Below are 72089 nucleotides of genomic sequence, written 5' to 3'. Positions count from 1 at the left end.
CTGAGTTGCTCATAACAAGGGGATCCTCTGACTTAGTTTTCTCTCTGAGGTCATGTGTATTGTGCTTGTGAGAATATCATATTGATAAATTTTGTACATGTGCATTTTGCTCCCTTTTCCATATTGCTCTGTCATTTTGGATAGTTCTGCCCCCCCCCTCCCCTCCTTTATTTCATATAGAGCGGCTTTTGTCTGCTGAACCCCTCCCCCTTATATAACTATAAAACTGAAGTTCCACTATATTATGTCCAAACTCTTTACTGACACATTAGTCAAACATAATCTGAGATTTCACTCTTATATTCTTTATTTAATACTGTAGATCTTCCTATCGTCACATAAACAATTATACTACAAAACATTGCTCTCTATTTTAAGGTTATAGCTCCTTTATTGCTCTAGCTACACACCTTTTATTCGATAACAATTACTTTTATACATTACTCCTTAGGGGCACAGAATTAATTCCCAAAATTGTAACCTAACTACTACTTTGTTACGCGAGAAGAGTGTTTATGTTATTTCTATGTGAATATTGTTAATGGACAAATTTTTGCTGTTTCATTTCTCTTAACTTCAGTAAAAAATAGTTTTTGTTTTTTTAAAAAAAAGCAGCGTTGGGACCGGCCAACGCTGCTTTTTAAGCCTAACGCCAAACTCGTAATCTAGCCGTTTGTGTTTTTTATTTTGTGTAACTTAGTTGTTATTTTTTGTAACTTAGTAATTTTTATGTTTTGTAACTTAGTAATTTTTAATAGTATATTTAAATAATTTGAGTAGGGTTAGGTTTTTAAATATGTAATATAGTTAATTTAATTGTTAGTTTAATGTAATTTTAGAATAATAGTTAGGGTAGGTTAATTAGTAGTTTAATATAGTTTAATTTAATTCTAAAGGTAAGTTTAAAATTATTATAAGATAGGGATGAGGTAATAATAATGTAAAGTTAGTGGGTTGTTAGGTTTAGGGGTTAATAGGTTAATTTAGTTTATGGCGATGTGGGGGGCTGGCGGTTTAGGGGTTATTAGGTTTAGTTTGTGGTAGTGATGTGGGAGGCCAGGGGTTTAGGGGTTAATACATTTATTTAGTTGCGGAGGAGTCTGGGAGCAGCAGAAAAGGGATTAATAACTTTATTTAGTGGCGACGGCAATGTCTGGGGCAGCAGATAAGGGGTGTTTAGACTTGGGGCTTATGTTAGGATGTTAGGTGTATACATAACTTTTATCCTACCATAGAAATCAATGGGATATCTGGCAGCATCGAACTTGAGCTTTCACTGCTCTCAGACTCCCATTGATTCTTATGGCATCTGCGGCCTCCAGGATGGCGGATTGAAAACCAGGTACGTTAGGCCGGAATAGTGGCGAGCGTACCTGTTAGAAATTTGATAACTTGCAAAAGTTGTCAGATAGTGCCGAATTTGTATTCGGAACATCTGTAATGATGTAAGCATCGATCTGTGCCGGATTCAGGCCAGGCGGATGGTATATGTTACGTCACAGATTTCAACTTTTGTCGTTCTGTAGGCTTTGATAAATAGGGCAAATCAAGCTCGCCACAATTACGCTGGGGAATTCCAGCTTATTTGTGGTTGACGGCTTGATGAATAGGCCTCAATGTCCTTACTTTATGATGACCCTAATAAACAACTAATTGTTGAATCTGATATGAGATCCCTGAAACAAGCTAAACGCCCAGTTGAGGATTATATTGCAGAATTTAAAAGGTAGCCGAAAGATACTCAGTGGATTGATATCTCACTAAGAAATCAATATTTATTGGGATCCTCAGATACTTTAAAAGATAAACTATCTAGAATTGAGCTACCCAAAACTTTAGATGCTTTAATGGCACTTACTATAACAATAGACTGCTGCATATGAGAACAAAGAAATGAGCGATATTCCACTGACTCAGCAGTTAAGAAACCCTTATCCTCATATTCCACTCCAACTGTCTCAAAAAACTCTGATGAACCTACGGACATCTGTTTTGTTAAAGGGACAGGAAACCCACATTTTTTTCTTTCATGATTCAGATAGAAATTACAATTTTAAACAACTTTCCAATTTACTTCTATTATTTATTTTGCTTTCTTTTCTTGTAATCCTTTGCTTAAAGGTTTATCTAGGCAAGTTCAAGAGCAGCAGATACCCTAGGTTCTAGCTGTTGATTGGTAGCTGCATATAGATATCGATTGTGATTGGCTCACCCATCAGTTCAGTTATAAACCAATAGTGCATTGCTGATCCTTCAACAAATGATAGCTAGAGAACAAAACAAATTTGATAATAGAAGTAAATTAGAAAGTTGTTTAACATTGTATCCTCTATCTGTATCGTGAAAGAAAAAATGTCCCTTTTAACACCCTCTAAACCCTGAAGAAAAAGCTAGAAGGTGAATTATCATCCTTTGTATGTATTGTGCTGCAAATGGTCATGAGTTCAAATATTATCCAATTCTTAAATGACAAAAGAATGGTAAGCTACCATTAACTTTAGAATGTCTAACCACACAAACTAGTAAATTCTCTTACTGTGTACTTTCTGTCTTGTTACAGTGGTATCAACATCAAATATCTTCTGAGGCCATTATAGACTCTGGTGCTTGTGATGACTTTATTGATAAGAATCTTGTGTAAAATAATAAAATACCAATTATACAAAAGCAAAATCATGTTGCCATATGTGTAATTGATAGTTCCCTAACATCTAAAGGCTCTGTTACTCACCATACCATACTCTTATTAGTCGGTACTATTACAGGACATAGAAAGTATACCTCTTTTGATGTAATCCCTTCTCCTTTATTTCCTATCATATTAGGACTAAATTGGCTCAAATAGCATCAACCAACCATCCAATGGAATGACTTAGTCATCAAGTTAAATTGTGATTATTGTTGTATAACTTGTTACCCTACCTTATACATTTTACAGATAGCAGAAGAAAACTTACCTTCTCATTACTCAGACTTCACAGACGTATTGAGATTCTACCAGGTTCTTCCATACCCTATAAACACATCTATCCTTTGTCACAACCAGAGTTACAACATCTTAAAAATTACATATATGAAAACCTAAAGAAAGGATTTATCCGACCATCTACTTCCTCTGTAGGTGCAGGAATATTCTTTGTCTGTAATAAAGACAAAAGTTTAAGACCTATCATAGACTACAGAGAACTAAATGTTCAGTGAAAAATAGGTATCCCCTACCTCCGATTCCAGAGCTTATATAAAGACTACAAACATTACATTTACACAAAATTAGACTTAAGAGGGGCTTACAACCTTATAAGAATTTGATCAGGTGACTAATAGTTGACCACATTCCATACTAGATATGGATTATTCAAGTATACTGTGATCCCATTTGGTCTCTGCAATACCCCGCAACTTTTTAAAGTTTTTTAATGATATCTGTATGATACTATACTTAGATGATATCCTTATATATTTAAACCATCTCCAAAAGCATGTGAAGCATGTTAGATGGGTACTATCACATCTTAGAACCCACCTATATGCTAAGACTGAAAAAATGATTTTCAACTCAAATTTTTTTTTTTTTTCTAGGATACCACATCACTCCATCTGGTATTCAAATAGAAAATAATAAGGTACAAGCAGTTACCACTTGGCCTACACCTAATACTAAAAAGGATGTACAGAAATTCCTTGGATTTGCTAACTTCTACCAAAAATTTATCAAAGGATTTGTAGCACTAACAAAACATTTAACACGTCTCACAAGGAATAACCCAACTTTTAAATGGACTTCAGAAGCTCAACAAGCTTTTACTATTCTAAAAGAAACATTCACAACTGCACCAATATTTCAATTCTGTGATTCATCAATACAGTAAATTTTGGAGGTAGATGCATCAGATTATGCTATCTAGGCAGTTTTATCACAAAGAAGAACATTGAAAGACCCTTTTCATCCAATTGCATATTATTCAATGATTATGAACCCGGCAGAATTCAATTACCCAATTAGAGAGAAGGAATTATTGGCTATCAAGACCTTACTTTAACACAAGTGACATTTACTTGAAGGTACTCATTTACCTATAGTGATTTACTCAGACCATAAAATTTTTGAATACTTAAAAACTAATAGAACTCTTTCTTCTCATCAAGTCAGATGGAGTTTATATTTTTCTAACTTTAATTACATCATTACCTACATTCCAGATAACAAAAATGGAAAAGATGATGCACTCTCAAGAAAAGAATCACAGACCAGGGTCAAAAATACCCTCTACAGTGATACCAATTGAACACATCTTACTACAGAATTAAAACCTGTCAAGAAGTCAAGAATCCGATGCTACCATTCCACTTTCAAAACTACATAAGGGAAAAGATGGGATCTGCTACTCTCATGAACACATTTACAAGGCAGTATCTTGCAAACTGTTCATGATTCAACCTTGGCCAGGCCCTAAATTTACTGAAAAGATCATTTTGGTGGCCATCAATGTCAAAAAATGTCACAGATTATATACTATCCTGCTCAATTTGTAATAAATCCAAAACTGATAGGAACCATCCCTATGATTTGCTTATTTCACTTCACCTACTACTGAAAGAACATGGAAGGACATCACTATGGATTTCATTGTCAAACTACCCAGATCTTTTAATAACAACACTATATACCATATTGTTCCGAGTATAGGCCGCTCCTGATTATAAGCCGCACCCTTAAAGTTTGGTGCCATTTTAAAGAAAATAAATGTTTAGCTTAAAAAAATAGTTGGTGAGCAAGATACAGTAACAATAAAAGTACTGGTAGTACAAAACATGTGTATTCCAAGCATTCCCAAATATTCTGCCAGTGAATGAGCCATATTTTATATCAATGCAAAATCCATACCATATATAGTACATCTGCTAGGGACCCCAGATAGTTCTTCACACTTGTCTTAGTTCCCTGCTCCTGGTGATTAACCAGTACAGTCCTCGCTCCATCTTACCAAGACAAGTCTCCTCCTTTTTTATTCCAAGAACAGGTGTTCATTAATGGCATCAAGATGCATTTGCTTTGTTTATGTTCCTGTCTTTATACGGAGAAGTGCCGGCATCTTTTTTATATTTCATTTACAAACTTATCCCTTGAGCCTAAAAGCCTTCTATTGGATCCGGGACTCTAATCATTCATTGGTGGCTCGTGGATCACATGAACAGAGGCCGTATCCGGATTGGCTGTGGTGCCTACGGAACCTAAGGAGCACAAAGTTTATACCTAGAGCCTGAGCACTTTCTATTGGATCTGGGACTCTAATCATTCATTGGTGGCTTGCGGATCACATGGACAGGGGCTATATCAGGATTGGCTGTGGTGCCTACAGAACCTAAGGAGCACATAGCGGCTATTGCTAGTGGCGGAAGTCTGAGGCGGTTTACAAGAAAGTTAATGGGTAATTTTACCACCAGATTGGCAGCAATTACAATCCTAACTTCGGCGGTCGATGGGATACCGGCCACTGGAGTGATTTGGAAGAGGCTGCAAACAATCCAGATACATCGCTGGAAAGGTAATAAATTAACCCCTGTATCTAGCATGTTGCCGCACCCGGCCCCTGTCACTATTTTACATCAACCTGCAACAAAGTGCACTGTTCATACACTTACAGATTGCCGTATGCAAACCACATTACCGGTAATTGACTCTACACTAACAGTGCTTCCACCCAACCCCAACCAGACCATTTAAGGAAACATCCCGAGTATAGGCCGCACCCCTGATTTCAAGACTTACATAAGGGGAAAAAAGTGCGGCCTATACTCGGAACAATACGGTAATTGCTTTCCTACTGCTTCACAGACTGCACAATGGTTCCTAAATCACAAAGTAAAACTTCATGGCTTACCTACAACAATTACTTCAGACCATGGTACTCAATTTAATTCTGAATTCTGGACATAGCTATGTAACATTCTACACATCGATCAAAGGTTGAGTACTGCTTATCACCTTCAAACCAATTGGCAAACCAAAAGAACTAACCAATGGTCTGAATAATATCTGAGATGCCATTGTACATATCAACAATATAACTGGACTGCTTTACTACCTATAGCTGAGTTTGCTCATAATAACAAAATAAATTCCACCACCAAAACTTTGCAGTTTTTTGCCAATTATGGGCATCATCCCACATTTAATATCCTTCCACAAAAGGAAAGTGCATGTCCTTTGGTGAATGACACTACCAACACTCTCGCAGAGGGTTTTTAAAGTTCTTCAAGAAAACATTAAGAAAGCACAGGAATGACAGAAGCAGTATTACAACACAAAGAGAAGATTCCCCTACCTATGAAGTTGGGGATAGGGTCTGGTTATCCACCAAACACCTTAAGCTCCACACTCCTAGAAGGAAACTCAGTGGTCTTTTTATCAGATGGTATAAAATTACTAGAGTTGTCATTCCTAATGTCATTACTCTTCTACTACCCTTGTCTTTCAGGATCCATCCTACCTTTCATGTTTCCCTCCTAAAACCTTACAGACCTGGCTGTAACCAATCTCCAGACCCCTCTTAACTGATAGATCAAGTGGAAACCAAAGAGGAATATGAGGTGGGCAGTATTATTGACTCTAGATGGTTCTGTGGAAATCTTCAATATATGGTTCATTGGAAGGGTTTTTACATATGAGGAAGACTCTTGGAAAACCCTCTACTAATCTCTCTGTTCCTCGACTAGTATCTTTGTTTCATAGATGATACCCTGATAGACCACAACCTTAAACCGTGGAGCGGCACCTTTGGGAGGGAGTTATGTCACAATTCCTTCTGTATTGTTAGGTTGTACTTCTCCTTTAATTTGGGGAGGTATTTATTCCTGTTCATTTCACATAAAAGACCTACCCACAGTTTCCTCATTGCTTGGTAATTTGTTGAATGAGATTGAATTAATACACTCCTGTGAATGGCTGAGCTTTATCTTCAACCTTTAGACTTGCTGAGTCTTGACAACAAGTTCGTCTTTGTTTCTCTCTGCATTGAATGTATCAACTTGTTCATTGTTTGTTTAAAGCTTGTAAACTTCCTTTATGCAAAAGTTGAACCATATCAGCTACTTCAACTTTCTAAATCTGAGATGTACACACGAACAGAACTATTGGAAGTAAACTCAAAGCCAAATACAACTCTTGGATCTGATTTGAGTTTGGAGTAACTTACTTCCACACCACATGACCCCAGCCATTCAAAGGAGTATAACTAAGAATAACAAGTTCTTCAGAGAAGTAGCAGAGCAACTCCCTTGCAAACACAAAACAGTTCATACCTATAACGTGAGGGTGCTGTATCTGGATCATGAAAGCTGTCGGTGTACCTTCACACACCCCTGGTGACATCATCATATTATGGGAGGTCTCACAATGTTCCAAGAAGCAAACTGCTGAGTTTCAGAAATATCTAAGAGATTCCACGCTCCCTAAATGTTCCTACTGGCACAAGCATAAACAGTTGCATACACACCTTCTATCATCTCATGGTCCAGAAAAAGAATAGTTAAAATTTCTTAATAGATACGATAGTGACTTTCTGTACTTGCTGGACTTGTGGAAATGGGAATAGTTTTCCAGTTTTTTGCTAACCTCTAATATTTGATTAATTTAATGTTTTTTCTTCCTGGCTCCCCCCTAGGGTGTATGCTGTTTTCATATTAGGTGGTGTGCTTGTGTGTTTGTTTTTTACTGTGTTAAAAATTATGCAAATGTTCGCGAACGGGCGAACCGGGTGAACCGCCATAGACTTCAATAGGCAGGCGAATTTTAAAACCCACAGGGACTCTTTCTGGCCACAATAGTGATGGAAAAGTTGTTTCAAGGGGACTAACACCTGGACTGTGGGATGCCGGAGGGGGATCCATGGCAAAACTCCCATGGAAAATTACATAGTTGATGCAGAGTCTGATTTTAATCCATAAAGGGCATAAATCACCTAACATTCCTAAATTGTTTGGTATAACGTGCTTTAAAACATCAGGTATGATGTTGTATCGATCAGGTAGTGTAAGGGTTACGCCCGCTTCACAGTGACAGACCAAACTCCCCGTTGATGTGGAGCAAGACGCAACAGCAGAAGAGGACTCAGCCAAGGAGGTTATGGAAGAGGATGGAGTAGGAGGAGTAGAGGAGGTGGCAGCAGGCCTGCCTGCAAGTCGTGGCGGTGTCACCAACTCCTCTGCAGAGCCACGCATTCCATGCTTGGCAGCCGTCAGCAGGATTTCCCAATGCGCAGTGTAGGTGATATACCTGCCCTGACCATGCTTTTGTGATAACCAAAATTAGAATATGAAAAATAAAGGTTTTGTTGCTCTTTTCTTAAAATAAGCAAGAGAAAATGATTTATTAAACTTACTTATTTAAGGTGAGACATTAATTTTGTAATTGATTGAGTAATATGAAACTTCACAAAGATAGGAATATATATAATTCAGGAATGAGTGTAAGTAACTGAGATTAAAGTTCAGAGCAAGTCAGTTGTGTTTAAGTATAATGAAACAGTTAATGCTGATTAAAGCAGATAAAGCAAATGAATAGACTGCTTTGTAAGGTAGAGGTAATTCCTTCACGCACTCACACTTTCACGCAATAAAATATATACACAGTCCAGACATACTAGCTTGAATCCCAAACCGCTATATACTGAGTCAGATGTGAAACACAATATAGGTATTTGATATGTCCTATAACAAACAATGATGTTTAAGGATTAACCTTTATGCGAGAATAAATTGTAGCGTGGAGAGCGGTACTTATCTTAACAGTTGCGGTGGTATGAAGCGTGGAGAGCGGTTATGCCTTTTAGTAAAAAAGGTTGAGAGGTAAGTTGCAGCTCTTAGGTTCGGCATCTGTTTGGTGTGAGCGCGACTTCGGCGTGGTGAAAGAAGTTCCGGTTGGCGGATGAATCCAGAAAATGATCCCGGTCAGAATAGAGGTAACAGTAGATACCCAGCGGGTATCGAAGGCGCAGTATAAGACCTGAAGGTTAAAGCAACAATAACACAAAGTGGTAGTAGCTCCACAGAGGAGCAAGGAGATCTGGTTAACAGCTTCAATTTTCAGGCCCTGATTGAGGGGTAAGCACTTCCTTAAATAGGAAGGAAGTGCTTATGCAGGTTCAGATTTAAAGGGATATCACATGCCCCCCTCCTCAGGGAATCACCCCTGGGGATTCTGCGTGAGGTTTAAGTGGATATTTCTTATGGAAGAACCTGACCAATCGGGGCGAATGGACTTCGGAATGGATGAGCCAAGAGTTTTCCTCAGGGCCGTAACCCTTCCATTTAATGAGATATTCCAATTTATTTCTGTGTATCCTAGAATCCAGTATGGATTCAACCTCAAATTCTTCTTGATGATCCACCATAACAGGAGGTGGCGGAATAGAAGAAGGATGGTCTTTGATTGGGAATGGTTTCAACAATGAGATATGGAAAGAAGGATGTATTTTGTAGTCTTTAGGCAATTTAAGTCTAACCACGTTGGAATTGATCACATGTTCTATTGGAAATGGACCCAAGAACTGATTCGCAAGTTTCTTGCTAGAAACTTTGAGTTTAAGATTCTTTGTTGATAGAAGTACTAAGTCCCCAACCTTATAATCAGGACCCTTTCAATGTTTTAAGTCATAATATGTTTTTTGATATTGTTTGGCTTCATGAAGATGTCTTTTCAGGACAATTAACCTTTCATGGAGGTTAGATGTAAATTCCGTTGCTGTGGGAGAATTTACTGATTTGTTAGAAAGAGATATAGTGTTTGGGTGGTAACCATATGTTGCAAAAAAGGGGGAAGTTTTGATATAGGTACTTATGGAATTGTTATATGTGAATTCGGCCATGGGAAGATAAACTGTCCAATCATCTTGGAGATGTGATATGTAACAACGTAAGAATTGTTCTATGGTTTGATTAAGTCTCTCTGTAAGTCCATTAGTCTGGGGATGGAAAGCAGTGGTATAAAGGTGGTCAATCTTTAACAATTTACACAGAGATCTCCAGAAAGAAGAGGTAAATTGCGTTCCCCTATCTGTAATTGTGTTGGTAGGTAAACCATGTAGTCTGACTATGTGGTCGATAAATACCTTAGCCGTAGTCATAGCTGAGGGTAATCCCTTAAGTGGGATAAAATGAGCTAGTCTGGTTAAATGGTCAATTATTACCATAATAGTGTTATATTGTTGAGTAAGTGGAAGTTCAACAATAAAATCCATGGCTATGGTACTCCATGGTTTATCTGGGATAGGCAGAGGTGTAAGTAGACCAATTGGTCTCTTATGAACTAATTTATTTCGGGCACAATTCTCACATCCTGATACATAATCATAAATATATTTGTTCATGCCAGGCCACCAGAAATGACGTCGGGTTAGTTCAATGGTCTTTTTAATTCCAGGATGACCAGACATTGTATCATCATGGGTGTGTGTGAGTATTGAAGATCTCATGCTCTTGGGTATATACAATTGACTGTTATGATAGTACAGTCCAGATAGAGAGTCTTTAACACAAGTTTGGTGGGGTATTGAATCTTCTTTTAGAGCCTTATGAACCTCTTGTTCTATAGGTGTCAGGACGCCTATGATTTTTTCAGGAGGGATAGTAAAATTAGGTGGTTCATGAGTTAAGTTTTCGTTTATACGTGATAAAGCATCAGCCTTAGTATTTTGACTGCCTGGTTTGTAGGTAATTATAAAATTAAAACGGTCTAAAAATAGAGACCATCTCGCTTGTCTGGCTGTCAAAGTCTTGTTTTTTTTTAAATATTCAAGATTCTTATGGTCAGTAAAAATAATGAATGGAAGTTTAGATCCTTCTAGGAGGTGTCTCCATTGTTCAAGGGCACTCTTTATTGCTAACAATTCTTTGTCCCCCACACTATAATTACTTTCTGCACTAGTTAAGGTTCTTGAATAAAACGCAATGGGGTGAATTTCCCCATTCTCAACTTGTTGTTGGGAGAGTACTGCTCCTATGCCAGTATTAGAGGCATCTACTTCAAGTTGGAATTGTAGATCAAAGTTGGGTAGTGATAAGATTGGGGCTGTAGAAAATAACTCTTTAAGTTTTTCGAAGGTTTCTTGAGCTTTTTGAGACCATTTAAATCTTTGATTAACACTAGTCAGTTGTGTCAGTGGTCTAACTATTGAAGAAAAGTTTTTAATAAATTTTCGATAAAAATTAGCGAAACCTATAAAGCGTTGTAGCGCTTTTACAGTAGTGGGAGCAGGCCAATCTTTAATGGCGGACACTTTGTCAGGATCCATTTGTACATGGTTAGGAGTTATTATATAACCTAAAAATTTTATCTTAGAGACATGGAATACACATTTTTCTAATTTAGCATATAATTTGTGCTCCTTGAGACGGGTGAGTACCCATCTTACATGCTTTTCGTGATCAGAGGGTGATTTGGAGTATATTAAAATATCATCTAAGTAAATTATAACACAGATGTCCATAAGGTCGTGGAATATTTCATTAATAAAATGCTGGAAGGTTGCAGGAGCATTGCTTAAGCCGAAGGGCATTACATTGTATTGAAAAAGCCCATAACGGGTTCTAAAGGCGGTTTTCCACTCATGACCTTCTTTCATACGGACAAGATTGTAAGCCCCCTTAAGATCAAGTTTTGAATAGATTGTAGCATCGTTTAAACGTTCTAATAATTCGGGTATGAGGGGTAGAGGATACCTGTTTTTAACAGTAATTTCATTTAAAGCTCTATAATCAATAATAGGTCTTATTGTTCCGTCCTTATTACGTACTAAGAACATTCCAGCAGCAGCTGGAGATGTTGAATGGGATATAAAACCTTTTCGAAGATTGTCGTCTAAATAGGAACGTAAGTAAGTAAGTTCCTCTTGTGAAAGTGGGTATATTTTTCCGTGAGGTATTTGAGAGCCAGGTATCAAATCAATTGGGCAATCAAACTCCCTATGAGGGGGGAGGTTTTCTGCCTCTTTTAAATCAAACACCTCTGCCAGATCCTGATAAATTTCTGGTAGTTCGGATTCAATAGCAGAGATTAACTGATATGGAAAACAAGTTTTTAAACAGAATGGTGATGCTAATGTTATCTGTGGAGTGGACCAGTCAATGCTGGGGTTATGTTTTTTTTAACCATGTAAAGCCAAAAATAAGTGTATGCATGTGGATGGAAATTAAGTCAAAAGAAAGATATTCAGTATGTCCATCGTCAGTTGTCACTAGTAAAGGTATCGTTTGATGGGTAATGGGACCATGTTGTATGAGGGAGCCATCAGTGAGTTTAACAGAGACTGGTTGTGCCTTGCAAACAATAGGTATTTTATTTAAATCAACAAAAGAAATATCTATATAATTTCCGGCTGCCCCAGAATCGATCAATGCATTAGACTGTATGTTTTTCCGATCCCACTGTAAAGAAAGGTTAAGAGTCAGTTGAGGGTTTTGAGTGAAGTATAAAATATTATGTTTTGAATGAATCTTACCCTTCTTCTGCTTTTGAAGAATTGGGCAATTATTAACGGAGTGTTCTTTTTGCCCACAATATAAGCAAAGATTCTCAGATCTGCGTCTGGCCTTTTCTTCAGGTGTTAAAGGTCCTTTTATGGCTCCAATCTCCATTGGGGTTTGATTAGAAGTACCCTTTTCCTGGTTGGGTGTGTAAAGATACGGACGTCTAGGTGGTACGTCATAGGTAGCTCTCTCAGCCTTCCTTTCACGTAATCTCCGATCCAGGGTAGTGCTTAATTTCATCAGTCCGTTCAGGGTTTCGGGCATCTCCAAACGGGACAACTCATCTTTTAACAATTCTGAAAGGCCCAGTCTGAACTGGTTCTTCAAACTAATTTCATTCCATTTGGAATCATCTATCCACATTTGGAATTTGGTAATATAGTCTTCTATATTCCTCTTACCCTGTTTTAGGGATCTCAATTTCGTTTCTGCAGTCATCTGGGAGTGAGAGTCCTCATATAGGGATGTCATGGCTAAAAAAAACTCTTCCAGGGAATCCAAAATTGGATGGTTATTCTCAAAGTATCTATTAGCCCATGAGCGAGGCTCCCCCTGGAGGAATGAGATGGTGGTACAAACCTTGATTCTCTCAGAGTGATAAGTTTTAGGCCTTAGTGAAAAAAGTAATTTGCAAGCATTTTTAAAGTCTCTATATTCACTTTGTTTACCAGAAAAGGGTTGTGGATAGTTAATGTGAGGTTCAGGGACTTCTGAGCTCTTTGCTGGTAAACATTCTTTTACTAAAGTTTTAAGTGCTTTATTTTCTGATTGTACCTCAGTTAAGGCCCTGGCTAAATATTCCAATTTTTGATGAATATTGGTGAATTCATTTTTTATTTCACTAGGATCCATCCTATATATTACAGGTTATAACCTTATAGGCCTGAAAATTCTGTGATAACCAAAATTAGAATATGAAAAATAAAGGTTTTGTTGCTCTTTTCTTAAAATAAGCAAGAGAAAATGATTTATTAAACTTACTTATTTAAGGTGAGACATTAATTTTGTAATTGATTGAGTAATATGAAACTTCACAAAGATAGGAATATATATAATTCAGGAATGAGTATAAGTAACTGAGATTAAAGTTCAGAGCAAGTCAGTTGTGTTTAAGTATAATGAAACAGTTAATGCTGATTAAAGCAGATAAAGCAAATGAATAGACTGCTTTGTAAGGTAGAGGTAATTCCTTCACGCACTCACACTTTCACGCAATAAAATATATACACAGTCCAGACATACTAGCTTGAATCCCAAACCGCTATATACTGAGTCAGATGTGAAACACAATATAGGTATTTGATATGTCCTATAACAAACAATGATGTTTAAGGATTAACCTTTATGCAAGAATAAATTGTAGCGTGGAGAGCGGTACTTATCTTAACAGTTTTGGTGGTATGTAGCGTGGAGAGCGGTTATGCCTTTTAGTAAAAAAGGTTGAGAGGTAAGTTGCAGCTCTTAGGTTCGGCGTCTGTTTGGTGTGAGCGCGACTTCGGCGTGGTGAAAGAAGTTCCGGTTGGCGGATGAATCCAGAAAATGATCCCGGTCAGAATAGAGGTAACAGTAGATACCCAGCGGGTATCGAAGGCGCAGTATAAGACCTGAAGGTTAAAGCAACAATAACACAAAGTGGTAGTAGCTCCACAGAGGAGCAAGGAGATCTGGTTAACAGCTTCAATTTTCAGGCCCTGATTGAGGGGTAAGCACTTCCTTAAATAGGAAGGAAGTGCTTATGCAGGTTCAGATTTAAAGGGATATCACAGCTTTGCAGACCAGGTATCAGTGGTCAGATGGACCCTTGCCCCAACACTGTGTGCCAGACATGCCATTACTTCCTTTTGCACAATCAAGTACAGGTTGGGGATTGCCTTTTGTGCAAAGAAATTTCGTCCGGGTACCTTCCACTGAGGCGTTCCAAAAATTTGTAGCTATTGGGACACCGCAGTGGAAGGTACCCGGCCGAAATTTCTTTGCACAAAAGGCAATCCCCAACACTGTGTGCCAGACATGCCATTACTTCCTTTTGCACAATCAAGTACAGGTTGGGGATTGCCTTTTGTGCAAAGAAATTTCATCCGGGTACCTTCCACTGCGGTGTCCCAATAGCTACAAATTTTTGGAACGCCTCAGACTCCACCAGCTTGTATGGTAAAAGCTGGCGGGCTAAGAGTTCAGACAAGGGGATGACTTTGTGACATTGGCTTCTTACGCTCAAACATGTCCTTGACAGACACCTGACTGTGGGCAGATGAGCAGGAACTGCTCAAGGCGAGAGACGGAGTGGCGGATGGTTGAGAGGGGGCACGGAGGACAGCAGTGGTTGACGTGGCTGAAGATGCTGGACCAGGAGGAGGATGGCGGCTGTGAGTTTGTGTGCTGCTTGTACTCATGTGTTGATCCCATAGGCGTTTGTGATGTGCGATCATGTGCCTTCGCAAAGCAGTTGTACCTAGGTGGGTGTTGGACTTCCCATGACTCAGTTTCTTTTGGTACAGGTTGCAAATAGCATCGCTGTTGTCAGAGGCAGATACACAAAAATGCCACACTGCTGAGCTCTGCAATGAAGGCATTCTGGTGGTGGCAAAAGCATGCGTTGATTGGCGTGCTGTCTGGCTGACCCTGGGTGCCGATGCATGCTGTCTGACTGTGCCACTAGCTCCTTGCAACGACCTCCCCCTGCTTACAACTCGTCTCCTCCTCCTCTCTGTCTCCCTATCTGAACTTTCCCCCTGTTCTTCTTCTCTTCTAGTGGGCACCCACGAGACATCCACAGATGCATCGTCATCATCAACCGCTTCACTTGTGTCTGACAACAGCAAAGGAAGCAGCAGCGGGTACAACATCATCATCATCACACCGTACGTCCATGTGTGTAATGCTGCCTGACTGAGACATATCCCTGTTATCTACATCCTCTGGCAATAATGGTTGCGCATCACTCATTTCTTCCAACTGATGTGTAAATAACTCCTCTGACAGATCAAGTGAAGCGGCTGTGGTGCTAGTGTTGGTGGTGGCGGCAGGCGGGTGAGTGGTAACTTGAGAGGTGCCTGAAACTAAGCTGGAGGAGGATGGTGTGTCAAGGTTCTGAGCGGAAGCTGTAGAAGATTGGGTGTCCTGTGTTAGCCAGTCATCTATGTCCTCAGAACTTTTCGAGTTCAGGGTACGTGGCCTCTGAACACTGGGCATTATTCTAGGGCCAAAGGGAATCACAGCACATGACCACGATGGCCCTTGCGGGGTGGCCTACCTCTGCCTGTCATTTTTTTTTCGATTAGTGGTACTATGCGTGCAAGCTACTGTGACAACAGATATGAGTGGCACTGTGCACTGGCAGAAGTTGGCAGAGTAGACGCTGTAGGCCTGACACACACGTTTGCAGACAACTAACTGCTATTCAATCTATTACAGTTAAAATTGTATTTTTTTTTTTAAATGTACACTACTGTTACACTAGATATGAGGCACTGGTGTGACACTGTGCCCTGGCAGGCCCTGAAACGCACACGCGTGAAGGAAACTGACTGCTATTATTTCACAGTCAAATTTCTATTTTTTTTTAACCCCTTAATGACAAAGGACGTGCAGGGTACGTCCTCAAAAAAAGGCAGTTAACGCCTGAGGACGTACCCTGCACGTCCTCGGTGTGGAAAGCAGCATGAAGCGATCCTGCTTGCTTCCAGCTGCTTTCCGGTTATTGCAGTGATGCCTTGATATGGCGGCATCCTGCAATAACCTTTGGTAGCCATCCAATGCAGAGAGAGCCACTCTGTGGCTAACTAACAAAAAAAGCCCTTTTTTTGGCAAACTGGGTACTGGCGGACAGCTGCCAGTACCCAAGATGGCCCCCAATAAGGCAGATGGAGAGGGTTAGAGAGCTGTTTTGGGGGGGATCAGTGAGGTTGGGGGCTAAGGGGGGATGCTACACCACAGCATATGTAAATATGCTAAAAAAAATTTTTTTTTTTTATTTTAGTACTGGCAGACTTTCTGCCAGTACTTAAGATGGCGGGGACAATTGTGGGGTGGGGGAGGGAAGGGAGCTGTTTGGGAGGGATCAGGGGGTCTGATGTGTCAGGTGGGAGGCTGATCTCTACACTAAAGCTAAAATTAACCCTGCAAGCTCCCTACAAACTACCTAATTAACCCCTTCACTGCTAACCATAATACACGTGTGATGTGCAGAAGCATTTAGCGGCCTTCTAATTACGAGAAAGCAACGCCAAAGTCATATATGTCTACTATTTCTGAACAAAGGGGATCCCAGAGAAGCATTTACAACCATTTGTGCCATAATTGCACAAGCTGTTTGTAAATGATTTCAGTGAGAAATCTAAAATTGTGAAACATTTTACGTTTTTTTAATTTGATCGCATTTGGCGGTGAAATGGTGGCATGAAATATACCAAAATGGGCCTAGATCAATAATTGGGGTTGTCTACTATCCTACACTAAAGCTAAACTTACCCCAAAAAGCTCCCTACATGCTCCCTAATTAACCCCTTCACTGCTGGACATAATACACGTGTGGTGCACATTTAGCGGCCTTCTAATTACCAAAAAGCAATGCCAAAGCCATATATGTCTGCTATTTCTGAACAAAGGGGATCCCAGAGAAGAATTTACAACCATTTATTTATGCCATAATTGCGCAAGCTGTTTGTTATTAATTTCAGTGAGAAACCGAAAGTTTGTGAAAAAATTTGTGAAAAAGTGAACGATTTTTTTGTATTTGATCGCATTTGGCGGTGAAATGGTGGCATTAAATATACCAAAATTGGCCTAGATCAATACTTTGGGATTCCTGAAAGATATTAGTGTTCCAATGTAACTAGCGCTAATTTTGAAAAAAGTGGTTTGGAAATAGCAAAGTGCTGCTTGTATATATGGCCCTATAACTTGCAAAAAAAGCATAGAACATGTAAACATTGGGTATTTCTGAACTCAGGACAAAATTTAGAAACTATTTAGCATGGTTTTTTTTGGTGGTTGTAGATGTGTAACAGATTTTGGGGGGTCAACGTTAAAAAAGTGTGTTTTTTTCAATTTTTTTCCTCATATTTTATAATTTTATTATAGTAAATTATAAGATATGATGAAAATAATGGTATCTTTAGAAAGTCCATTTAATGGCGAGAAAAATGGTATATAATATGTGTGGGTACAGTAAATGAGTAAGAGGAAAATTACAGCTAAACACAAACACTGCAAAAATGTAAAAATAGCCTTGGTCCCAAACGGACAGAAAATGGAAAAGTGCTGTGGTCATTAAGGGGTTAATGTACACTACTGTTACACCAGATATGAGTTGCACTGGTGTGACACTGTACCCTGGCAGGCACTGAAACGCACACGTGTGAAGGAAACTGACTGCTATTATTTCACAGTCAAAAAAGTGTTTTTTTTTTTAAATGTACACTACTGTTACACCAGATATGAGTTGCACTGGTGTGACACTGTGCCCTGGCAGGCACTGAAACGCACACGTGTGAAGGAAACTGACTGCTATTATTTCACAGTCAAAAAAGTGTTGTTTTTTTTTAAAATGTACAATACTGTTACAACAGATATGAGTGCTGGCACTGGGCAAGTGGACACAGTGTACGCTGTGAGTCTGACACACACGCTGGCAGGCAGGCAACTGCAATTAGATTACACAGGAAAAAAAAAAGCAGACTGATGTTCTAGCCCTAAAAAGGGCTTTTTGGGGTGCTGTCCTTACAGGAGAGATTAGATGAGTCCTTCAGGACTGTAGTGGACACTGAATACACTAGACTAGCTATCGATTTCCCTATTAAATCAGCAGCAGCTACACTGTCCCTCCTCTCACTAAGAATGCAGCTTCTGAATGAATCTAAAATGGATGCTGTCCAGGAGGTGGGAGGGTCTGGGAGGGAGGGTCTGCTGCTGATTGGCTGGAATGTGTCTGCTGACTGTGAGGTACAGGGTCAAAGTTTACTCAATGATGACGAATAGGGGGCGGACCGAACATCGCATATGTTCGCCTGCCGCGACGAACACGAACAAGCTATGTTTGCCGGGAACTATTCGCCGGCGAACTATTCGCGACATCGCTAGTTAAAATGTGTGCTTTTATGATTTATTAATACAATTTACGTTTTATAATATTAGGTCCTCCTTTTCTCCCTACTTTAATTGTTGATATACTGCATTCCACTCTGGTGTGGGGGGGTATGCTATATTAATGCACTTCTATCTAATGTCTTTGGTTAATCTTCTTTTGCATTAATCACTGCCTTTCTGGATGGTATTATAGGACATCTAGAAAAGGTTTAGCAGGGTTTACCCGCTGTTTGGAAAAAAAATTCTGAAACCCTTTTTCAAATATTAATTATTGCCTGGATAGTGGAAATGGGCATTTTCAATACTTTTTTCTTATAGCCACTTCCAATTTTGTGAAGCTCAACAACCTTTTGCTGCATATCACAGCTATATTCCTTGGTCTTACCCATTGTGATGAATGACTACAGGAAATTGGCCTATGTGTTACCTCATATTTATACCCCTGTGAAACAAGAAGTCATTGTTGAACTATTTCTGGTTCATTTTCACAGCGTTTTTTGCTCATATTTACCAAGGGTGCCATTATTATTATTACTATTATTAACATACGGCTAGATTACGAGTTTTGCGTTATGAGCGGCTCGGTGCTAACTTGCAAGTTATTTCCACCGCTCACCTCCCTATAGCGCTGCTATTACAGGTTTGCAATAACCCAGCGTTAGCAGGCAATATGGCAGCGTTGAGCTCCATTGAGCTCCATACCGCACCCAAATACCAGTGCTGCTTTGAGCTGTTTTTACAAGCTCGTGCACGATTTCCCCATAGACATCAATGGGGAGAGCCGACTTAAAAAAAGCCTAACACCTGCAATAAAGGAGCGTAAAGCTCCGTAACGCAGCCCCATTTGATTCCAATGGGGAAAGAAAAGTTATGTTTACACCTAACACCCTAACATAAACCCAGAGTCTAAACATCCCTAAAATCTGCCACCCCCAAAAACCTCAATGACACCTACATTATACTTATTAACCCCTAATCTGCTGCCCCCGACATCGCCGACACCTACCTACAGTTATTAACCCCTAATCTTCCGCCCCCGACATTGCCGCCACCTACCTACACTTATTAACCCCTAATATGCTGCCCCCAACTTCGCTGCCACCAAACTAAAGTTAATAACCCCTAATCTGCCACCCCCAATGTTGCCACCACTATACTAAAGTTATTAACCTCTAAACCTAACCCTACGTTTAACCATAACCCTAACACCACTAACTTTAACATAATTAAAATAAATTTAAATAAAAATTACAATTAATACCTAAATAATTTCTATTTAAAACTAAATACTTACCTATGAAATAAAACTTAAGCTCGCTACAATATAACAAATAGTTACATTGTAGCTATCTTAGCTTTTATTTTTATTTCACAGCTAAGTTTGTATTTATTTTAACTAGGTAGACTAGTTAGTAAATAGTTATTAACTATTTACTAATTAACTAGTTAAAATAAATACAAGCTTACCTGTAAAATAAAACCTAACCTGTCTTACACTAACGCCTAACATTACACTAAAATTAAATCAATTACATTAATTAAAACAATTAACTAAATTACAAAAAATAATAAACACTAAATTACACAAAATAAAAAAGAAATGATCAAATATACTAATTACACCAAATCTAATAGCCCTATCAAAATAAAAAAAAAAACCTAGCCTAAACTAAACTGCCAATAGCCCTTAAAAGGGCTTTCGCGGGGCATTGTCCCAAAGAAATCAGCTCTTTTACCTGTAAAAAAAAATACAAGAACCCCCCAACAGTAAAACCCACCACCCACACAACCAAACTCCCCCCAAAAAATCCTATCCAAAAAAACCTAAGCTCCCCATTGCCCTGAAAAGGGCATTTGGGTGGGCATTGCCCTTAAAAGGGCATTTAGCTATTTAATTTAGTTAATTGTATTTAATTAATGTAATTGATTTAATTGTAGTGTAAGGTTAGGAGTTAGTGTAAGACAGGTTAGGTTTTATTTTACAGGTAAGTTTGTATTTATTTTAACTAGGTAGTTAGTAAATAGTTAATAACTATTTACTAACTAGTCTACCTAGTTAAAATAAATACAAACTTACCTGTGAAATAAAAATAAAACCTAAGATAGATACAATGTAACTTTTAGTTATATTGTAGCTAGCTTAGGTTTTATTTTATTGGTAAGTATTTAGTTTTAAATAGGAATTATTTAGATATTAATTGTAATTTTTATTTAGATTTATTCTAATTATGTTAAAGTTAGTTGGTGTTAGGGTTAGGGTTAGACTTAGGGTTAGGTTTAGGGGTTAATAACTTTAGTATAGTGGCAGCAATTTTGGGGGCAGCAGATTAGGGGTTAATAACAGTAATGTAGGTTGCGGCGATGTTAGGGACAGCAGATTAGAGGTAAATAATATTTAATTAGTGTTTGCGATGCGGGAGTACGGCGGTTTATGGGGTTAATATGTTTATTATAGTGGCAGCGATGTCGGGAGCGGCAGATTAGGGGTTAATAATTTAATTTTAGTGTTTGTGATGCGGGATGGCCTCGGTTTAGGGTGTTAGTGTACTTTTTAGCCCTTTAGTTATGAGTTTTATGTTACAGCTTTGTAACATAAAACCCATAACTACTGAATTTCAGTTTACGGTACGGATCTTGTAGTTATAGGCTGTACCACTCATTAAAGGGACAGTTTACTCAAAAATGTTCTCCCCTTTAATTTGTTCCCAATGATCCACTTTACCTGCTGGAGTGTATTACATTGTTTACAAGTAGCTCCTTTACCCTTATATTGGCATTTGAAATTGTTAATTTAGCATGTGGTATCCCCACCTATTCTGAAAGTTTGTGGCCGCGCGTACCAGCTATAGATAAGCTTTGTAAACACAGCCAGCAGAAGAAATTACACTCCCAGTTGGATATAGCAGAGATAAGGTAATACAATGTTGATTTTCCATTGTTCTCTCAAAGTACTGGTGATTGTTTTAAGGGCAGATATAAGATAAAGAAGCAGGTATATGTGCACAATGTGATACAGTAATGAGATCTGATTATACCTACAAGCTCAACCCATTTTATTAGGTTGTGGCTTCAAAACACAAAATCAGAGCTTTAATATACACAAATAAGCCTTAAAAAGCTAATTTTCATACATTCTTTACTTTGCAGTTGGTAAAAAAAGCAATTGTAAACACATTAAGGGAAAAACTATTTTACAGTATACTGTCCCTTTAAACTCGTAATACCGGCACTGTGGAAGTCCCATTGAAAAAGGACTTTTTGAAAGCAGCGGTAGTTACATCGCGTGACGGCCAAAAAAGTGTGCGGTACAGCTATACCTGCAAAACTCGTAATAAACTTGTAATACCAGCGGTAGTGAAAAAGCATTGTTATGAGGCTTTTTCACACTTAATCTAGCCGAAAGTAAAAAAGTAGATGAGGTTGAGAAAAGACAGAAGTCCATCGTCTATACAACCTATACAAATCATCAACATCAACAAATGTATCTAATATATTTGTATTTACTACCACCTTTGGTAATGAGTTCCACAATTTTATTGCTCTTACAATGAAAAAAACGTTTTCATTGCAGGAGATTAAATCTCCTTTTCTCCAGCCTTAAATTGTAACCTCTTGTCACAAATAATTTTCTTGGAATAAGCAGAGCATCTGCCATCTCTGTATATGGTCCTTGAATATAATTATATTAAGTAATCATTAGCTTTATTGCCCTTCTCTGAACCTTTTCTAGATCTCTTTCTACGTCTGCAATGTCTTTTCTTGAGATAGATCCCCTGAACTGCACTCCATACTTAAGATGAGGTCATACCAGGGATTTATATAGTAAAATAATTATGCTTTTCTCCCTTGCATCAATACTTTTCATATGAATTTATAGGGGTGCTAATAATTGTGCCAAACATATATTTAACAAGATTTTTTGGGGGGGATAAACCTGTGTTGTATTTGAAATTGTTTGATATCCATGAGAGCAGAGTATTTTTGTGTATTTTTTGAACAAAAGATCAAAAAGTTAAACAATAAAGACCATTTTTCACAGCATTCTTTGCTCATATTTACCAAGGGTGCCAAAATGAGTGGAGGACACTGTATATATATATATATATATATATATATATATATATATATATATATATATATATATATAACATAGTAACAAAGTAGATGAGGTTGAAAAAAGACAGAAGTCCATCGAGTTGAACCTATACAGTACATAATCATATACTGGAGAAGAAAAAACACAGAGGCGCCAACATGGCCTAGTACCGTCAGGCAGAAGAATATTTGGATAAAAGAAAATGGGTACTCACAAAACCAACGCACCCAATAGTGCTGGTGGGGCAGACTGGATCTTTGTATTAGTTCAGCTCACTGTAGGTAGGTACACTGGGCACATAGATGAGAACTTGAACACAGAAACATCACAGGTGCCTATGTGGAGTTACAAAGAATAGCTACCATAGCCTAGTACAGTGCAAACAGGTGTAAAGATAATATTAGGTCACTTACAATAGGTGCTGCACCTCCAGGTGCAGTAACAGCAAGCTGGGATCTCTCAGTCACCCAGTAGACCACTCTCTTAGCAAACAGGATCCTCACCAGACTCCATGAACCGGCGTGAAGAATTCCCATACAACAGCAAGTGTATCATAAAAACATATATCTTTATTTAAAAACAAAGCGTTTCTCAGCCTCAGTTTCCTCAGACTATTCAGTGTGATAAAGATTGATACACTTGCTATTTAACACGGCTGTCCTAATCATCAATTGGTTAATTAGTAATTATCATCAGCTGTGTGTAAAATGCCATTGCAAGGGTCGCCATGGTAACTGATATAAACCACCATATCTAGGTAAACAAGAAAATATTATAGATAACCACAGCTATCATGTCAACCCCGCATCAGCAATAGTAATAACTATGCATATATGTATGAACAATATAAAAAACATAAAAAACATATATTTATAATTAAACCTATACAATCAAACAATATACAAATCCAAAATAACAATTAATAAATCATCTGTGCAAGCATATAAACATATCTGTAAGATAACAACAATATATGCATACAAAAATTGTGGGCCCCAAACATACATGATCTCATTAGTAGTAACACATTGACCCATCATGGGACATATGGGTAAGCCCAGAAGGTAGTATCGATATTACTTTTCATGCAAAAAATTGTATGTTGTATAAGACATCCTTCCCTATGTTTGACAGGACACTGACTTATTGCTCAAAAGTAACATTCCGATAGATAATCAGTATAAACAAAGGTATGTGGGGCACGCAGGCCCCTAAAGGTCAAGTATATGATCAATAAACAAAATAAACAAATATCATATATATATATATATATATATATATATTATACATAATGATAAGATCTTATGATAATTTATAAGAAAGAAAGTAAGGAAGAATGGGAAAGTTAAAGGGGAGAGAGCGGGGAGGAAGGAGGGGAGGGAAGGAAAGATAAGTTAATGTAGGAAAGGTAAGGCCTAATGCTGAAATGAACATCATGGGTTAGTCATGACATTGGGTACCCAGGAGATATCATATTGTGATCCCCAGTCTGCCCAGGTAAGTTCAAATAAGTCTGATTTGTTTAGGGTATAGAATATACTTTTTCCATCTTATATATGTACACCATCAAATTTAATATCATGGGCCAGGTTGGAGGGGGTCATACTTTTCCATGATTTAGCTATTGCCGCTTTGATTGCCATTAAAAGGTATATACAAAGATATGCCTGATGTTTAGGTAAGGTGTGAATGCCAATGTGGAAGAGAGCGTTCAAAGGGGATTTAAAAAGTGTTATGCCGAGACTAGATAGCATCCGAAAGCAGGTATTCCATAAGGGAGCGAGTTTGGGGCAGCTCCACCATATGTGTACGGTCTCTCCTATCTGCCCACAGTTTCACCAACACAGAGGTGAGGTAGATCCATACATTTTATTAAGTCTAGTGGGGATGTAATACCAATGTGTAAACAATTTATAATACATTTCAAATAGAGTGATACAGTGTAGGGCCTTCTTGGTAAAGGTAACAACAATTTGCCATATTTGTGGGGAAACAGTGGTGTCTATGAATAGTTCCCATTTCAGTAAATGGGACAGCTTATTTTCGCTGTCTGTGTTACCTATTAGAGAGTAGTGTAGAGATAGGGGTTTACTTAATCTATTACCTTGCCACCAAATAGTTTCCAAATTGTACAGGGATGAGATAGTTCAGATTTAAATCCCCAACAGGTCAGAAAGCTCCTCAGTCTAATGTACTCAAATGTCATGTATTTGGGTAAAAGAGAATCGATTTTTAGTTCTTCTAAAGTGTAGAAGCGCGGGTTCGAGGAGCAGGACCAGAGATCCGAAACTACTTGTATGCCTATTTGAGCCAATTTCTGAGGGTGGGAGTCAGGCAATCCTAGAAGCAGGCCCGTAAGGGAAGTGGCCGGTGAGGGATGTGGGGCTATGTGGGGGTATTGTCTAATTTTGTCCCACATCACAAGACATTCACATATTATGGGATTAGTAATGTTCAGGGTTCTATGTGAGTGGGGGAGGGAATCCAGATTAGGTCCGATAGGTATGTGTGGTATGGCAGCGAAGCCTCTTCTATCGTTTTCCATTTGCTTAAAGATTGTATTGAGCCCCACTGTGAGATATGTGTTAGCATTGCACCCTTATAGTAGCGAAAGATAGAGGGGCAGGCTATCCCTCCTGGGTGTAGAGGGCTCTGTAAAATTGTATGGGCTACTTTGGGAGATTTGTGTTGCCAAATATATTTTGTGAACTCACTTTGAAATTGGTGTAACAAACATCTTGGTACTCTAATAGGGAGACACCTAAAGAGGTATGTAATTTTAGGTAAAAATGACATTTTGAGAGCTGTGAGTCTGCCTATCCATAATATGTAAGTGTAATACCATCTGTCTTTCAGTGTGCTCAGTTCAGATAGTAGAGGTAAGTAGTTATCTTTTATTATCTGTGGAATATTATTCACTAACTTAACCCCAAGGTGTGAGACATAGTGATCAATGCAGTTGACTTTATGCTGGCTTTTCAAGTGCTCAGCTACCTCTTAGGGAAAGCCCCATGTAAAGATTTCAGTTTTATCTAAGTTTAGTTTACAAAGAGACATATGGCCAAAGGATTTGAGAATGTCTTTTAGCTTTGGGACTGAGGATAGTGGGTCTGAAGAAAATATTGTGACATCGTCAGCGAATAATGCTATTTTGTGGCTTGTGCCATGTAGGGTAACCCTGTCAATCTTTCTATCTGATCTAATTTGTTCTGTGAGGGGTTCAATTGCTAGGGCGAATAGCAAAGCTGAGAGGGGGCATCCCTGTCTGGTACCATTAGTAATTGGGAAGGGAAGCGAGTGAAATCCTAGGCCCTATACCTTCACTGTAGGAGTGGAGTAAAGCGTTTTAATAGCTGTCAGGGTTTGTTCTGGGAAACCGAAGGCCTCGAGGACCTCCCATAGGTAACTCCATTGTACGTGATCAAAGGCCTTCTCTGCATCAAGTGAGATGACAGAGAATGGTTTATTTAATCTGGTAGATTCAGTGAAGATATTGAGTAGGTGCCTGGTGTTATCAGGACCCTCTCTATTAGATATAAACCCTACATGATCTAAATCAATAAGGTGAGGGAGTAACATGGATATATGATTGGCTAACAATTTGGCATAGATATTGACATCTAAGTTTATCAGAGAAATTGGCCTATAGCTAGAGCAGAGGGATGGGTCTTTTTGAGGTTTTGGAATGGTTATTATTGTGGCTTCTAATAACTCCTTATTAAATTTTCCTTCCTTCTTGGCCTGGTTAAAAAACTTAAGGCACAATGGTGATAACTCATTGACATAGATCTTATAGAAAGATGCTGAGTATCCATCTGGGCCTGGTGCCTTAAAGGTCTTTAAGTTCTTGATTACATTCTTTATATCTTTGAGTGTAAAGGGGGCTGTAAGGGACTCTCAGTGTTCATCTGAGAGAGAGGGGAACTTCAGACGTTCCAAGAACGCGCGTATGTCTGGAGTGGTGACTAGTGAATGTCCTGCCTCCTTTTCTAAGTTATATAGGTTGGAATAAAATTTCTCAAAGCACCTACCTTTCTGTGAGGGTAGTTGATAGGTCTGACTCCCAGACTGGATATGATGGATTCTGGATATACTTGTCCTTTGTTTAAGTTTATTAGCTAAGAGGGTATCTGCTTTATTGGTCTTATAATAAAAAAGTTGTTTCATCTTAAGAAGGTTAGTTTGAGTATGTTTTAGTTCTATCTGGCTGATGTGGTTTCTATGTGTAGTTCTATGTGGGAGCGAGAAAGGGGTAGGCCCGACAGCTTTCTTAAGTATGCTTGTCTCCTTATAATGAGACCTCTAAAGGTGGCCTTAGCAGCACCCCAAAAAATATCATCTCTGACCTGATTATTGTCATTTATTTGGAAATAGGAAATTATATCTTTTCTAAGTTCTTCTTTAAAGGGGATGTCCAGAAGCACCTGATGGGGAAAGCGCCATAAGTACTTTGTGTTATTTTTCTCCATCGAGCGGAGGTTTACCATGGCAAAGTCATGATCTGACCATGGACAGAGAGATATATTGGAGCTCTTAACCAGGTCTAGAGTGTCCGCTGAGCAGAATACATGGTCCAGTCTAGTATACGTCTTATGTGGGTGAGAAAAGTGGGTGTAATCCCTGTCCCTGGGATGAAGTGATCTCCAGATATCATAATAGTTAAATTAGGTAATAATTTGACAGAATTTGGTCGAGAGTTTTATGGTGTGGGAGGTCTGTTTTATACGCCCAGTGGATTTTCTGTCAAGAGTTGGGTCCCAGATCATATTGAAATCTCCCGCCACTATAACTCTACCTACTTTAACCCGATCAACTGCAAGGAGGATTCGTTTGAGATACTTAAGTTGGTGAGAATTGGGGAGATAAACGGACACTAAATTGTAACTCACATGGTCTAATTTACACACTAAAATGAGAAACCTAGTTTGAGGGTCTTTTATGACCTGGATTTGTTCATAAGCTGTTCTTTTATGGATCAGGATTGCGGTACCTCTGACTTTCTGTGGAAATAGGGCATACTCTAGTGTATTATAGTCCTTTGATATTATGTGATGGGGTGTTTCAGGTGTCCAATGTGTCTCCTGAAGAAAGACCACATCAGGATTGTGGTGTCTGAGCGATCTGGCCAGAAGGATATGCTTATGTGGGGAGTTTAAGTCCCTGACATTGTGTGTTAGAATCTTGCGGGTGGACATAGGAATCAATAACAAAGTGTATGGATAATTAGGGGTGGATTAAATGAGTGGAAGTGGAGGGGGGGGAAGGATTGGAGATAAGAGGGGGTGGGATTTGACAGAAATAGTCCGCCTCAGTGGAGCCCTAGCTTGGGCTTCTGTTGGGGGGGAGAGAACAACAGTGAAGGGCAAGAGTCAACCATGTTAACCACGCTCCGCAGACATAAGAACATTAAACATGCAAAAAGAACCATGTAGGCAGAATAACACAAAACTAGCAGTGCAAAATTCAAACTTACACAAGATAAGTTTCATAAAGTGCATGTAAACCTGTTAACTGTACAAATATATTTCTATCAATAGGTCCAACAATGTTTAAGGCTAGGTTGGTCTCACAGACGAAGGGTTAGAAGTGATGATGTTCAAGTTAAACCCTAGGATGGGACCATTTTAGATCTTTTTGCTCTCTGCTCCTTAATGGACCATTCAGGAGCCAAAGCTCTTAGTTTCAGATTGACAGCCTGTGGTGGAGGAGAAAGTCCTGAGTGAAGACCCCAAGAAGCGAGGAGAGCCAGACCCTGAGGAAGAGTAGAGATTACATGAGATTGGTTATCTTTCGTAACCACTAGGTTCGTGGGGTGTCTGCAGCAGTATTTTATGTTAGCTTTCCTAAGGGCTGAAGTGACTGGTTGGTAAGTCTTGTGGTATTGCAAAATGTGCTCAGATAGGTCAGGTAAGAGCAGGATGTTGTTAAACTTCTCTGAAAGCAGTGGTTTCTCGAAGGCAGCCTGCATCAATCTATCTTTATAGACATAACTATGGAAGCAGACAATTACATCTTGTGGTTTTTCCGTGGGAATGGGTTTAGATCTCAGGGCCCTATGGGCTCTTTCCATAGTATCCACCAGTCCTTCTGGGGAGCCCACCAATTCCAAGTAGAGTTCTCTTAGGAAAGCTTGTAAGCCAGGAGTCCCGACACTCTCTGGAATCCCTCTGAACCGTATGTTGTTTCTACGGGATCTATCTTCAATGTCAGCCATTTTAAACTCTAGTTGGGTTAGCTGTTCCGGCAGATTTTCAGTATACTATAGCATACTGGTCTGATCAACTGCCAAATCATCTTGTTTACTCTTGAGTGCATCCTATTTCAGAAATATATTTTTCAATTCTGCAGAGGAACGCTGAATCTCTTTGCGTGATAGAGCATGTCTGGCTGGCAAGCATCTTCTGTAGAGTAGACTTTGTGATGTAATGATGCGACGGTGTCACCGAGCGTATGCTCGAATGAGATTCTGCATCTAATGATTCAGGGTCACTTAACTCTGTATTTTGATCAGCTATGGGTGCTTTTCCAGGTTGAGTAAAGTGATCATATACTCTCTTTTTATTAACAGTAGGGGTCTTCACTTGTCTTCTAGACGTATGAGGCATGTCTCCAATATTTTATGGTCTATTTCCTGAAAAGAAATGTGGTTATGCAAAGGCACTGCTAGTTTGTCTTGTAATTAGGAAGCACTCCTAGTCATAAAAAGTTATCCCAACTTACATATATTTACTGCGGAGCAGGGGTAGCTGGCATCCCCTTGAGCCCTAGGACATCTTGATTTTATCAGGAGTTGAGTGACAGACCCCTCAGCCCTAAGAAGGAGGGCAACTACCTGTAAATCTCTCTAGGCCAAAGGGGCCCTTCGGGTATTGTCCAGGACCCGAGGGAACTCTACCCAAACCCAAGCAAGACTGATGTGAAAGGGTTACTGTGGGACAATAGTGGAACCCCTCTCAACTCAGGGAGTGGGGGATACAACCCAAAGGAAGGGGAAAAGGAAGATGGAAGTGACCAGCTCAGACAAGCCGAGCCGGAAAGGGAGAGTTTCAAGGGGCCCCCATAATTTCCAATGTACACAGAAAAAGAGTAGTTTCAGTATGACCCTCAGTGCAGTTAGACATTATGACATAAAATGTAGCAGTAAGTAGTACAAGAATAAAGCCCTGTGGAAGTAAGGTCAGAGATTAAACAGTAAAATGACACTACAGCATTACCCCAAATACAGTCAGGCTGACGCAGCAGCTGTTGGATTATAAAAAAAACTCAGCAGAGTGAAACTGAGTCCAGGGTGACTAGCCTTAAACCAATTAGGGAAAGTTCCTTAGTGGTGTCTTCTCCAAGAACTCATTCTAGGGTCTCTCCGGAAAGGGGGATCAAACTTTTAAGAGCTGTATGTTAACCCTAATAAGATAAAGGTGAGTCCGGGTTAGGGAAGGGCCTACATTTGCAGGTCTTCTCACTATGAGGTATAGACACTTGGTTCCTTCATGTAGGTGATAGTTAAATCAAAGAGAAGAGTTATGTTCCCAATGGGGTCAATGAAATATAGGCCAAAGGGCAGTAAAGCTCTCCAGTAGGTTTCTTAGGGTACACAACCAAGGGCCTGTTAAAGCTGTGGGACAAGCTAGGTCAGGTGTGTCACCCAGTGAACCTCTCTGTGGTGCTGTATTAGCAGTGGTTGTATGGGGTATTTTTAGTGTCCCAGGTCCTGTGTGAATAAATAGCCTTGGTGGAGGTCTGTGTAGAACAGTCTAGAGTGGTGTAGCATAAATAATAAGACACTGTTCTCACCTAGTTCCTCTGAGTATTTCAGGGCCTACTGTACTTGCGGTGGTTGTATTGTGATCCTGCCCCTAATGGTTCCCTGAGCAATTTAAGTGTGCATGGGTCAGTTGCAGCTGAAGTCCTGCTAGCTCACAGGCTCACTGAAAATAAGTGAGGCGTAAATGTCTGCAGATCAGCCTAAAGGACTCGAGATTGAAGTGTGGTGGGGTCCTCTGTTAAAAGTGCTGTAAGAAGGTCTGTATGGGGTCTGGCCTCTACAATTTCTGTCTCAGCACAACAAGGGACTCACCAGTAGGTAGTGCACTCTGTATGGTATCCACCGGTCTTTAGAGTTGATGCTCAGCTAATCCAAATGGGGCCCAGTTTGTTAAGCCCTAGATCCAATATGGCGGCTACACGCGCTCAACGGCAAGTAAGAGGTTTATGGGGCTCTTTCTCACCTGATCTCCTGGAGCGTCTAGTCCGTACTCCGGTGATCTGGTGCTCCTTGATGGTGTTAGGCAGATTTTCCTTTCAAGACGTTGCAGCGTCTCTCGCTGCTGAAGTCAGCCACCCCCGTAGTCGCTTGCCACGTGGGTCCAGCAGTGCCAATTTAGAGGCAATGCCGGTGTCTCCTTCTCTTGTACCGATAAGATCCTCTGTGTGAGCTATAGCTCTGGAGCAGATCCCCGACCCTCTGGAGCTCAAAGGGATAAGAAGGAGTCCGGGTAAGGTGGTGGTTTTAGGTCGGTAAGTTCTAGCTGCAGCTGTTGCAGTTCTCCTGCAACCTACCTCCCCAATTCAGCTGGATTAAGTAGGGGCTTATCTAACAACGTTATCTGCACCTAAGTCTTCCTGGCACCTTTAGGACATGATCACAGCTCTAAAATTGACAAAATCACTGAAAAATATATGGAGCTCACAGCTAGTGCGACCTTCCTGTTCAGCAGTTGGCTCCGCCCCCCAATTTTTTTTATTTTTTATATATATAAAATGGTTCATAAACCTATAAGGAAATCTAATCATTAATAAATGTAATCTTGGAGAGAGTGAGAAGTATAACCCATTGAGAATAACTTCTAGTGTTGTCAAGGCCTACCATATAGTCAGTGATAACCTTAGCAAGCGATGGCAACAACGCCATCGCACTCGACTTCTGGGTACTTCCCCCAACAGGGGGTGTGTTAGTTTTCATCCAATCAGATCAACCACTTGCGGCCAACGTGAATGAGATGGTGACGTCATCCCCTAAACCCACCTCCAAACAATACCAAGTAATTCCTTGATAAAGGAGCGGTATATATTATAGGGGATTTTAGAAGAAAATCCCGTAAAGTTAAACAACCTAAAGATCAACTGTGTGATTGTTATCTTACATCCATCTGGATCTGAAAATATCACTGTCGACATGCTAAGCTACGGTGAGCACCCGATCAGTCACTCCCATAAACCGGGGGGGGGGGGGGGTAGAAAATACAGCCCAATCATATTTAGCCTAAACGAGCCAACATGGAGGAAATGATCCAATTGGCCTACTGTATGAGGTCCCCACCCCCAATGTGACTAGTACCTACCTATAGAGGTAGTAAGACATGCTTCATCTATATGTAGCCTGTCTATAAACTAATGCTGTGATCAATGTAACCAGCACATAATGTCTCTATCTAACTAAAGTGGGGTGTACCTAAAACGGAAATATACTAAATAGTGGCCAACTTTTGTGGTATAAATATAATCACTATGGGGGATCTAGTGGAACCTATCCTAATTATTCATGTAAATATTGGAAACTGAAGAAAACGAACACTGCAATAGCGTTCTGGTATCCAAAAATGGATACTGGGTGCTAAATAACCTGACAAGTAACCTTAAAAATTAAATGGAACAAATAAAACTTATAAGTGAATCATAAACCAATAAACCTAATGTATAAGATGTAACTGATAATGGTGATGAAAAAGTGAATAACTAACCTAATACACATGACACCATAGTGCAATAATGATTCTGATAAGAGAAAAAATATATATAAAATGTGTGTAAATTATGCCTTAAAAATGTGATATACTCCAACTCAATACTCATGATGTATAAGAGAGATCATAAACTAACCTTATGAGTGGACCCCATACTAAGTTATAAGAAATACAACCATACATCACATATAGTATGTAATGTATAGTAGATGAAAATGTGATTCCTTTTACAGACATCAGCCTATATTGATATATTATATATTGATATATAAAGAAAGTGAATAATAATATTGTGATGTGTGTAGTATGAAGAAGTCAAATAGGAATTGAGAGTAATAATATTATAGTATATATGATATGGAGAGCATCTCTCTTAGCATATACTAAACATTAGACTATTAATGACAGATGTGATATTATATAATATGTAATGTATAATAGATAAAAACTCAAGTGAAACTCCTTTTACAGACATCGGCCTTATTAAAAACCTATATTGATATATTATATATTGATATATAAAGAAAGTGAATAATAATATTGTGATGTGTGTAGTATGAAGAAGTCAAATAGGAATTGAGAGTAATAATATTATAGTATATATTATATGGAGAGCATCTCTCTTAGCATATACTAAACATTAGACTATTAATGACAGATGTGATATTATATAATATGTAATGTATAATAGATAAAAACTCAAGTGAAACTCCTTTTGCAAACATCAGCCTTCTTACTAATCTATATTAGTAGGTATGTGTGATAACATAAGTTCAAACTAGGACACTAGATACAAATAGAATGTGAATAATAGTATTGTGATATGTGTAGTGTGGAGAAGTCTATTTGTGATTAAGAGTTATGATATTATGGTATATATGATATGGGGTATATCTCCCTTAGCATGTGCTAAACATTTACTTTTGACATATTTGTGACATATGTATTAATAGACAAGGGGTATGACATATGCAAATATGGGTGTATATCCAAGACAAATGTACTAGTATACAAACACACATACATACATACATACATGCATATATACAAATGTGTATATATAAACACACATACACATGTATTGAGTGTAGGGGTGTTAAAGACCAATTCAGGAGAAGGCGGCCATATCCAGGTTCTCATTGAGCCCATCTGGTTAAGTGTTTTATGTTTAGTAATCCAGAAGGATTCTCTTCTCCTTAGAGTCAGGAAGATATTGTTATGTGTTCTGGGGATAGACTCTATGGGCAAAATGCTCATAGGATTCTTTTGACCCCCATGAGATAGTAAGCAGTGTCTGAACACACTGTGAGCCTTAGACTTGGTTTTAATGTTGGATGCATGCTCACCCCATCTTTTTTCACCTTACTGGAAGTACGGCCAATGTATTGGACCCCACAATTACAGCTCAATAGATATATAACAAAAGAGGATTCACAGGTCATGAAACTTTTTATATCAAAAATCTCCCCAGTGGTGTGGGAAGTGAAAGTGGATACCCTATGTGATATAGAGCAACACTTAGCACAATGTCTCCTACAACACTTGGAAATTTTGTGCCTTAGGGGAATGGTCGCTGGTCTTGTAGTGTGTGATGAGGTACTACCCAGAAATGTATCCCTCACCACTTTACTGGGAGCCAAAGTCGTCTTAAGAGTAGGTGCTCTTCTGAAGACCACTTTTGGTTTAGGGCCAATAATGTTCTTGAGTATAAGATCGTTAGTCAAGATAGACCAATGTTTCATTAGAATTTTGTTGATCTCCCGATAATTGGAGTTATATTTAGTTATAAAAAGTGGAGGGCTTGAATCTTTAAAATTATCAATTTTTTTATTTTTCCTTGAAAAGTATTGGTCCCTATCTTCATTTCTAACTCTTTCAAGTTCTTTATTAGCAAGTTCCATGGGGTAACACTTTTCTAGGAATCTATCACCAATTACCCTAGCCTGCTCATCGTAGTCCACTAGAGTGGAACAATTCCTCCTAATCCTTCTAAATTTCCCATATGGGACATTGTTTTCATAATGGAGAAAGCTGTTGCAGTCCACTTTTTTAAAAAAGGTTTTAGATGAGACTGCTCCTTCACTGCCCCTCCCCAATATTAGATCTAAAAATTCAATCCTATCCTTTTGGATATTGGAAGTGAAAGATATTCCAAAGGTGTTATTGTTAAGATGATTAATAAAATCTGAAATAAGTGAATGTGAACCATTGAAGATGAACAAGAGATCATCTATATAACGGCCATAAAACACCAGGTTTGCAGCAAAAGGGGATTGGTAAATATATGTGTGTTCAAATTGCCCTATGAACATATTAGCGAAGCTAGGTGCGAACCTGATGCCCATGGCCATTCCTTTAATCTGCAAATCATATCTACTCTGATATAAAAAATAGTTGTGCTGTAAACTAAAAGTGATAAGTTCGATGATAAAGTCAACTTGTGTTTCAGGCATATAAATGTCCTGTTCTAGATTAGCGCTGCGAAATCTGTTGGTGCTCTACAAATAACCCATAATAATAATAATAATAAAGAGCGGATGGCTCCAATCCCTATTTCATGCTTGATGTTGGAATAGAGCGCCCCAACATCACAGGTCACCCACCAACATTCATCATCAAGAGTTAACTTTTGTAATTTGAGTAATAAGTCAGTAGAATCCTTGATGTAAGAGGGAAGGGATATGACAAATTTCTGAAGAAAGAAATCTATATATGTAGATAGGGAGTCAGTAAGACTCCCTATGCCAGCTATAATTGGTCGACCTTGCGGCCTGAGTGGATCCTTATGGATCTTGGGGAGATGATAGTAAAAAGCCGTGTAAGGGTATTTGGGGAAACAGAACTCCATCTCATTTTTAGTTAAAATGCCCTTCTCTAATCCTGATATTAAGAGATCATACAAGTTTTTCTGATATTTCAAAGTCGGGTCCCCAAAAAGAATTTTGTTGTATTCTTTGTTATTGAGGATTCGATTGGCTTCACTAATATAATCTTGTAAATCCTGTAAAACTACTCCCCCACCCTTATCTGCTTGCCTGATGACCAAATTCAGTGTCTTCCTAAGGCTTTGTAACATTAAACTCATAAATACTGACTTTCAGTTTACGGTACGGATCTTGTAGTTATAGGCTGTACCGCTCACTTTTTGGCAAACTCGTAATACCGGCGCTGTGGAAGTCCCATTGAAAAAGGACTTTTTGAAAGCTGTGGTAGTTACGTTGCATGACGGGCAAAAAAGTGTGCGGTACAGCTATACCTGCAAAACTCGTAATACCAGCGGTAGCGAAAAAGCATTGTCATGAGGCTTTTTCACTCATAACGCAAAACTCGTAATCTAGCCGAAAGTAACAAAGTAGATGAGGTTGAAAAAAGACAGAAGTCCATCGTCTATACAACCTATACAAATCATCAACATCAACAAATGTATCTAAGACATCTTTGTGTACTACCACCTTTGGAAATGAGTTCCACAATTTTATTGCTCCTACAATGAAAAAAAAAAACATTTTAATTGCAGGAGATACAGGGGGGTAGTTATCAAGCCGTCTACTTTTCTGGCTTCGCCGGCCCAATACGCCCGCCTAAGCTCGCCTACCTTCGCCGCCGCGGACCTGAAAAAATACGCCTAAGTTATCAAATAAAGCTGTCAAAAAGCCGCGGGGCGATGAGCAGCGGACTGTGACAGTTATCACTCATCCGATCTCGCTGCTCTTCGGCTTTTTCCCAGCTTTATTGCTAGCCTGTCACTAAGCACTCACACTAAACTACACTGTTCTACCCCCTATACCGGCGCCCCCGGAGCCTCCCGCAACTCAATAAAGTTACTAACCCCTAAACCGCCGCTCCTAGACCCTGCCGCAACTCTTATAAATGTATTAACCCCTAAACCGCCGCTCCCGGAGCCCACCGCCACCTACATTATACCTAGTAACCCCTATCCTGCCCCCCCTATACCGTCGCCCTCTATAATAAAATTATTAACCCCTATCCTGCTGATCCCGCACCTCGCCGCAACTAAATAAATAGTTTAACCCCTAAACCGCCGCTCCCTGAACCCGCCGCAACCTATAATAAATTTATTAACCCCTATCCTGCCCCCCTACACCGTCGCCACCTATAATAAATTTATTAAACCCTATCCTGCCCCCCACTACGCCGCCGCCACTGTAATAAATTTATTAACCCCTAAACACTAACACTAACCCTAACGCCCCCTAACTTAAATATTAATTAAATAAATCTAAATAATATTTCTCTTATTAACTAAATTAATCCTATTTAAAACTAAATACTTACCTTTAAAATAAACCCTAATATAGCTACAATATAAATAATAATTATATTGTAGCTATCTTATTTTTATTTTACAGGCATCTTTCAATTTATTTTAACTAGGTACAATAGCTATTAAATAGTTATTAACTATTTAATAGCTTACCTAGCTAAAATAAAGAGAAATTTACCTGTAAAATAAAAACTAACCTAAGTTACAATTACACCTAACACTACACTATACTAATTATTCCTATTTAAAACTAAATACCTGTAAAATAAACCCTAAGATAGCTACAATGTAATTAATAATTACATTGTAGCTATCGTAGGATTTATATTTATTTTACAGTTAACTTTGTATTTATTTTAGCTAGTTAGAATAGTTATTAAATAGTTATTAATTATTTAATAACTACCTAGCTAAAAGAAATACAAAATTACCTGTAAAATAAATGCTAACCTAAGTTACAATTAAACCTAATACTACACTATCATTAAATTAATTAAATAAACTACCTACAAATAACTACAATTAAATACAATTACATAAACTAACTAAAGTACAAAAAATAAAAAAAGCTAAGTTACAGAAAATAAAAAAATAAGTTACAAACATTTTACAAATATTACAACATTTTTAAGCTACTTACACCTAATCTAAGCCCCCTAATAAAATAACAAACCCCCCCAAAATAAAAAAAATGCCCTACCCTATTCTAAATTAAATAAAGTTCAACGCTCTTTTACCTTACCAGCCCTTAAAAGGGCCATTTGTGGGGGCATGCCCCCAAAAGTTCAGCTCTTTTGCCTGTAAATGAAAAATACAAACCCCCCCAACATTAAAACCCACCACCCACATACCCCTAATCTAACCCAAACCCCCCTTACAAAAACCTAACACTAATCCCCTGAAGATCATCCTACCTTGAGTCGTCTTCACTCAGCCGAGCAGCGATGGAACGCAAGTGGACATCCGGACCGGCAGAAATGATCATCCAAGGGGCGCTGAAGAAATCTTCCATCCGATGAAGTCATCATCCAGGCGGCGCTGAAGAAGTCTTCGATCCGGGCGATGTCATCTTCCAAACCGGGTCTTGAATCTTCCTTCCGCCGCCGCTGAACATCCTTCTTCACCGACGGACTACGACAAATGAAGGCTCCTTTAAGGGACGTCATCCAAGATGGCGTCCCCTCAATTTCGATTGGCTGATAGGATTCTATCAGCCAATCGGAATTAAGGTAGGAAAAATCTGATTGGCTGATGGAATCAGCCAATCAGATTCAAGTTCAATCCAATTGGCTGATCCAATCAGCCAATCAGATTGAGCTCGCATTCTATTGGCTGATCGGAACAGCCAATAGAATGCGAGCTCAATCTGATTGTATTTATTTTAATGTAGGTGGCGGTGGGCTCTGGGAGCGGCGGTTTAGGGGTTAATATGTATAGAGTAGCTTGCGGTGGGCTCCGGGAGCGGCAGTTTAGGGGGTAATAACTTTATTTACTTGCGGCGGTGTAGGGGGGACAGATTAGGGGTGTTTAGACTCGGGGTACATGTTAGGGTGTTAGGTGCAGACATCTCCCATAGGAATCAATGGGATGTCTGTCAGCAGCGAACTTGTACTTTCGCTATGGTCAGACTCCCATTGATTCCTATGGGATCCACCGCCTCCAGGCTGGCGCTTTGAAAACCAGGTACGCTGGGCCGTAAAAGTGCCGAGCGATAACTAGCAAAAGTAGTGAGATTGTGCCGCACTTGTGTGCGGAACATCTGGAGTGACGTAAGAATCGATCTGTGTCGGACTGAGTCCGGCGGATCGAAGCTTACGTCACAAAATTCTACTTTTGCCGGTCTCGAGCCTTTGATAACTAAGGCGAATCAGCCTCGCCACAAATACGCTGCGGAATTCCAGCATATTTGAGGTTGACGGCTTGATAACTAGGCCCCTAAATCTCCTTTCCTCTAGCCTTAAATTGTAACCTCTTGTCACAAATAATTTTCTTTGAATAAGCAGAGCATCTGCCATCTCGGTATATGGTCCTTGAATATAATTATATTAAGTAATCATTAGCTTTATTGCCCTTCTCTGAACTTTTTCTAGATCTCGTTCTATGTCTGCAATGTCTTTTCTTGAGATAGATCCCCTGAACTGCACTCCATACTTGAGATGAGGTCATACCAGGGATTTATATAGTAAAATAATTATGCTTTTCTCCCTTGCATCAATACTTCTCATATGAATCCATGGGGTTGCCAATAATTGTGCCAAACATATATTTAACAAGATTGTTTTGGGGGATAAACCTGTGTTGTACTTAAAATTGTTTGATATCCATGAGAGCAGAGTATTTTTGTGTATTTTTTGAACAAAAGATCAAAAAGTTAAACAGTAAAGACCATTTTTCACAGTCTTCTTTGCTCATATTTACCAAGGGTGCCAAAATTAGTGTAGGACACTAAATATATATATATATATATATATATATATATATATATATATATATATATATATATATATATATATAACATAGTAACAAAGTAGATGAGGTTGAAAAAAGACAGAAGTCCATCGAGTTGAACCTATACATAATCATATAGGATCTCTGAGGAAGCGCATGTGCGTATGCATGAAACGTGTTTTATCTTGACGTGCTGCCATTACAGACTGTCTGTATAATTACATTTGGTTCTAATAAACTGGCTACTAAGTGTTGAAGGATTCCTTGCTCCACTAATGTTCTCTTTTTCCCCAAATCATATATATATATATATATATATATATATATATATATATATATATATATATATATATATATATATATATATATATATATACATATATATATATATATATATATATATATATATATATATATATATATATATATACTGGTGAGGTTGATACACATGAGTTTCCATTATAAATGCCTTATTGACACTTAACTGAGCCTGCTGATACTATACTATATTGGCCTTGTTGACTCTTATTTTGCATACACCCTCAATCTCAATGTTTTCATATATTTTTTCATTGTAGTATAAAATATGTCACAGAAACCACCAAAACTATTCCACTTAACATTTAGTATTTCTCTTATCAAGAAAAATGTTGATGTGGTGTAATTTCTGCATCTCCATCCTTGGCTAGAAACAAATAACCCTACCTTAGACTGTAATTTTGTCAGTTTGAAAACACTGAATACTGCATCTGCTTTATTAATGCTGATGTTGTGTTGACAGATGTGTATGACTTAAGTCAACACTTTTGTGCCTAATTGTGAATGTGAAGCCTTATCAACTTTGACACAGTACTCAGTTGTCAGCTAGCCTGCTTCATTGTTATTTTTAATCCTGTGATTTGCCGTATGTGAGTTGACCTCCAGGTTTTGATCTCCTATGTGTCAATTCTGTCTTTGAGACTTTCTATTTATCAATTTCTCAATCTTTATTTTATATTTTACCCTATTATTCCTATATATTTTCATCTTGCTCCTGTATCTATCCCATCCATGCATGCTTCTTTCTAAGTTGTCCGACCAATATCTCAGTTGTTCATATTTGATGCTTATCCATTAGATTCATGACAACTAAAAAAGCACAAGGACATGAGTTGTCATTGCTTGTAGACAATAAACAGGAACTTTGAGAAGTGAGATGTTTCATCATGCATAGCAAGAAGTGAGGTAATTGCAAATCTTTTGTTCATTCCATAAGTCTGCAGTTAATTAATTAAGACCACTATGATACATGCACATATCTCTTTTTTTTCTTCTGCAAAATCTGATTGGCTACTTGTAAATTTACCTTCAAAAAGTGGCAGATTAAAAAATCAGAATTAATTTTTATATCAGTTAGATATTCCTTAGACAATTAGTCAAATGGATTTAGAGCGACTGGTAATTGTAAATTAGTAGAAATTAAAAATTTGTCAAAACAATACCTACAATTACATTTATTTTCTATAAAAAGGACATGGAAATGCAACATTAAAGGGGCATTCCATGGCAAACAAGGTTAAAATACTGTAAGCATATTGCGGCTTGTGTAGCATAAAGTATTATTGCATAGAGCCCCAGAATAGTTTGTACTAAAATATCCCTTTAACATTAATTGAACCTTTCAATTGCACAAATAATTATTTGGCAGAAATAAAATATGTTTTCTTCATCTTTTTTTATTTTTAAATTAAGAAAGCATTGACTCATGAAACCAATGAGGACCATAGTAAAAATGTATTATAAGGGAGGTTCTTTTTTTAGGATTTATTTTTGGCTAAAACTGCATTTTATAAATCATATATAAATAATGTAAATTAGTTAATCACTTTCATGTATTTTGCTTCTATGGTTTTAAATGTGTCATATCTATTTCATTTATGTGATGTTTGATACAATTACAATTCAAATGCATTACTTTAAATTTTGCAGTTTGCTCTTATACTACAAGATTTAGTTGGTATTAAATTCTACTCCTAAGAGATCCTGCTGTTGCAGATTAATGTAAATTAAACTTTTTGCTCTGCATTATATATATATATATATATATATATATATATATATATATATATATATATATATATATATATATATATATATATATATGTATACCCAAGTGTCTCTTCATGAATTGATTTCAAGAAGGAAATGCATTTTATTACAAAGCTTACTATAATTTTTTTGCTTACTATAAACTTACTATATTTTTTTTTATATATTTATAGAAATATAACAAGCCTAGAGAATTGCAATGTGTCTTACAGGCTACAGACCTCAAATGAATGTATTTCCCAGAAAAGTCTATAATCCTCCCTTAGAGAATAAATAATAATGCAATTGTCATGTTATGCACAGGGGGATAAAATATATTATTGAGTCTGATATTAAATGACATAGCTAAGTATTCCCAATCTCATGATAGTATTATGAGCTTCACAATTTCACTTGTAGTATTAAGCAGAAGAGATGAGGTTTATATATTACAATGTTTAGAGCTTGTACTTGACTGTAATTAGAAATAAATATGAATATCTTAAATATGTTTACTAATATTTTGAAAATACATATTAAATAATTAGTGTGTGTGTGTATATATATATATATATATATATATATACTCACAAACAAAGCAGGATCAAAGTACCAGGGTGTTATAAACCAGCATACCAAAAGAGTAGAAGGCGGCACTCACTGGATTTACGTGTGGAATCAACTTGATTCCTTTAATACATAATACGTGACATTACGGGGAAGAGTTTCCCCAAAATCTTACGTATGATATAGTGGAGAGCGTACCAAGATGCATGAAAGCTGTGATTGAATATCAGGGTTATTCCACCAAATATTGATTTTTGAACTCTTGCTAAATTAAATCATTAGTATTGAGTAGTTTAAAAATTAATATGAACTTTTTTCTTTGAATTATTCAAGGTCTGAAAACATTGCATGTTTTTTTTGTTATTTTGACCAGTGGTCTTTTCCTGCACATAAATGATCTAAATGACAATATTTTTATTTGGAATTTGGGAGAAATCTTGTAAATAGTTTATGGAATAAAACCAAAATGTCCATTTTACTCAAACACATATCCATAAATAGTAAAACCAGAGAAACTGATAATTTTGCAGTGGTCTCTTATTTTTTTTTCATAGCTGTATATAATATATATATATATATATATATATATATATATATATATATATATATATATATATATATATATATATATATATATATATATATATATACACATATATATAGGGGTTGAAGGATATCAGCATATAAAGTCCTGTATATAAAGACAGATAGAGATATGCTGTAAATATATGTGTGTGTACATATAGATAGATTATATATATATATATATATATATATATATATATATATATATATATATATATATATATATATATATATATATATATATATATATATATATACAGTATATATATATATATATATATATATATATATATATATATATATATAGATATATAGATATACAGGTATATATATATATATATATATATATATATATATATATATATATATATATATTAGAGATTGAACAAACTACTCTGTAAAGCAGATTTCAAGTCTCTGCTATTCAAGATTTAGAGCAAAGTCAAGTTACTGACTTTAACAAACAGTAATTTTAATTTATAAAACATGATTTAGTTCTTGGTTTTTAAAAGGAATTCAGTTCCTTTTAGAAAAGGGGTCTAACCATGTTTACCAGTTACTCACATTTGCACAGAAACATTTTAGAAGCTATGAAAAGGTCATGTTTCAAAGAAAATTGATTTAATGCTTTAAGTGATCATTTTTAGTAACAATATTTAACAGATTTTATTTTTAATTAGGTAACTTCTATTTCTTTATGATTTATGTATATTAGAACATTATTGTGTTTGGTATTTCCCATATTAAGTATTAAACATAAATCTTAGAGCAGGGTCTGATTATTGTAAATCAAAATATACCAGACAAAATATTAGAGCAATTCATGCTTGAGTACGGACGACGTAATCGCATGTCTGACTCCTTAATTAACCCACCTGCTCTAAGAAAAAGTGATCTGTGACTAATAATCTACGTGAATGGGTAAGTATAAATAGGAGAACTAATTAACACAGATCTCTCTGCAGTTGGTCTTTAGAAACTTTTTTTTATAACTAGAAGGGTGCTTAATGCACAGGAGATGGGTAGAGGAAGGTTAAAGCTTAAGGTTAAGGCTTCAGGAAGGGGCTGTAATGCATTGTGTAGTAATGTCTTGCCTACTTCCCTGAGAGTCAAGCGGTTAAATGCTGCACAGCTATGATGCACCATGCATGGGGGTTTGTAGGACAGTAAAGGTATATTCTCAAGACAAAATCATGTTTGATGAGAGCATAGAGGATGAATTAATGTGTTGATTTTTAATTTGTTTGCAGATAATAATGAGGACAATGTTAATTTGTGTAATTTGCAAATACTGCCAAAAGAAAAGAACGGGTTCCATTTAGACAAATATATTAAATGAATAAGTGTAATTGTCTACTTAGCTACTTGGCAGAATTTATATTGAAATAAAGTACCCTAAAATTAAAGATAATGATGTGTCATTAATTCAGTTTTCTATTTGAAATTGCAGTAGTTAAATGGACATTAAGCGCAAAACCGAATTCCACATAAACTGTTTAATTATGTGTAATAAAGAACTTAGCAATGCACTTTTATTGTTTATTTTTATCTCTTTTCCAATATTTTAACTGTGAAAATATTGTGTTTTTTTTACAAGATCCAGAGAGTTTTAAGAGCATCCTGCAGGATCCAGAACCATGGCTTTCCCACATACTACACAAAGATTGTTTTATCAGTGCACGAGCTAATGTGTATATATCCTTAACTGTCCACAGTAGTAGAGTATAAGGTAAATACACTTAAGAGAAATAAACCACAAAAATGATTTTATGATTCAGATAGAACATATAATTTAAAATAACTATCCAATGTACTTCTATTATCAAATATGATTCATTCTATTGGTATCCTTTGCTAAAGAATCAGCATTTCACTTTTGGTAGCTAGCTGAGCACATCAGATCAGCCAATGACAAGAGGCATATATGTGCAGCCACCAATCAGCAGCTAGCTCCCTGCAGTGAACTACTGCTCCTAAGCCTAGCTATGTATGCTTTTCAACAAAGGATACAACATGAGCAAAGCAAATTAGATAATAGAAGTATATTGGAAAGTTGTTTAAACTTGTATACTTTATCTGAATCATAAAAAAAGGTTGTGGGTTTCATGTCCCTTTAATATGCTTCTTAAGGAGTATGTTACTGGGCAGCAAAACTTTACACATTTTTACAAATAAAAGATTTATTTTGTATACATATCTTTTGGATTTTATTAAATGCTTAATATTTACTGATAAGCACCATATATGTATAAAAATGTAAACAAATGTCTCTGTAATATTAGAATAGACATTTATGTTGTCAAACTATAGTTGTTATATAGTAAGAAAACAAAAAAAAAAAACGTTTGTTCCATACTTCCTATTTGACAGAAGGAAAGGGTCTGTCATTTATTAGTTTATACATTATCATCTCAAACACAAGGCAGAGTAGACTGATTTCAAAGTGACAGCTGGTGGTTCCTCTTCCTGATACATACTAATCCAGTTTTTATTATGGAAAAACTGCCTGTGCTTTCAGACACCAAAAGGGAGTTACTCAACATAATCACTAAGGGGAAAACCTTAGTCTCTCAAACATACTAGATAAAAATGAACAGTTTTCTCATTACAGAATAGTTTCTGATTAAATATAGATTAACTGAAGGAGGAATAATTTATGTATATTAGTGTTTTATTATATTTTACAATATGCTACCAATTATAACTTAAAACAATTAAGCAATTTTAAATTCAACTACATTAATCTTTTTTTCCAGGCTTAACAGCTTTCAGAATTAAATAGTAGTAAATTCTTGTCAATGAAAGAATATCATATTAGCTTTCAACCCTAATAGATCTACTAAACAAATTATTAACCATTGCCAATTAAAAGAAGCAACAGGAAAGCTTATGGTTAATCAGTGTTTTTATAATAAAAGATAATAAATACTATTTTAATGGACCCATTTATGTTCACATATTTACTCAATATCTATCATCTATCTATCTATCTATCTATCTATCTATCTATCTATCTATCTATCATATAGTATCTATCTGTTTATCTATCTATCTATCATCTATCAATTATCTATCTATCTATCTATTTATCTATCTATCTATCTATCTATCTATATCTATCTATCTACCCATCTATGTATATATATATATATATATATATATATATATATACACACACTATATACAAAGTTGCATACATATCTATCTTTTCAGGTGTTCAAAGTGTCCCTATGTTTTGGATATTTTAAATATAATAGGTTTTTCACTATATTTTGGAGTGCTAAAACATTTACACTTGTATACACACAGCATTACTCATTAGTGATATTCACACATCTTCATGAAGCTTGACTGAAAGGATCTTCAATGGATTATAGTACACAAAAGACTGGTGCCTAAAACTGTGTTTTAATTTTGCGAAGCTTCAAGTTTTGTACCACATAAAGATTGCCTTTTGATATTTATGGCCTTTGAACTATCAAATCCATCCTCACCATATGGTCCCCATCTTGATCATTGACCCTTCCTGTGGTACCACTGTGTGTGAATCGACAGTGATAAAAACAGCAAGCAGTCCACACTAAGGTAGTTAAGAAGCTAATCCGAACACTATAGTTTAGTTTCCTCCTGACAGCCCTGGATCAGGCAATGACTGCTGGTTTAACCCCATTGAAGAATAGTGAGGCCTTTGCAGGATTCCAAAGCAATATATCACTGGTGTTCCAAATCTCAGAGGAATAACAAGGCAAAAAGCTGCAAACATAGGTTCAAAATTACTGTATATATCAAATTTAGATTTCAAGCTTCTCCGCTTTTCCATTTTACTAATCTTGTCCTGCAATGGTACAGCAAAGCTAAATATGGTAAAATACCAATGTACTGATATAATTCCCAGCATGAGGTGAATAATAAAAAAATCTAATCAGAGAGGTCAAGATAAAATAATATTTTTTATTAAATGCATTGTCCCAAAGTTCATCTTAAGATTTTTTTGTCGATATCATTATTATTTTAATTTTAAAGGGACATGAGCCCCCCCAATTTTCTTTTGTGCGGTCTGTGTGGGATTTTTTTATTCTTCTAGGCTTCTGACATCAATCTTTCCTCTTTTTAAGCTATATCAAATAATCTGGCCTAAATATTATACTATTGGAATTGGCAATACATGACAAGTGACTGTTTTATTAGTCAAACATATCCAATATTTATCTTTGTGTTCACAATCACACATTATCTCTTGTATTTTCTCCTAATATCTCAACAGAACAGTAAATGAAGACAGATCTTACAAGTCTACTGATGTTACATTAAACAGAAAAGATGGTATTGGGCTGTTTAATAGGTCAGTGTAACATACAAATGGAGTGCTACCAAAGGAGGGTACAAATATAAAAAGTAATAGACTTGCACTGATAGTGGATGTGTCTGTCTTTGTATTGCCCCATTTCCCTCCTTTTCCTAGTCCTAGCACAGTAGATGTATAAATAGGGACTACTTTAAAACTTCATGGCAGCTGGTACCTTTCAAGTTTGTCAGTGTTTCATAGCACCCATCAGCACCCCCTAATTTAACCGCCACTGATAATTTTATAGTTATATTTTCTCATTTCAAAGGCATGTTCACATTAATTGGTGGTAAAAGTCATGTGATGCATTACTGTGATAAAGAAATCTGTGGCTTCTGTGTATTACATGTTTGTAAATAAAACCATAAAATTAAATATTAAAAATAAATGTTGAACAATAATTTTAAACTATTTTTAAATTGTTAAGAACTAAATATATATTGCACACTTTTATATAATTTAAAAGTATATAAACATAGATACAACATTTTTTTAGGTTGGGAGCAAAAAGGAAGGTTAAGCTTAGGCTTGAAAAAACATAAAACTAATAGCATATACCAGTTATTAAGTACTGCATTGCAGTACATATATTATTAGATATACACTTTGTGAAGTTAAGCCTGGTTTGTGAATACACCTTTACATGTGTGGTCCTGTAAGGCTTTACTAATATTAGAGCATGCCCTGACATGTTACAAAAAGGCTCCCCTTCCTGATGGGGATGTCAGCAACCTAGAAGGTGTACTAGATACCCCAGATAGCTTGGTGGAAGAAGATTCAAATGCACAGAACCCCAGTACCGTGAGTACAGTGGAACAGTTTAGCATTGATATACATACTACAATGGGGGAGCAAAATAATCTTGTAATCCCACTTAGGGCAGTGTATCCTAGTCATAGGGTGCAGAAAACTAATCTTTGGAGACATGGCAACATGCTCCTTTTGTGAAGAATGCTGAGCTTTGGAGGCCTTTTCAGGTAAGGAGGCTGGAGATTAAATATGATATATGGGATAACACAGAGGTTGGTTCGGTCAAGCTGTTCTTGACACATGAGATGGAAACACAACTTTTGTTTATGTAAGAATTTCTATACTCTCCATATGTCTTTCATTCTTATTCATTGGCATTGACCAACCAAGATACAGAACAATCAAAATTGTAGTTGGGTGAACTGTAAGTCCATTCTTATACAACTGAAAGGCTTCATTGTATATGAGAGTCTGATTGACTTTTTGATAACAAACATAACTTTGGTTAATAGATTAAGATCAGATAAGGGAATGGTCACAATTTCATACATTTAACTATTTGATATCTGCCTAATACCTATAAAGCTCTAGATTATAATTTACAGATATAGGGAAGTTCCTAGTGAGGAAATTCCACTACATCTGTTACATCATTCTCCAATTTCATTCTTCATGGGTTCATGGTATTATATTAATATGTTACTACTTTTGTCATGGTATTATATTAATATGTTACTACTTTTGAGGTCATAATATAGGAAAAATAGAGTTACAATGTCTAATATTACTATTTTTTTTTCTTCCTATTATTCCATAGTTATATTCAGAGGTCAAATATTTTTTTTGTCTGTGTCTATAGATTAATATAATGTTATAATGCTATAATGTTTTCCTTAAATTTTCTAGTTATTACAGTGATATATATGTCTGCAGATATAACTTTGATTTTAGCCATTGTTATGCAAGACACTTGGACTATGTCTTAGTTAGGGTTTTATTACAATAGGTTTCACTAAGTAATTTTACTGAGCCAATTACATTAAAGGGACACTGTACCCAAAAAAATTATTTTGTGATTCAGATTGAGCATGAAATTTTAAGCAACTTTCTAATTTACTCCTATTATCAAATTTTCTTCTTTCTCTTGGTATCTTTATTTGAATTGCAAGAATGTAAGTTTAGATGCCGGCCCATTTTAGGTGAACAACCTGGGTTGTCCTTGCTGATTGGTGGATAAATTCATCCACCAATAAAAATGTGCTGTCCAGAGTACTGAAACAAAAAAAAGCTTAGATGTCTTCTTTTTCAAATAATGATAGCAAGAGAACGAAGAAAAATTGATAATAGGAGTAAATTAGAAAGTTACTTAAAATTGCATGCTCTTTCTGAATTACAAAAGTATTTTTTTGGGTACAGTGTCCCTTTAAGAAGAGATTGGCATACCAAATAATTTTTCTGCTTTTACTTTGTTTTTGTACTTAAACTATTTTAGTAGCATACAGCAGCCTGTGATTCTCCTAGATGGAGGTAAAGGGCCAGCAAACCTAAAAAATAATGTTATATAATTCTGCACATAGTGCAGAATTATATAACATTATATTAGCAGCAGCTTTATAAAACCTAATATTCCGTGTGAATTTTTATAAAAAATTACCCTTTTTCAGACCCGCTCTCTGTGCTCTTCTGAGCGGGTTTGTTTTTATCACAGAGCGCATCTGGCCAGCTGTCTAGTCACAGCCTGGCCCGACTGCACCATTACACTCAGTGCAGCTCGCACCTGCTCTGCCTGACAGCGAGAGCGAGCTGCACTGAGTATAATGGCACGGTCGGGCTGGGCTGTGACTAGACAGCTGGCCAGATGTGCTCTGTGATATAAACAGACCCGCTCAGAAGAGCACAGAGTCAAAATATGCCCAAATTGAGAAAGAGTGCCTGGCTGCAGTTTGGGCCTGTGAGCGCTTTCAGCGTTACCTAGTGGCTTTAGAGAAATTTAGTCTGGAGACTGATCATAAACCGCTAGTCCCTCTAATCAATTCCTATGATATTGACAAAACACACCTAAGATGCCAGAGATTTCTAATGAGGCTGCTCAGATTCAATGTTCAGGCAGTGCATGTGCCGGGGAAACAACTGGTTGTGGCAGATACACTGTCCAGGCTCCCGCTGGCTGCTGCTGAAGAGTCTTCAACGGAATCAGATGTAAAAGTGTATGTAGATTCAGTTCTGGCCTCCAAATCCATTTCTTTAGGGAAGCTAGAACAAATAAAGAAAGAGACATATTTAGATACAGATCTTCAAGAAGTTATAAAGTACATAAAAGAAGGTTGGCCCAAGAGTCAGGCAGCCTGGATGTCTTTAAGTTCTTACCAGTCAGAAAGGTCGCAGCTCACGGAGCTGGATGGGTTGGTGCTGTTCCAGGACCGCATTGTTATTCCTGTTAGCATGCGGCAGGAGATGTTAAACAGAATTTACAATGGCCACTTAGGCATTACAAAGTGCAGAGAAAGGGCAGCTGCGGCTGTATGGTGGCCTGGAATCAGTTCTGACATTGCAAGCCATGTGTCTAAATGTGCCTTTTGCCAGGAACACCGGCCTACTCAGAGAAGGGAGCCCTTGATTTCTACTCCACTGCCTGCAGGCCTGTGTCAGAAAATAGCTGCTGATTTGTGCAAATTGCACAGGAAAAAGTTCTTAGTCATGATCGAATACTATTCCAGGTATTTGGAAATTGTACCTTTGAATGAAATTGCAAGTCAAGCCGTTATCACTTGTCTCAAGAGCTTGTTGGCCTGGTAGGGCATACCAATGGAGCTGGTGAGTGATAACAGAATGCAGTTCGCTTCCACAGAGTTCAGTTCTTTCAGCAGGGAATATGATTTTATACATTCCACGTCAAGTCCACATTACCCGCAGGCCAACGGAATGGCTGAAAGGGCAGTTCAAACAACAAAATTCATTTTAAAGCAATCTGAGCCTTACCTGGCCCTCTTGTCCTATAGGGCGACTCCAATTCAAGCCACGGGGTTTAGCCTGGCCCAGCTGATGCTAGGACACCAGATTCGCACCACCTTACCCTCTGTGGGTGTCTTCCAGCCTACTAGCTCTATTCCTCGGGACAAAGTCCTTAGAGGGATGAAGAGGCAAAAAGGGGCTATCGATTCTTCTACAACAGGAGACATTCTGTGAGGCCCTTGCAGGAGCTGAATGCGGGGCAAAATGTCAGAATTAAACTGTATGATGAGAAGAAATGGAAGATGCCTGCTACGGTTATTGGATGCTCTCCAGAACCAAGGTCTTATGTAGTCCTTACTGATGGAGGGACAGTTACACGCCATAACCAAAAACATCTTCAGCCTGTACCTGAGAGTTTGGAACTGGATGCCTCAGTACCACCGCCGGTGGGATTCCCTGTTTTAAAAGGGGTGCCTTCCCTTCAGCAAGATCACAGCGGGGATATGTCTTTGCCCCAAGTGGACTCTCAATCACCTTCTTCTGTATCAGAGGACAGTTCATGTAGAGTTACATCAAGCGGAAGAGTGGTGAAACTTCTGACCCGATATTGGGATTAACTTTAGTTAGAACAGTGACCGGAAGTATGGGCAGAATAATCCCATGGTCACTGTGGACTAGGGTAGTCTACCTGGATGTTCAAGTCAGGATGTAATTCATGTCGTTTATATTTTCTGTAACTTGTTATTTGTTATATTCTATACAAAATTGTTGTTGTATACCTTGTTATTTGTTATATTCAAATGAAAAAAAAATGTTTCCTTTGTCCTTTGAAAAGGGGGAAGATGTGATGAGAGCAGGAAATGACGTCACCAGATTGGGGGCGGGGCTTAGGTCTGTTTGTCTGTGTCGCAGTTAGTTAGTGAGATCAATGCTACCAGATGTATGTTTCCATGCTCTACAATAAAATAGAGTTGTACGATCCTTGCTGTGTCCTGCATGTGTCCTGCATCTCATGACAACTTTAATTCTGTTACAGACATTTTTTTTTCTCTTGTGTGTAATCTGAAAAGGATGATATATTCTGAGTTGGCAATTATCTTTCAGACTGCTTTTATTATAAATGACTAACTTGACTGTACTATCTGTATCAAAACATCATTAAAAAAATATTTAACAAAAAAAATGTAACTGTGATTTTGTTAGCTCAGTTTACAAGGATTTGCAAATTAATGACAATTCAGATATTTTTGTTTCCAAAAGCCTGGTGGACTACATATTTCTGTTCTCCTTTGTCGTTGCCAGTTAGGTACAGATGTAAATGAGCTAACCAATCAGTGTGTAGAACATTTCACCACACTTGCATATACCAGAGGCAGTCCGGCCTTTCTGGGAGGAAATGGAACAGGCACGTTTTTCAGAGGTATTTTACAGGACAAACAGTCAAAATAAACAATATATTTAGAGTGCAATATTTTATTTTTGTTTATTAAATATTTTAAGTGGAGTTTAAATTATCTTTAATGTCCCTTTAATTAATCTATTTGACTTTTGTTTTATATATTTTCTTGCATTATTAAATTATTTAATGCGCATAACATACTACTTCTGATTAAATGTTCTGTTTTTTTTTTCTGTGCACCTAGCCTTTCTTTAAAAGCATAATTAAAATGTAAAATGTAACATGTAACTGATATGTTGTGTACCGCTCATTAAAGGGACACTGTACACAGATGTTTCTTTATTCCATCAAAAAGGGATTTAAAAAAAAAATGTTTTTAATAAATTACTATTCTGATTTAAAATATGTTTTTTTTTTTTAATATCCTGTTGTAAAATGTTCCTTTAACAAACTCTGGTGACTGTGTGCAAAAGAGCATAATGCAGTGTTCAGAAATAAACTCATGCTGCTTGTGAAAGACCATAAGCTTATCATTGCCGTGGTATTGTGATGCTAATCTCTTTTTTTTTTTCTACTAAGAACAGTATGTTGGTAACCATATTGTATAGCCAAACAAAATTAAATAGGCAGACATATTTCCTATTAAATTTCCCTTTAAAAATCAGTTTATTTTAATAAAGGTAAAACTAAAAGCTCCCCTGCCTATTACTTTGTTTTGCATATAGTATTTACTTAATATTAAATGCATCATCATTTTTTTTCTGAAAAGGGGACTATAAAATAACCATTCCATAGCTACAACATATGAAGGGAAAAGGAAAAAAAAAAAGCTTTGTCTTGATTAAAGTTTAATTAAGGATCTCATTTGGCAGTACTTTTCACACCGATCTACACCAGCAGATTTTCCAGGGCTTAACTTTATCGTGCAGAAAATCCCCTTTTATTACTCCCAACCTGTTGTAAAAGCTGTTGGCACAGAGCATTGGCTGTTTCTTTCGTTGGCCTTGTTTGCCGCTGGAAAAATCCCAGGTCTCTAGAGATATCACCAGTGGTTCAATTTAATATCTGTCCTATCACTACAAGACTGTAGCTCATTATTAATGATACTATTCATTAATTTCTTGTTGGGCTGATGTTGTTATTTATTAAAATATTAAAGAAAGCTCCTGAGACAGATACATAATGAGAGACACCTCTGTTTTTTAGCAGCCATACCAGCTGAGGGAATGAATGTTTTGTATAGTTACCCGCTGAACCATATTCTATCCCTTGCTCATTAGTCCCACAGCCTCTCTGAGTGACATTGTAAATTCATTTTGCACTGTGTCCAATCAGGCCTCTTTTAATGAGCCATTCCTATGCAAAATGAATTGACTACTGTCTAACTCATCTAATCTGCCTGTATTTTGGGGAAGGACTAAATTGCCTATATTTATATGGCAAATAAATAAAAGTTGACAGTTTTTTCTCTTTCTTTTTTTTTTTCTTTTTAGTTTTGCATTTGGTAAATTTCAGACTAATAAATTCTCAATTTTAAGAACCTGCCAACTTACTTAACTAATTCCCAGCATGACATTTAAACCTGTGATAGTCATATTTAAAAAAAAGCCTAAACAAGCAGTTTGAACACTACACTGGTCATTTGATGTGTGTTTACACATGCAGCATTGTCTTAAGAAATCCTATGGCTCTGCAATATTTGTCCACTTTTGTAGTTTTTCTAAGAGAGAAGAACATTTATTATGAAGCAAAATGTCAATATCATTTATTGTATTCTATTTATATGACATGCTGATTAATAAAATGGACAATAACTTTAATATGCAGCAGACTATATAATATATATATATATATATATATATATATATATAATATATATATATATATATATATATATATATATATATATATATATATATATATATGTATATATATATATATATATATATATATATATATATATATACATATGTGTGTGTATGTATATATGTATGTGTACCATAGAATAAATTATCTTTAATCTAAATCCAGTGAATGCAGTCCACAATTGTATAGTTATATATAATATATATATATATATATATATATATATATATAAATATATATCATATATTTAATTTAACTAATATGAACTTAGAAATAAAAACATAATTTCATAATGTATATTATTATTATTGTATCTGGAAAGTGTATTAGACATAGCTGCCTGTTCAAATTCTGGCAATTTGTTAGAAAATTGCAGAGGTAATCCTTAATATCTATTTTTGAACAGTGGTAGATGGTACATTTGGTAACTATTGGCTGTGCCCCCAATGCCTCCCCCTTCACAAATATATAATTTTTTAAATTATTTTTCATACTTTAATTTTCCCGTTGTTCATTTATTTCATTTTATTTTTATTTGCTTTTATTGTTAGGGTATTTTTAAATTAATTTTAATATTTTTTTCTATACATTAGATCATGTATTCATAAAAGAACACCTTCTATTTCTGTTTTGTTTTCTCATTTCTACCTTTATGGGCAATTCTTAAGCAGTTCCATGATTTTTTTTTATTAATAAACACCATTGGCCTTTTATTGTAGTAGAAAATGATTTTTAGTTCACAGACCACTCCCCTAACAAAAATGGAGAAAACTAGATTTATCTTAACACAATAGCACGTGTAGGCCAATTAAATCTTAGGTCAGATTCCACACTTCCAAATAAAATTTTGTAAGCATCTGATATTATACGTTCAAAACTGTATAAATGTAATGTTCTACACTTACCTGTTTCAAGAAAGTGAGCACTGCAACTACATTGATAGTCATAAGCTTATAGAATAAATAGACAGATGTTAAAATTGTATGTAAGCTATGACTCTTTTGAAGGAGCAATTTTTCCTTCAGAAGAACACCTTAGTATCTCTGTGAGACTTTATGAGATTTTAGGATAGGGTAGTCAATAGAATTCTGAAATTTGTATGTTGTACAATATGTTTTTTTCATTAACAAATGATCAAATATACATAATGCAGGGTTAAAAGGTCAAAGGTGGCAAAACTTCTATAATTATGTCCATATTTGTCTACTTGAGCTTTTGGACTTTTATCCAGAGGTCAGACCTATGGTTAATAAAAAGAAGTTGCCCCAATTACCCTCTGAATAAAGTGTACAGTTACTTTACATATATAAAAAATGTAAGTATTTATATTTTTTTTAAAAAAACACTGCACAAAGCAGTAATAAGGGTTTAAAGTGAGGGGATGTGGGGTCTTTGGGATAAAAATTGCACTGGAAGTGCCTTTACATAGAGGTGCATAGGGGACTGTGTTTTTACTATAAATATATATATGTATATGCTTATATACATATATATTTATGTGTTAATATGTGTTTACAGATATAAACACATAAATATATATGTATATATTCATATAAATATATATTTTCATTTTGCTGCCCAACACTGCGCAAATTGCCCGCTGCAAGTATTTTGCCGTGTCTCAGTGGGCCTGTAACAACATTAAGGGATTACCAACCCTCTAGTGGGCCTGAAATAACATTAAGGGATTACCAACTTGAAGTCTGGAGAAATGCTAGGATGTGATTTGTTACAATGTTGCAGGTTGGGAGGCGGTGTTTGTTCTTACCTTTATAGGGTCCTGCAGCAGTGTGTTCAGCCTCTTTCGGTTTCCAGACATCAAGGAGAAGGCTTTGCTGTGATCCTAAGGAAAATTGGAAGATGGAGAGATCCAGGAGGAAGTCTTTGCCTCCCAAAAGATACAGGGAGGTGGTTGAGATGGCTGCCAGGAAGAAAGGGCCTGCAAGACATAGAGAGGAGCCTGAGTCTGAGGAACTGGTACCCCCCACACCCCAAAAAACACCACCCACCAGGAGATTTAATAAAGGAAAGGGGAAGAAAGGGGATGGGAATGGGGAGGCTGGCCCCAGTGCACAGGCCCCGGATTGTAGGGGGGTTGGAGTAGGCCCAAATGTGGGGCAGCAGCCTCAGGGACAAAGCGAGCCCATCAGTGTAGGGCAGGCTGGACCCAGTACTGGCTCAGAGGGCCGTCAGGCAGGTTTGGGCCCCGTGGGGCAGCAGTCAGGTGTTGGGGGAGAAGGCCTGTTGGGCCCGTTTGCAGCCTTGCCTCCGGCGGCCATGGCGGCAGTCCTGGCCCTAGCACAGTCACTTTCTACTGCTATGGCCCCTTCGGGCCCAGTGCTGGGCCAGGTTGCTGCCGGTGGTGGGGCCGGAGATGCTAGGCCGACTAGGCCTGATGCAGAGTGCGCAGCGGCAGGGCCTCCCTCTAATGGCGGCTCGCGCGAGATCTCCTCCTCCACAAGTTCGTCAGAGGGGGAGGAGGATCGCAGCCGCCATCTTGGGAGGCGGGACATAGGAAAACGGAAGGCCCCACGCGACTGGAGCAGCCCAGGTAACTTGGGGAGGCTACCGGTCATGGAGGGGGCATCAAGGGGGAGCGCTGTGTGAGGGCAGGAGCACTTACCGGGAGTGAGTAGTGTGAGGCAGCCGGGTGCTGGTCCGGATGCTGTGGCGGTAGCACGTGGCGCAGTTGGGGGTCCGAGTGAGAGGCCATGCACTAGTGCGTAGGCGCGTGCAATGGAGGAAGTATGTGGCGCACGTAGGCTCACAGGAGCAGGTGAGGGTGTGAGGGGCATTAGAGGGCCTCCTGAGAGGCTGGTGTACAGGCCGGTAGGCCGCATGGATGATGATTCACACAGGGGGTTGGAACATGCGGGGATAACGCATGGTGCTGTGCAAAGGGATCAGTTTGTGTCTGGGGACTGCATGAGACGAGGGGAGCTGGCATATGAACGGAGTGAAAGGCAGTATGATGGTGTGCAGATGCAGAGAGGTGTGGGTGAGGACACTATTAGGAGGGCAGTAGAAGCTGCGCTGCGTGAGGTTAACAGAGCCAATGCTCATCCTGGGTTTAGTGACAACACTCGGGAAGGCCCTGCTCAGGAAGAGGTTATTAGAAGTGCTGTGGCTGTCGCATTGGGTATGAATGCTGGAGTGGGGCAAGGGGGTATGAGGGTGGGTGCCTCGGTTGATGCACCTTCTGCAGACAGGAGTACTCCCCAAGTTATTTTGTCCCAACAGGTTCGTGGAAATACAGCAGCAGAGATGGCAACTGGTTCATCAGGTCCCCTAGTGGTTGCGGGGCCCAGCAGAGATCAGATGGGACCAGCGCCACCAGTGCCAGCAGGGCCAGAGACGCCAGGAACCGGTGAGTGCCATGCACCTGACATTATGCACACTGACGCAGGGTCTTCAACGAGTGAGTCAGGTTCAGAGAGCGGGGAGGACCTTGGGTTAGTGGGTAAAGGACAGCGCAGAATGTTCAGGTGGATAAAAAATATGGCAGCGGCTCATGCGAAGGATAGGGCTGGCACAAAAGGACAGGCAATCGAGGTTACAGGGGCGCTTGGGCCTGGGGGTAATATAGCCCCGATGGGCCCGGTGCCGCATAAAGTGGCAGCTCAGGGGGACACTTACACTTGCCTAGTCCACTCCCTTTACGGCCATCTGAAAATGAAGGTCTTAAGAAGATTCAGGAGGGTAAATACATGAACGTGTTGACCTCTCCCTGGATGCCTTTAGGGCAAAAGAAAGGGCCCAAAGAAGGTGCGCAGGCCGGAGACCTACGAGGAATGGCTGAAATGCTTCCGGGTCTTTGCCGCGTGCTATGTGGACAGGTGGCCCTTGCAGGGGCATAACCTGTTTAAGTATCAGGATACTATTGAGGATATCCAAACGAGATTTAAGGAAAGCGCATGGCGTGAGTATGACATGGCCTTTAGAAGGAAGATGGTGGGTAACCCCTTGCTACATTTTGGCACACAAGATATGCATTTGTGGTCAAAACTGGGGTTGGAGGGAGGTGCCCCCTCCCCCGGGATGGCGCGCCAAGGCCAGCCGCAACAGGGTCCGTGGCCCGGTAGGCGAGGTAGGGAATGCTGGAAATTCCAAGAGAAGCAGTGTGACAGGGGGAGCAGCTGCTCCTTTCGACACATCTGCAAATTCTGTGCGGGGCCCCACCCAGGAACCGAGTGCGGGAGGAGAAAGGAGCAGGGCCAGATCAAATCAGCTCCCAAACCAGGAGTTGCGGTCAAGGGCACCAACCCCGCTTAAGTTGCCGGCCATGTTAATATGGCTGGCGAATTACCCTGACCGGGAGGCAGCGGAGCTACTCTGGGCGGGGTTGGAGGGGGTTTTTCGTATCCCTGTAACAGGGAGGGTTGTGGGTTCACCAGTGCATAGGAACTTAAAAACGGCCTACGAATTCCCGCACGTGGTGAGGGAGAAGTTGTATAAGGAGGTGGCTCTGGGCAGGGTGTCCGGTCCATTCTTGGTCTGCCCATTGGAAGATCTGGTGATCTCACCATTGGGGGCTGTGCCCAAGAAGGAGGAAGGGAAGTTCAGGTTGATACATCACCTATCCTTTCCAAAAGGGGGGTCGGTTAATGACGCTATTGACTCGGAGCTGAGTTCGGTCCATTATCGTTTGATAAGGCGCTGGACATAGTCAGGGCATGTGGGCCGGGTGCGCTGTTGGCGAAGCTGGACATAGAGTCAGCTTTCTGGCTACTGCCATTACACTCCTCAGCATTCAGGCTAATGGGCATAAAGTTCGAGGGGTTGTACTATGTGGACAGGTGCTTACCTATGGGTTGCTCACTGTCCTGTTCGCTGTTTGAATGCTTTATCTCATTCCTTCATTGGGTGGTACATAAGGCTTCCGGTGGGGGGGCAGTGGCCCACTACCTTGATGATTTTCTATTGGTAGGAAGAGCTGGTTGCACGGATTGCAAACAGCTCATGGACGTTATGAAGGATATGATGGCATGATTCGGGGTTCCGCTTGCAGACGATAAAACGCAGGGTCCTTGCACGTGCCTTACTTTCCTGGGGATAGAAATAGACACGGTGCAGGTGATATGCAGGTTACCACAGGAAAAGGTAACACGCATGTTATCTTCGGTGCGGGCGGTCAGGAAACGGTGCCCATCAGGGAGGTGTAGTCATTACTGGGACTTCTGAATTTTGCGGGAAGGGTCATTCCTATGGAAAGGGTATTTAACCGTAGATTGTAGGGTCAACTGAAAGGCCTGACAGGTCAGGTGAAATGGGCCTGCATCACGTCCGAGGTGAAAGAGGACCTGGCGGTCTGGGACAGCTTCCTAGAGAATTTTAACAGGGTGTGCCTATGGAGGAACCCTCCCGTATCGGACCATGTGTTGCATCTGTTCACAGATGCAGCGGGTAGCTTCAGGTATGGGGCATACCTTAATGGCGAATGGAGCACTGCTCCATGGCCACGGGAATGGGTGGAGGCAGGTTGTACAAAAAATTTAACCATGCTGGAGCTATTTCCAATTGTGGTGGCCGTTGAAATTTGGGGAGAAAGGTTGGCCAACAGATTGGTGGTATTCTGGACAGATAACCTGAGTGTGGTGTACGCCATTAACAGGTTGTCTGCGTTATCGCCGGCTGTGGTTTGCTACTTGAGGCACCTGGTGTTGCGCTGCTTGCAGCGCAACATCTGTTTCACCGCCAAACACGTCCCGGGAGTGCAGAACGTTATAGCTGATGCACTCTCTCAATTTAATTGGGGGCAGTTTAGGGAAGCAGCTCCCAAGGCGGTGAAAGAGGGTCTAATGTGCTCGTCTTCTCTTTGGCAGTTGTTGAAGATTGGGCGAGCATCCTTCCCTTAGTAAAGGCATCTTTGGCACCGAGGACCTGGTCGGCATACGTGAGCCACTGGAACAGATGGGAAGCTTTCTGTCAGCAGAAGGGTGTGCAGGTACGGGGGGCTTTGCGTGGAAAAATACATTAAGGTTAGGCCAGCAGGTGGGGAGCAGTTCGTGGTGCACATGGACGGGACGGCCTTGTCAGCTTTTCAGTTTCGCAGGGTGCTTGCCAAGGCGGCCAGGATGGCGGGGTTGGATCCCAGTAGGATAGCCCTGCATTCCTTTAGGATAGGCGCGGCGACCAGCGCTGCAGAAAAGTGCCTTCCCACAGCGGAAATTAAGCACTTGGGAAGATGGAAATCAACCCAGTATAAGACATACATTAGGCCCACAAAGGGGGAATGTTAAGCAGATTGCAGAGGAAGGGTGTTATTTACTGGTGGTTGATGCGGTGGACAGGTAATGTTGGCTTGTTAGGTCATTTGTGGTACTCTGTTTTGCCAGGTGTTGTAGGTGAGAAATCCCCTCCAGTTCGCGTGTGGATTGCAGGGCATTCGTACATCCACTGGGCACACATCAGGGCACTGCGGTCGCCGGAAGGACAGCAGCTTGGATTCCCAACGTCCAGGGCAAACTTCCGGTGGTTAGGGCGCAGGGGACTGTTATGGGCTGATTTGCCAGCATTGTTGCAGGATGTGCACAGAAGGTGGGGGCAGCCTAATATCTTGGTGCTGCACCTTGGGGGGAATGATTTGGGGGCAATGCCCGCATTGGACTTGATTAAGAGAATGGCGTCAGATGTGAAATGGGTTCACACGTGGCTGAAGGATGTGACTTTCGGTTGGTCAAATGTGGTTGCTCGACTGCAATGGCGACACATCGTCACCCAGAAAGCGGCATATAATGTGCACAAAAAAGGTCAACAGGGAGATGGGAAGGACGGTCACGGCCCTGGGGGGCTTCGTGATCTGGCATGAAAATATCACGGCCGACAAAAAGGACCTATTCAGGCCTGACGGGGTCTACCTGACGGACGTTGGGTTGGAATTGTTCCTAAAGGAGGTCAGGGGCGCTTTACTGAGGGTTATTTAAGTTAGTTTAAAAAAATATATATATATATAATTCATTGTTTATATTGTTATATTGTTTATGTAGGTAATAGGTGCCTGTTGGCTTTATTGGCAGCTAGAGGATGCTTGGCTCTTGTGGCGGGTGGTCAAGGCCCTGGGGAGCGGACACGGAGAGAGAAGAGTGACGGTCCAGAAATAAGGGAGGAGTTACGCCTGCTAGGCGCCGGCCTGGGGGTCCTCTCCCTTGCGGATGCGGGCCGAAGACCTCTTAACATCACAGCTCTCTCTGCGTGCCATTGGGTGTGTACAGCTAGGTTAGGGTGAGGTGCCGCCAACGATGTTATGATTACGAACTTGTTGCTATGTTTTGATGTTAGGTTAATTTGAGTGCCTAAGAGTATTTAGAGTAACGCTTAGGCACTAGTTAAATCGTTTATTTTAATAAACGTGGACCGTGACCGGTCTTTTTCTCCCGTTTGTGTGTTGTATTATTTATATAGATATAAGGTGGTCTACAGTACGGAGGACAGAATAGGGGGTTTAGACCTTATGAGAGTGGAAGGCCCTCTAGTGGGCCTGTAACAACATTAAGGGATTACCAACTTGAAGTCTGGAGAAATGCTAGGATGTGTTTTGTTACAATGTTGCAGGTTGGGAGGCGGTGTTTGTTCTTACCTTTATAGGGTCCTGCAGCAGTGTGTTCAGCCTCTTTCGGTTTCCAGACTTCAAGGAGAAGGTTTTCCCGCCCACCCGTCCCCTGGAAGGAAGCAATTGGCGGCAACAATGCGGCTGAGTAGGGTGAGTCGACCCAGCAGGGGTAGGTTTAATTGAGCTAAACTGCAGTAAGTCCGGGTCAGTAATGTAGCCATCCACCCCTGGCAGTAGGGTTGTATGATTCGGCTGACGGGGGTCGCCTTACCGGGTTGGTTGGATATGCCTCAGCACGCGGGTGGTCAAGGCCCTAGGGAGCAGGCACGGAGAGAGAAGAGTGACGGTCCAGAAATAAGGGAGGGGTTACGCCTGCTAGGTGCCGGCCTGGGGGTCCTCTCCCTTGTGGATGCAGGCCGAAGACCTCTTAACATCACAGCTCTCTCTGCATGCCATTGGGCGTGTACAGCCGGGTGTCACGCTGCAGGCATCGGAAGGGGCCTTGACCATCTGCTAGTAGGGGCTAGGTTAGGGTGAGGTGTTGCCAAGTTTTAATGTTAGGTTAATTTGAGTGCCTAAGAGTAATTAGAGTAACGCTTAGGCACTAGTTAAATCGTTTATTTTAATAAACGTGGACCGTGATTAGAGTAACGCTTAGGCACTAGTTAAATTGTTTATTTTAATAAACGTGGACCGTGACCGGTCTTTTTCTCCCAACGTTTGTGTGTTGTATTATTTATATAGATATAAGGTGGTCTACAGTACGGAGGACGGAATAGGGGGTTTAGACCTTATGAGGCTCCCAAGGCTTTCAGGCAATCTGAACACGAGGTCATGTTTGCATTGTGCTTAACTTGTAATACCAGAGCACGTTTGTGTGCCCTGAAATCACTGATTGAAGTGCAAATATCACATTCGTGAGAGCGCTCCACTTGTAATCTAGGCCTAAATCTTATAACATGCAGGTTATTTAAGTTATTGTGCAACAGTTGAGTTTGTTTGCTGCTTTATAGATCATTAGCTCACCTTCATAATGCATATTTTGTATAGTTCTGGAGAATGTATTTCCAGAAGGATATAAGTAAACTAGAATCTGCTTAAAGAAGGGTTGCTAAAATAGTACATTAGCTCCATTTATTTAAATGCAGCATTGGAGCCCTTGTGGTGAAGGCTTATTCATGTAAGCCTGGAAGTGCAAGTTACGAAGCAGGTGGAGACTGCACAATAAATTCTTATGCAATAATAACTACAAGCCTGGGAAACCTCTCTTCCCAAAACAGCTAAACTTAGATACAATATGCAAAAAGATCAATACTACACTAGAAGTCACTTCCCTGGATAAGGATGCTGCCAGCCTGGGTCTCTCCTCAGACTTGTATGATAGCTTCTCTGTGTGTAGAAGGTGTTCGGTAGAGTCTCCACTAGAGCTGTATCTCAAAGTAAGATTTTATAACCTTGATAAATATTGTTTAGAATAAACAAGGTGAGCGCAATATTTGTGTTCCACTCATAATACAAGCTCATGCAATTGTGCGCTGGTATTTGAAGTGGCCCGCTATGCGAAGGTGACCTTGTGTTTGCATTGAAGCTTTGCGCTCAATAGAGCATACTTCAATAGGTTCCAATGGGATCCTTGTTCTCCTGCCATGAGAACCTAGCGTAGTGAAGGGGGTAAGTTGTGCAGCCATGGGCAGCAAATTGTAAATATATATGTATATGAATATATACACAACTATTTATGTGTTTATATTTGTATATACACATATTGACACATAAATATACTGTATATGTGTACAGTATATTACAGTGAACACTCAGTTCCCCATAGACCTCTATGTAAAGGCACTTTTCAGTGTTAACCCCCTAAAAACTGTTTTGTGCAGTTTTTTCATTTAAAAAGCTACATTTTATTTTGGGGGCAATTGGGGCACTTTTGGAAAATTAACCAGAGATCTGGTTAATTTTCAGAGTGCTAATTGCTACTGCCAGCTCATGGTAGCAATAACCATCCAGTTGTAATGTTTGGTTATTTATCGCGCCGTAAACAAGTTAATTTGCCCATTTAGGGGTATGCAATAAATTAGCGCTCCACTTGTAATCTAGCCCTTTATGTGTAATATTAACTGAGGGTTGTAGATGATGCTTTGATTTACCTCAGGCACAGGTGAACAGATTCTCTATCTGGGAAATTTGTCTGCCAGCTCCTTATTAAATTTGGCCCATATTATTAAATATAAAACTTACAAAAATAACCTTGCCAGATATAGATGAGAGGAAACAAGGGGAGAGCTGATATGATAGAAACAGTCAACAGGCTCCATTTATGAGGACCGCTGCTATGTTGTTGATCATATCCAGTTGAGATTATGACAAGCCCTGCCCTTGCAAGATTGGTTGTGCAGGAGCTGGAGTAGCAGCTGTATGAGGATTTACAGGGGACATCCTGATACCAGGGGGCAAATAAAAAAGCATGAAAGCTTTTTTTTTCCAATAAAACAGAGCATAAGACATAATTATTAGGTATAGTAATTAGAAGTAGATAGCCAAACAAAGACTTAAAAGGCCATAATAGTTGAAAAATGCTCTAATTTGTTAAAGTATGTGATTTTAAGACTATTAACCCTACACTTCTGTGTGTTTAACCCTTGCAAACGGGTTAAACACACAGTAGAAGAACCACTCAGACCCACAGATCACTGCTGGTTCAGAGCAGAAACCGCTGCTGATCCAATCAGCAACCCTAGCTGCACATTTGTGGGGGTTAAGCACACAGTAGTTTAGGGTCAATAGTCTAACAAATTAGAGCATGTAATTTTTTAACTGTTAATCAATTGATTCCTATAAATGTTTATAAAGTTGTGTTTTAATGATTCATTTTGAAATAATGAAAAAGTATTTTTAGAATTGTATGAAATATTTTAAGATATTTTAACCCCTTAATGACAAACACCATAGAGGCTCCAATGTTAAGCCCTTAAGGACACATGTTATACCTAGAATGGCGGCTGTGTCTTGGGCTCTTACACCTATGAGGCATTGCAGAAATAGCACTATGGATGCCCCTCATTCAGTGGGGCGCCTCCATTACATGAGACACTAGCTACGATCAGTGTGTATCTCAAGCTGCTACTGAATGTCTACAGGGTATATGTGAGTGCAGTAAAACTCACATATGATTATTACTGTATATACAATCCCTGTGGCAGTTTGTCATAGTTAAAATGGAGCCTAGATACGGTCATGTGACAATGCATGTTGATATTAGGCTCACTAAACTGATTTTAATATTAAAAATCAGCCAATAGGAATGCAAGGGTAAACGGGGTACCTCACATTCAAAGTTCAGTGTGATGCTGAAGAGGACCTCTGTGTTGAACATGTGAAGATGTATGAAGACTACCGCCAACACTGGGATGAAGATAAGAAGACCGCCGCCGGGATACAGAGGGACCACCGCCGCAAATGCCCTTTTATGGGCAATGCCCAGCCACATGCCCTTTTCAGGGTATTTTTTAGAGTAGCTTTTTTTTTTAGATTTTTTTTAGGGGGGTTGGGGTGTTAATGTTAGAAGGTATAATTTTAAGAGGTGCAATTTTAAGAGCTATTTGTAGTTTAGTTTAAGAATATTTGATTTTATTTTGTGGATTTTTCTTTGGCAGGGGGGGTTAGAATAGTCAAAACTCTTTTTTTATTTTTGGTAATTTGTTTGTGATGCTAGGGTTTTTAATTTTTTTGTATTGTTAGGGTTTTATTTTTTTAGGTTATGTTAGTTTTTTTTTTTTTTGGTAATGTGATTTTTTTTTTTTTTAACAGTAATTGTTTTTTTCTTGTTTTTTTTTAAAGGTAAGGTAATACCTGTATATATGAAAATAGATATATATATATTTAAATAATCATATATATGCAGAAATATATATTTAAAAGAAAAAGAACATTTTCCTCTATGTAATAAGTGTTAGTTTTGTGTTTTCTGGAACAGCGCACTCCATTGAGGTCTATGGGGAGAAGAAGTTAACGCAGTTGTTATATCTGAATTCATGAAATTAGCATGCATTGCATCTACACTTACAGGACAATGCTATTTTTATTTCTATTTATATATCTATATATCTATTCCTATAGATATATTGATATATAGGCATATATATATATATATATATATATATATATATATATATATATATATATATATATATATATATATATATATTACTTTAACATTAAAGTGAATGTCAATTTTGATGCTAAAGTGCCCGGTTTTTAAAAATTTGATTAAAAACAGGGGCACTTTAATTCATCAAAATTTAAATTTCAGTCCTGTTGTGAAAAAAACTTACCTTTTAATATTCAAAGAAGCTCCAGCTTCCTCCACCCTTTGCAAAGCCTCTTCCTGGGTCTAAAATGAGGAATCCAGCTTCCTCCAATCATGGCGTTGAATCAGACACTGATTCCCCCGGGGGGAAGCGGTGATTGGAGGATTAACCTATCTATCATTTCTGACATCAGATGAATTAAAGAGCCCCTGTTTTTAATAAAACTTTTAAAAACCGGGCACTTTAGCATCAACATTGACATTCACTTTAAAAGATTTTTTCTGTGAAGAACATAGGAATGTAAAATATCCATAATGGCTCTTCAGGTTTTGTATGTAGGTTGTATGTAGATCTAACGCAGTTTTATCTTAAGGCACGTTATTGAAATATTAAATATAAAAAAATATTAATAATAGTAATTATTCAAAATGATTATAGATATTGTAAAAAAATCTAAATAATCCAAAGAATGTTAGAATGTATATATATATATATATATATATATATTACAGTACCTATACTAATTTTTAATAATTATTATTAATCACCAAGATTACAAGTTGTGCGCTAAACCGGGTGCATAAATAAAGCAAAAAAATAGCTGTATCGCACTCTCCATGGCGCTGCCATTACAAGTTACTTTTGTTGTGCGATATTGTGCAATAAGCCCCATACTGCACAAAAGCCAAGGCCTGACTTGACAAGCTTGTGTACGTTTTCCCCCATAGATATCAATAGAGAGAAAAAAACTAACACCTGCGATAGCGGAATGGCAATCGCTATAACGCAATCCACATTGATGTCTATGGGGAAAATAAAGTTATATATAAATCTAACACCCTAACATAAACCCCTAGTTTAAATACCCCTAATCCGTGGCCCCCTGACATCACCAACACTAATTTAAGTTATTAACCCCTAAACCACTGCCCTCTGACATTGCCAACATTAAATAAACATATTAATCCTTAAACTGCCGGGGCCCCACATCGCTATTAATAAAATAAAGTTATTAACCCCTAAACCGCTGTCCCCCACATCACAACACTAAATAAACCTATTAACCCCTAAACCACCGGCCCCCCACATCGCCAACACTAAACTAAACCTATTAACCCCTAAACCGCTAGTCCACCACATCGCAAAACACTAGATTAAACTATTAACCCCTAAACCTAACACCCCCTAACTTTAAATTAAACTTACAATATAACTATCTTAAAATAAATAAAAACTTACCTGTGAAAAAAAAACTAAGATTAAACTATAAATTAACCAATTATTTTATTTAACTTATTTTATTTAAAAAAAAAAAAACTAAAAATAAAAACCCCTAAATTACAATATTAAAAAATCCTAACACTTACGGCTAGATTTAGAGTTTTGTCGGTAAGGACCCTCGTAGCTAACGCCGGCTTTTTTCTGGGCACACCATAAAAATAACTCTGGTATTGAGAGTCCACAGAATCGCTGCGTTAGGCTCCAAAAAAGGAGCGTAGAGCATTTTTAACGCCACTCCAACTCTCGATACCAGAGTTGCTTACGGACGCGGCCAGCCTCAAAAACGTGCTTGTGCAAGATTTCCCCATAGGAAATGATGGGGCTGTTTGAGCAGAAAAAAAACCTAACAACTGCAAAAAAGCCGCGTTCAGCTCCTAACGCAGCCCCATTGTTTGCTATGCGTCAACACTTCCTAAGTCTGCACCTAACACCCTAACATGTACCCCGAGTCTAAACACCCCTAACCTTACACTTATTAACCCCTAATCTGCCGCCCCCGCTATCGCTGACCCCTGCATATTATTTTTAACCCCTAATCTGCCGCTCCGTAAACCGCCGCTACTTACATTATCCTTATGTACCCCTAATCTGCTGCCCCTAACACCGCCGACCCCTATATTATATTTATTAACCCCTAATCTGCCTCCCACAACGTCGCCTCCACCTGCCTACACTTATTAACCCCTAATCTGCCGAGCGGACCGCACCGCTACTATAATAAAGTTATTAACCCCTAATCCGCCTCACTAACCCTATAATAAATAGTATTAACCCCTAATCTGCCCTCCCTGACATCGCCGACACCTAACTTCAAACATTAACCCCTAATCTGCCGACCGGAGCTCACCGCTATTCTAATAAATGTATTCACCCCTAAAGCTAAGTCTAACCCTAACACTAACACCCCCCTAAATTAAATATAATTTTAATCTAATGAAATTAATTAACTCTTATTAAATAAATTATTCCTATTTAAAGCTAAATACTTACCTGTAAAATAAACCCTAATATAGCTACAATATAAATTATAATTACATTGTAGCTATTTTAGGATTAATATTTATTTTACAGGCAACTTTGTAATTATTTTAACCAGGTAAAATAGCTATTAAATAGTTAAGAACTATTTAATAGTTACCTAGTTAAAATAATAACAAAATTACCTGTAAAATAAATCCTAACCTAAGTTACAATTAAACCTAACACTACACTATCAATACATTAATTAAATACAATATCTACAAATTACTACAATGAAATAAACTAACTAAAGTACAAAAAATAAAAAAGAACTAAGTTACAAAAAATAAAAAAATATTTACAAACATAAGAAAAATATTACAACAATTTTAAACTAATTACACCTACTCTAAGCCCCCTAATAAAATAACAAAGCCCCCCAAAATTAAAAATGCCCTACCCTATTCTAAATTACTAAAGTTAAAAGCTCTTTTGCCTTACCAGCCCTGAACAGGGCCCTTTGCGGGGCATGCCCCAAGAAGTTCAGCTCTTTTTCCTGTAAAAAAAAACATACAATACCACCCCCAACATTACAACCCACCACCCACATACCCCTAATCTAACCCAAACCCCCCCTTAAATAAACCTAACACTAAGCCCCTGAAGATCTTCCTACCTTGTCTTCACCATACCAGGTTCACCGATCGGTCCAGAAGAGCTCCTCCGATGTCCTGATCCAAGCCCAAGCGGGGGGCTGAAGATGTCCATGATCCGGTAGAAGTCTTCATCCAAGCGGGGCAGAAGAGGTCTTCCATCCGATTGAAGTCTTCATCCAAGCGGGGCAGAAGAGGTCTTCCATCCGATTGAAGTCTTCATCCAGGCAACATCTTCTATCGACATCCATCTGGAGCGGAGCGGCAGCATCCTGAAGACCTCCGACGCGGAACATCCATCCTGGCCGACGACTGAACGACGAATGACGGTTCCTTTAAATGACGTCATCCAAAATGGCGTCCCTCGAATTCCGATTGGCTGTTAGGATTCTATCAGCCAATCGGAATTAAGGTAGGAATATTCTGATTGGCTGATGGAATCAGCCAATCAGAATCAAGTTCAATCCGATTGGCTGATCCGATCAGCCAATCAGATTGAGCTCGCATTCTATTGGCTGATCGGAACAGCCAATAGAATGCAAGCTCCATCTGATTGGCTGATTGGATCAGCCAGTCGGATTGAACTTGATTCTGATTGGCTGATTCCATCAGCCAATCAGAATATTCCTACCTTAATTCCGATTGGCTGATAGAATCCTACCAGCCAATCGGAATTCGAGGGACGCCATCTTGGATGACGTCATTTAAAGGAACCGTCATTCGTCGTTCAGTCGTCGGCCAGGATGGATGTTCCGCGTCGGAGGTCTTCAGGATGCTGCCGCTCCGCTCCAGATGGATGTCGATAGAAGATGCCGCCTGGATGAAGACTTCAATCGGATGGAAGACCTCTTCTGCCCCGCTTGGATGAAGACTTCAATCGGATGGAAGACCTCTTCTGCCCCGCTTGGATGAAGACTTCTACTGGATCATGGACATCTTCAGCCCCCCGCTTGGGCTTGGATTAGGACATCGGAGGAGCTCTTCTGGACCGATCGGTGAACCTGGTATGGTGAAGACAAGGTAGGAAGATCTTCAGGGGCTTAGTGTTAGGTTTATTTAAGGGGGGTTTGGGTTAGATTAGGGGTATGTGGGTGGTGGGTTGTAATGTTGGGGGGGGGTAGTGTATGTTTTTTTTTACAGGCAAAAGAGCTGAACTTCTTGGGGCATGCCCCGCAAAGGGCCCTGTTCAGGGCTGTTAAGGTAAAAGAGCTTTTAACTTTAGTAATTTAGAATAGGGTAGGGCATTTTTTATTTTGGGGGGCTTTGTTATTTTATTAGGGGGCTTAGAGTAGGTGTAATTAGTTTAAAATTGTTGTAATATTTTTCTTATGTTTGTAAATATTTTTTATTTTTTGTAACTTAGTTCTTTTTTATTTTTTGTACTTTAGTTAGTTTATTTCATTGTAGTTATTTGTAGATATTGTATTTAATTAATGTATTGATAGTGTAGTGTTAGGTTTAATTGTAGGTAATTGTAGGTATTTTATTTAATTAATTTAATGATAGTATAGAGTTAGGTTTAATTGTAACTTAGGTTAGGATTTATTTTACAGGTAATTTTGTAATTATTTTAACTAGGTAACTATTAAATAGTTCTTAACTATTTAATAGCTATTGTACCTGGTTAAAATAATTACAAAGTTGCCTGTAAAATAAATATTAATCCTAAAATAGCTACAATGCAATTATAATTTATATTGTAGCTATATTAGGGTTTATTTTACAGGTAAGTATTTAGCTTTAAATAGGAATAATTTATTTAATAAGAGTTAATTAATTTTGTTAGATTAAAATTATATTTAATTTAGGGGGGTGTTAGTGTTAGGGTTAGACTTAACTTTAGGGGTTAAAACATTTATTAGAATAGCGGTGAGCTCCGGTCGGCAGATTAGGGGTTAATAATTGAAGTTAGGTGTCGGCAATGTTAGAGAGGGCAGATTAGGGGTTAATACTATTTATTATAGGGTTAGTGAGGCGGATTAGGGGTTAATAACTTTATTATAGTAGCGGTGCGGTCCGCTCGGCAGATTAGGGGTTAATAAGTGTAGGCAGGTGGAGGCGACGTTGAGGGGGGCAGATTAGGGGTTAATAAATATAATATAGGGGTCGGCGGTGTTAGGGGCAGCAGATTAGGGGTACATAGCTATAATGTAGGTGGCGGCGCTTTGCGGTCGGCAGATTAGGGGTTAATTATTGTAGGTAGCTGGCGGCGACGTTGTCGGGGCAGATTAGAGGTTAATAAATATAATACAGGAGTCGGCGGTGTTAGGGGCAGCAGATTAGGGGTACATAAGTATAACGTAGGTGGCGGTCAGCAGATTAGGGGTTAAAAAAATTTAATCGAGTGGCGGCGATGTGGGGGGACCTCGGTTTAGGGGTACATAGGTAGTTTATGGATGTTAGTGTACTTTAGAGTACAGTAGTTAGGAGCTTTATAAACCGGCGTTAGCCCAGAAAGCTCTTAACTACTGACTTTTTTCTGCGGCTGGAGTTTTGTCGTTAGATTTCTAACGCTCACTTCAGACATGACTCTAAATACCGGAGTTAGAAAAATCCCATTCAAAAGATAGGATACGCAAATGACGTAAGGGGATCTGCGGTATGGAAAAGTCGCGGCTGAAAAGTGAGCGTTAGACCCTTTTTTGATTGACCCCAAATACCGGAGTTAGCCTAAAACCAGCGTTAGGAGCCTCTAACACTGGTTTTCACGGCTAACACCAAACTCCAAATCTAGGCCTAAGAAAATATTTTAAAAAAACTAACATTACAAAAAAAAACTGTAAAATTAAAAAAAAAAATAGTCTAACATTTCAAAAATCAAAACACTAAACACTAAAATAAAAAAAATCTAATATTACAAAAAATAATAAACAAAATTATCCAAAATAATAAAAATTAAACCTAATCTAATACCCCTATAAAAACAAAAAAGCCACACCAAAATAAACACCCCCCCTAAATTATCAATAAACTACCAATAGCCCTTAAAAGAGCCTTTTTAGGGCTTTGCCCTAAGTTAAAGAGCTCTTTCACCTACAAAAATTACAAAGTCCTCCTAAAAGTAACCCCCCAACCAACCAACCCCCCAAAATAAAAAAAACAGTCTAAAAAAAACCTAAGCTACCCATTGCCCCTAAAGGGGCATTTGTATGGGCCTTGACCTTAAAAGGGCAATCAACTTTTTTGTGCCCATTAAAATTAAAATGCCCTAATCTAAAAAAAAAGCACCCAAAAAAAAATAACACTAACCCCAGAAAATCTACTCACTGTTCTTGAAATCTGGAAGTCCAGGCGGAGCAAAGTCTTCATTCAGGCAGCAAAGATCTTTTTCCAGGGCGGCACCATCTTCTATCTTCTTCCCGGAGGTGCGAAGCGGTCTTCAGCGATGCACGGATCCTGAGCACTGGTCGTCATCTGGAGCGCTGGTCTTCTTCAGCGGGGACGGTCTTCAGCGACGTGGATCCTTCTCTTCGTGGGATCATTTGCCGCTCACTCAAGCTCAAGCTTCAATGCAAGGTACCACTTTTATATTGGGTACCGTTGCATTCCTATTGGCTTTATTCAAATTAGCCAATAGGAAGAGAGCTGATTAAATCCTATTGACACCTCCGGGAAGAAGAT

This window comes from Bombina bombina, chromosome 1 (genome assembly GCF_027579735.1).
Source record: "Bombina bombina isolate aBomBom1 chromosome 1, aBomBom1.pri, whole genome shotgun sequence".
Lineage (NCBI taxonomy): Eukaryota > Metazoa > Chordata > Amphibia > Anura > Bombinatoridae > Bombina > Bombina bombina.
Note: the sequence above shows the minus strand (reverse complement) of the source record.